The sequence below is a fragment of the Capricornis sumatraensis genome, chromosome 11 (genome assembly GCF_032405125.1).
Source record: "Capricornis sumatraensis isolate serow.1 chromosome 11, serow.2, whole genome shotgun sequence".
NCBI lineage: Eukaryota > Metazoa > Chordata > Mammalia > Artiodactyla > Bovidae > Capricornis > Capricornis sumatraensis.
This window is the reverse complement of record NC_091079.1, coordinates 90,177,664-90,249,752: the sequence shown is the minus strand read 5'-3', so window position 1 is coordinate 90,249,752 and position 72,089 is coordinate 90,177,664. Positions and strand designations below refer to the sequence as shown.

Here is a 72,089-nt window from a genome sequence, read left to right as displayed (position 1 = left end):
TGTATGCCTCCTATTGAAACCCATGCAACAGCTTCCAAAGTTAATTAAAAGCTAATTTTCTAATGAGGTGGCAACACTGGCAACAACATGCTATCAGTATGAGAGCTGCAGCCAGCAGCCGGTGAGGGAACAGGCGGCCTCCCTCTTACAGGATGGAGCATCCTACCTGTACCCATTAATTAGCCTCCAGCTGTATTGCTTTAATACTAGACACCAGTATAGATGGTCATAAAAATCATAAATTGCTTTGGCATTGCCAAGACATCATTGAAACTTATTTTACAGTAGGACTCTTTCCAGCAATAACGTCACAAGCAGTGAAATCCGTTCCTGGAAGTATTAAAGCCAGGGGCAGTGTGAGAGCAACTCTGTTATATGATGTGGGCATTTTAGTCCCTTGGGCAATCATTGTATGTGAAACAGACTTGAAATTAGCTTTAATAAAGAGAGAGAAAGTACCTTAAATTAACTGCACTTATGTTGATTTTGCCTCGTTTTGATTTCCAACACATATCCAGGCAGGATGACTCGTGGTCATTATCCTAATGATATGGGTCTCCTGGACATAGTCAGAATGTGCCAGACACCTGTGGCCATTCCTTGGCATTCTTCACAGGGACTGTATAATGATGTCATGCAAATAGATGCTGAGAACAACCAAAGAAAATGCTACGGAAGCTCTAGGATACTAGCTGGTTGGTTAAATTCTATCAATAAATAATTGAAGACATACTTAGGGACTCCAAAATAGTCTAAGAAATTGAATAAACCTGTATTATATATCCAGTCAATGCTAAGCAGCAGGTATAAAAATTTGCTTCGAATGTACTGCTTCTGCAGGAAGCTTCCTGCTGCCAAAGGAGAGTAATTTTTTAAAATTCATCTGCTTTTAAAATAGTATAGGGATTGGCCTTTTCAGTTAACTAGCCTTTATGTACACACTGGCTTCCCTGTGGCTCAGTCAGTAAAGAGTCTGCCTGCAATGCAGGAGACCTCGGTTTGATCCTTGGGTTGGGAAGATCTCCTGGAGAAGGGAATGGCAACCTACTCCAGTATTCTTGCCTGGACAATTCCATGGACAGAGGAGCCTGGTGGGCTACAGTCCATGGGGTCAGAGAGTCGGGCACAACTGAGTGACTAACTTTATATACACAGTCCTTTCTCTTATTTCTGGATGCCTTTTTATTCTCTCTCATAGTCTCTTTTGTAGCTTCTGTCTCTCTCATTAATTTCTTATTCTTATTTCTCTTTTCCTTCACTTTTGTTTTCTCATATTCTTAGCAGATGGTATGTCCTTAGTACTTATTTTTAAATTTCAGAATGACATCATTACAACGTAACTCCAATATCGCATACTTTATTGAGTCTTTAAGTAAATATTCATTAAGCAAGTATTATGTGCCAGGTAGTGTTCTGAACCAGTGCTGAGGAACCACAATTAACAAAACCAGTGACACTTTTTCTGTCGAGGAGCTGACATTCTCATCTATTTCTCACCCAACAAAAAGCAATCAATGAAGGAGATGCTAACCACGTTTAGCACATGGAAATACTGGAGCTTAGAGATATGAAATACCTTGATTAATGCTACATATCAAAGCCTTGTATTTTTCTATCACATACATTGCCTTAGTTGAATAAATAAAAAAAATAGCTCTGGGAGAAAATTAAGGTGGTAAACAAATCTTATGAGAACAGACTTCAAAATATTCAGAGTAAAGACATCTGTAAACTGGTGGTATCAGACCCTAAAATAAATATTTTTAAAATCAAATTATTTAAAACAGAAAACTTACAACTGACACCACCGAAAGACAAAGACCAATACAAACAACTATATACTAAAAAAATGAACAACCTGGAAAAACTCACCAGATCCTAGAAATATACGATTCCCTATGACTTAATCAGGAAGAAACAGAAAACATGAACAGATCAGTAATGAAACTGAATCAGTATCTCTAAAAACTTCCAACAACCAAGTCTAAGAAAGGCAGTCTCACAGGTGAATTCTACCAAATATTTAGAGTAGAGATAATACCTATCCTTCTCAAACTATACTAAACCATTGCAGAGGAAGGAAGATTTCCTAATTCATTCTACAAGGCCAGCATCACTCAGATATCCAATCCAGAAAAAAATACTTGAAAAAAAATTATAGTCCAATACCACTGATGAACATAGATTCAAGAATTCCTAAGAAAACATCAGAAAACCAACTTCAACAATACATTAAAAGGATCATCCACCATAACCAAGTGGTATTTATCCCAGGGATGAAAGAATGTTTCAATATCTGCAAATCAATCAATATGATACATCACATTAAAAATTGAAGAATAAAAATTATATGATTGTATTAATAGATTTGGAAGAAGCTTTTGACAAAATTCATCTATTTGTGAATTTTTTTTAAAGTGTCAGCTTTAAATAGAGGGAATATACCTCAACATAGAAACAGTCATATATGACAGACCCACAGTTAACATTGTATTTAATGGTGAAACAAGTCAAGGATGCCCACTCTTGTCACTTTTATTTAATATGTTACCTAATAACACATTGATGTTGTCCTAGCAACAACAATCAGACAAAAAATAGAGAAAGAAATAAAAATATCAACTACAAATTGGCACTTGCCATTTACCTCTACAAGGATCAAGTCATAAGCTTCTGTGACTGCTGACCTGATTCAACATAGGCTGAGAGGAGGAGAGGGTGGAGATCACTGTGCCTTGGAAAAAGCTTACAGAAGAGAATTCAGATAGATGTTTTCAGGAGATTTCATGAGCCCAATTCTTACATCTCCTCATATCTAGAAAAATACTAAAATCTTTAATGGTGATGTCTATTTCTTGAGATTAGCAGTAACTGTCATAAGACAAGCAGCAGACTTCTGCAAAAATATATGTGCTTAATTTCATATATTTCCCCTTTACCAAAATCACATGTGCACTGACCTACCTCCTTACCTTTTTGGAGCAGTTTCTAAGAGCTATCTGAAATGCTATCTCTTAGGCTATAGCGCCGATTTTGTCCCAAATAAAACTTGACTCACGACTAACACACTGTGTGTTTTTTTAGTTGACAAAAGAATTCCAAATTGAAAAGGAAGAAAAACTGTCACTGTTTGCAGATGACATGGTACATTATATAGAAAACCTTAATGAGGCGACAAGACTATTAGAACTCATCAAAGAATACAGAAAAAGTTGTAGAATACAAAATTTATATCTGTAAATCTGTTGCATATCTATACACAAATAGTGAAACTAAAAGAAAGAGAAATTAAGAAAATAATTCTACTTATAGCTGCATCAAAAAGAACAAAATACAGAGGAATAAATCTGAGGAGGAAGAAACTTGTACTTGGAAAACTATGAGACACTGATGTAAGGAACTGAAGATGACACAAATAATATGAAGATACGTCCTGCTTGTGATTGGGAAAAATTAATATTATTATGATCATACTCTCCAAGGCCATCTGCAGATTCAAGAAATCTCTATCAAAATACAAATGGCATTTTTCACAGAACTTAAACAAATAACTGTAAAATTTGTATGGAAGCACAAAAGCCCCTCAGCTGCCAAAACGATCTTGAGTAAGAAGGATAAAGCTGGATGTATCATGCACACTGACTTCAAATTATACTACCAAGCTACAATAATCTAAACAATATGGCACTAGGACAAAAGCAGACACGATAATCAGTGGAACAGAATAGAGGGCCCAGAGCTAAATCCAAAATTATGTGGCCAATTAACCTACAAGAAAGGAGGCAAATATACACAATGAGGGAAAGATAGTCTCCCCAACAAATGGTTTGGGGAAAACTGGACAGCTACATGCTGTCAAAATCTAACTAGACTACTTTCTCACACTACATAAAAAAATAAACTAAAATGGATTAAAGACTCAAACATAAAACATGAAATCTTAAAACTCCTAGGAAAAAAACACAAGCAGCATGCTGTTTGACATTGGCCTTAGCAATATTTGCTTTTTCGCTCTGTCTCCTCAGGCAAGGGAAACAAAAACAAAAATAAATAGGACTACATCAAACAAAAAATCTTTTGAACAGCAAAGGAAAATAACAGCAAAACACAAAGGCCATCTGTGCTGAGTTGGTCAGTCATGTCCGACTCTTTGTGACCCCATGGGCTGCAGACCATCACGCTCCTCTGTACATGGGGATTCTCCAGGCAAGAATACTGGAGTGGGTTGCCAAGCCCTCCTCCAGGGGATCTTCCCAACCCAGGGATCGAACCCAGGTCTCCCACATTGCAGGTGGATTCTTTATCAGCTGAGCCACCAGGGAAGCCCAAAGGTCATCTACTGAATGGGAAAAGATATATGTAAATAATATATCTGATACAGGGTTAAAATCCAATTATACAAAGAATGTGTACAAGTCAATATCAAACAGACAAACTGATTAAAAAATGGGTAAAGGAGCTGAATAGACTTTTTTTTTTTTTTTCTCAGAGAAGACATACAGATGGCCAACAGGTACATGAAAAGATCCTCAATATCACAATCATCAGGGAAATGCAAATCAAAGCCACCATGAGACATCAACTCACACCTATCAAAATGGCTATCATCAAAAAGCAAGTGTTAGTGAGGATGTAAACCAAAGGTGTCACTACTGCGCTGTTTGATGGGCATACAAATTTGGTGCAGCCACTATGGAAAACAATACAGAGGCTCCTAAAAAAAATAAAAACAGAACTACCGTATAATGTGGCAATTCTACTCCTATGCATTTATCTGAGGAAAACAAAAACACTAATTCAAAAAGACATATGCACACCTATATTCATGGCAGCACTATTTACAATAGCCAAGATATGGAAACAACCAAGTGTTAGTCACATAGTCGTGTCTGACTCTGTGGTCCCATGGACTGTAGCCTATCAGGCTCCTCTGTCAATGGAATTCTTCAGGCAAGAAGACTGGAGTGGGTTGCCATATCCTTCTCCAAAGTGCCCATCAATAGATAAATGGATAAAGAAGATTTGATATATATATATATATATGTAGATACAATGTAGTATTGTTCAGCCATAAAAAATAATGAAATTTGCCATTTGTGACAACATGCATGGATCTAGAGTGTATTATGTTAAATAATGTAAGTCAGACAGAGGAAAATGGATACTGAATGATTTCACTGATATATGTTATCTGAAAAATAAATGAGCAAACATAACAAAACGGAAACACTCATCTATACAGAGAATAAAACAGGTGGTTGCCAGAGGGGAAGGGACTGAAGGAGATGAAATAGGTTAGGTAGATTAAGAGAGACAAACTTTCAGTTACGAAATAAATAAGTCAGGAGTATGAAATACATGATGTGGGGAACATAACCAAAATAATTTAATATTTTGCATGGTAACTAGACAGCATTGTTATCATTTATAATGCATAGAATAGAAATATTGAGTCACTATTTATATAACAGGAATTAACATAGTGTTGAAGGTCAAAAAGAACAAACTTCCAGTTATAAGATAAATACATACTAAGAGGTATATACAATGTAGTTGATATAATTAACACTGCTATATGTTTTAAATGTAAAAGTAGTTTAGAGAGAAAATCTTGACTTTTCATCACTAGAAAAAACTTTTTCCTTAATTTCATATCTGTATAAGATGATGGGTATTTAAACTTACTGTGATAATTATTTCATGATGTATGTAAGTTAAATTATTATGCTGTACACAAACTTACACAGCGCTGTATGTTAATTAGAAGGAAAAAAGTGAAAAAGTTAAATTATTTATATTAAATTTTCATTGCCTCAATACAATTATGATAATCCTAATAAACATAAAAATGAGAAAGTCTTTACAGATTTGAATCTGTAGGTGCATTACTCAAGGAGGGTGGGTGCCTTGAGCTTTCATCATGTCCCCAAAGCTTGTTCATTCAACTGGTCTAGAACCATCACTTTAGAGGTTACATATACCTCTAATGGATGCTTTCTGGTGGATTTCAATGTAAAAAGATGTATTAAAGAAGAACAAATTTAGAATAATATTTGTTCTTCTTTAATACATCTTGAAAGCTCTCTTTAGAGGCATATGTAACTTCTAAAGTGATGGTTCTAGACAGCTGAATGATCAAGCTTCAATGCTACTTTCTCTGTCCTTCCCACCCTCTTTTATACCAAAGCGTCCACAAGTCTTTCTCTAGGTATGCATCTCCATTGCTGCCCTTCAAATAGGACCAACCTTACTCTGATGTGCCAGAAAGTGAAAGTGAAAGTGAAGCCGCTCAGTCGTGTCCGACCCTTAGCGACCCCATGGATGTGCCAGAAGGCTGTCTAAAGTGAATATTGTCAGTATGAAATATTATTGCCAGAGAAACTAAAGATATTTTATATCATTCACTGGTTGGATTTGCTAAGCCATAGTTTTTTTCTTTTGATGTTTACTAAACAGTTTAACCGGAGAAGGCGATGGCACCCCACTCCAGTACTCTTGCCTGGAAAATCCCATGGACAGAGGAGCCTGGTAGGCTGCAGTCCATGGGGTCGCTGTGGGTCGGACACGACTGAGCAACTTCCCTTTCACTTTTCACTTTCATGCATTGGAGAAGGAAATGGCAACCCACTCCAGTGTTCTTGCCTGGAGAATCCCAGGGACGGGGGAGCCTGATGGGCTGCCATCTATGGGTTCACACAGAGTCAGACACGACTGAAGTGACTTAGCAGCATCAAACAGTTTAACCATCTTCACTTGAAAAAATGCTGCCATCATCTTTCTTCTTAAAACACTGTAAATATAAACAGGTTTTGACAATAAAAGCAAAGCAAACAAAAATACAACAAAAAATTTAAAGAAAAAATTTGCTACCACAAATAAAGAACAGATACCAAAAAAGTAGCAGAGACTTTAAAGAATGCCATCAAGAAGTTTAAGTCTCTAAGTTCCTAAATGAATTGAAGTGAGAGCAAATTGATAAAGACAAATACAAAAAAAGTTTCACTTATATTCCAAATATGAGCAAGGATGTTCCACATTGCCTGCTGCTCGGGTCCTATTGTATCAGTACTGACAGATAACAAGTAGAGAACAGACCTGGTAAAGGCTGACCATTTCTTTCTGCCCTGGTTGTAGAAGGAAGATGATCCTCAGATAGGAAAGCTGGGACAAATGCTTGTAAGAGGAAATCAAAGCCTTCGATCCATATGAAGAATTTTTGTCTCTACATGTCTGCTTTCATGTACCACTTATTTAGAACTTTAAGGAAACGTAGTGTGAATTCATCAGTCTAGTTTGGATATCCTTATGGAATCATGGGGCTTCTCTGGTGGCTCAGATGGTAAATAATCCGCCTTCAGTGTAGGAGACATGGGTTCAATCCCTGGGTCTGGAAAAATTCCCCAGGGAAGGGAATAGCTGCCCACTCTAGTATTCTTGCCTGGAGAATTCCATGGACAGAGGAGCCTGGTGGGCTGTAGTCCATGAGGTCATAAAGAGCTGGACATTACTGAGTGGCTAACATACACACACACACGATGGACTCATGAAGACTTCCCAGGTGGCACAGTGGGAAGGAATCCACTTGCCTATGCAGGAGACACAAGAGACTCAGGTTCCATCCGTGGGTGGGGAAGATCCCTTGAAGTAGGAAATGGCAATCTTCTCCAGTATTCTTGCTTGGACAATTCCATTAATAAAGGAGACTGGCAGGCTACAGTTCATGGGGGTCACAAAGAGCTGGACACGACTGAGCAACTGACCATACACACACACACGGAATCATGAAGATGTGAAATTTTGAGAGACTTGAGGTGGACAAACTTAGCTCTGTTCTTGCAAAGCAGGTCAGAGAACTTGAATCCAGTTAAGAGTCTAGGATGTGCTGATTAAAAATGTATTTTGTGAGCACTTAAAGTGAAGGCAACATTGTACGATAAGAATGTATATCTGGTTTATTTTCATTTATAAAATATTATGGAAATGCAGTAATCATATCTCATACCATAATGTGTTTAATAAGTTCCTTATCTGGGAACACTTGTTCTTTTCCTAGAGCAAAGTACAGCATGACCTTACAGATGTTAAATACGAAACTGGCAGACTCAATAGGAGTGGCATTGTTTATACAAATATGTCTTACTGACAGCAAAGATATTTAGAAGCTGAAAAGCATGGTTTAAAGACTGGCTCTAAAATCAGACATTTTTATTTTGAAAACTTAGATTCATTGCTTCCAGATCACGACCTTGAAAAATCACTTCACTTTTCTAAGCCTCAGTTTCAATGCAAGATGGGGATAACAATATGGTTTACTTCCTGGGGTTCTGTAAGGATCAAAGAAAATGATACACACGAAGTGCCTACCAGTAGACTTCACTGGCACAGTGCTCAGTAAATGGTAGCTTTTATTGTTACTATTATAACTAGCTAATAAAATGTTGTAGTCTTGGTAGTTGTAAGACAAAGCAATGCTTAAGGAAAAGGGGCCAATACAATAACATGACAAATTTTAAAACCGTCAAAGAAATTATCATATGAGGAATATTAGTAATAAGTCCTAATCTTCTCACATTAATATAATGCCTCATTAAATTGTTATTAGTCATCATTAATGTTAATTTTATTTCAGAGTAAGCTCTTCCAAGGTACTCAGAGAACTGTGAAGTCATACATAATAGATGTGTGAAACATTATAAAAACATGTGAAATAACAGTATTGATGTACATATAAATAGTTCATTGAAAGTAACTGAAGAAAAGATAACTACTGTAATTTGCATATTTGTAAATTTGTTTTATATATTTTCTATATATATATATGTTCCTATATTTTCATGTCTGGTTATTCAGAATATGAAAAAGATACCTGCTTCTCAGTGATGCTGTGCCGTACCCATCACTCACTGAGTGGTTTCATCAAGCACAATGTTTTCATCAGGACAGGAATTAGTGTGCTCACTTCTTAATTTCAGAGTCTGCTAGGTATTCAGGAAGTTGCTAAGTGGCATTTTCCTAGTGATTATTATTGTGCCATTATAATAGCCCATTTACTGAATCTCAGCTATCTAAGGCCAGTGCAGGAAAAGATGAATCAGACATGGGGCCAGCCTACAGGGGGATAATAGAGCATATGATGAATGCTAATGCTTGCTGGGCTGTGGTCAGCCCCTTACTGAAGCTGAGATGCTCTGGGGAGGAAGGGACAAGCTATTCCAGTTGAGTCTGAAAGGACTAGTACTACAGATCTGATAGTGGGTTGATGGTGAAAGCAGAAAAAGAATCCAGAAAGTGAGGACCGTGTGGCCAAAGAGAAGAAAAACATAGGTGAGCATTGGGGAATGAATGAATTTCATTCAACTTAATTAGACTGGAACCAGGGACTCAGATTAAAGGCAGAGTTGTGCTGAGAGGATCACAAGTGGACCTCTGAGGAACACTGGCAAGTTAAGGGCAGAGAGAGAAAAGGGAGGCTGCAAAGAATCAGGAGAAGTGAAAAAGCAGGCGAGGGAGAGACCAAATACAGTAACAGTTTAGAAGCACTGGGGAGAGGATATGGCATCAGGTTGCAATTTTAAGTAGACTAGTTAAGGTTTGCCTCATTCAGAAGGTGTCACTTGAGCAAAGATTAGAGATGAAGGAAGAAGTCAAATAGACGTTAAGTCAGTGCAAAGGCCCTCTGGTGGAAGTGTGTTTGGCCAAATCAGGCAGAGCCTGAATCGTGGCTCTGGTAGAGCAAGTTGAGTGGAGAGACACCCCTTTCCAAGTCCCTGGCCTTCTTCTTCTCCACAGCACTTCTTATCACCTGGCATATTATGTTTATATATTTGTACATATTTTTTAATTTGTTCATTGTCTATTTCTGCTCACTTACTCCTCCAGAATATGAGCTCTATGTGGACCTAGATTTTATTATTTTTGGCTGCTATATTTCCAGTTGCTAAAAAATGCCTTACTTCTAGCAGAAATGTAGTAAATATTTGTTGAAAGAATGAATAAATAAGAATAAAGCAATATGATAGGCCTGTATATGTCTACATTTGTGTATCTTTTCATTAAAGACAGCAAAAATTAGGCTATTGAGATCTGCGAACAAATATATTGCATATTTTATAATATGAAAGTATAAAGTCTAGAAGGCTAAAAGCAAACTAATTAATGTATAGATATTATTAGGGTATATTTATGGACAATATGATTCTGGTTATTTTTAAATTTATTTTTTTATTTTTCCTATAATTATTATATATATATATATTCTGAGCCTGTGATATTTGCTGAATTAACTTGAACTTTTGAAATAGAGAGAGGAGGTCTGTATATATTAAAGCCTCACTTTGGGATCTTATTATAATTTTTGGTTCAGTGGATTATAATTGTAGTATACCTCCACAAGCCACAATTTAATGAACCTAGAGCTTCATTTCTAGCACCAAAGAGAATTGGAAAACCTGGAGCTCGATAATGCTGTTTTGTTTCATTAAATGTTCTCACTGCCTGTGTGGAAATAAATGTGTGTCGTTCCTGACAGATGATAAAAGGCAGCAGACATCATTAGTGTCCTGACATGACTCCTGACACCTACTGGAGAGAAGGCTTCTGTTTGCTCATGATCAGAGGTAAAATCTTTCTACAGATTGATTTGAAATTACTTCTTAACTTCAGTGGTTCAGATCTGGCCATGAAGCCAAGAGTGGCTTCCTATTCCAACCTTAAAAACCTTCTTCTGAGGTTTTAAATCATTTCAGCTCTGTATTGCAGGATGTTTCAAGCGGGCAACCATGCTCACAAAGGAAAAGGGCTCCGTGGAATGCTTTATTAGAATTTCAAAAAGGTGCCATCTCTTGCACTGCTCATTACTAGGAACAACCTGATGCCAAGCAATTTATGATTATTAAAACATATAATTTGCATTTAAATTAAATGAATTAATAAATAGCAGAGATTACAAAAATGTGTTATATTTTCTTATTGCTTGCTGCTTTAATTTTTATATACGTTAAAATGAACATAATTTATAGGTTTCCACTTATTTTTTACAGAGAAATTATTGAAAAACATGAATTGGAGAAACTACTTAGTCTGTATTATTTTCATCTTTTTCATGAGAATATGTTCACATATTTGTGTTTCTTTTAAAACATGGCTTCTTTTAGAGAAATTCTCAAGATACTTTAAGAAATAGCTTTTAGAAGATATTTCTCAGGTTTACCTAAGACATCTTTTTGAAAAGATGTATAGGGAACCCAAATATTTTGCTAAGAATTTCTTATATAAAAAAGTTTTCTTATATTGATAAATGAGAGTTGCAATAACTAAACAGTTAATAGAGAAACTATTGTGTGTATGAAAAGTATAGCAGGTACTAGGATGAATATCAAAATTACAAGATCTCCCCCCTCAAATTATAGAGTCCATTTAGGGGTATACAGTTAGAAGACACAAAAATATTTTAAAAATCAAAATATAATAAGGTCTATAGAAACCAAATCAAAGGTGGCTCTGTACATTTAACCTAGAAAATGAGCAATTTCAAGATTTATTTAAAAACCATGGGAATTGAGATAATGATATCCCCCTGAAGTGAAATCTCTCAAGTTTTCCACCCAATGATACCAAAATATGAGTGCAAATACAATCATAAATCGCTCAAGTATTGAGCCTTACTAGGAAGGAGAAAATACCAAAATCAAAGTTACCTGTAAACAGAAACATAAATACCACATTTCAACAGGCATCTTACAACTACTGTAAGAGATTGCCCTAGTGATACAGTGGTTAAGAATCTGCCTTGCAATACCGGGGATGAAGGTTGATCCCTGGTCAGGGAACTAAGATTTCACATATTGTGGAATAACTAAATCTCTACTAAATTACTGAGCCTGCACATTACAACTAGAGTCTGTGTACCACAATGAAAGATCTCACATGCTACAAGTAAGACCCAATGCAGTCAAATAAATAAATATTTTTAAAAAGACTAATATAAACCTGTGGGTTCCAAAATTAGGAAGCTTCAGTTCAGTCACTTGGTCATGTCTGATTCTGCAACCCCATGGACTGCAGCACTTCAGGTCTCCCTGTCCATCACCAACTCCTGGAGCTTGCTCAAACTCATGTCCATTGAGTCAGTGATGCCATCCAACTATCTCATCCTCTGTCATTCCTTTCTCCTGTTTTCAGTCTTTCCCAGTATCAGGATCTTTTCCAATGAGTCAGTCCTTTCCATCAGGTGGCCAAAGTAGTGGAGTTTCAGCTTCAGCATCAGTCCTTCCAATGAATATTCAGGACTGATTTCCTTCAGGATTGCTTAAGACACACCATTAAAAAGTGGAGCTCATCAACAAGTCATGGACCCCAGAGAAGGGAAATAATACTAAGTGCCAACATTTGAGGTCTGGTATTTGGCACTTCACAGTACCAGCTATAGGAGAAAGGTTTGAAAATGAGTAATACTGAAGAAGTTAGCAGCATCAAAAGAGCATAGCTTCCTATAAAGAATCATAAAAGTAGAGAAAAGATTATGCTCTTGAGGAAGTAGCAGAAATGAGAAAGAAGGTAAAAGAAAAACTGAGGATCTTTCAGAAATGAAAAAGCAATAAGGCATGCCAATCCTGCCTGTCTCCCCTACCACTGAGAGCATTCATTAAAGAAACTGTCTTCAGCAGGTTGTTGTAAAGAGAGAATCCTGGACTACAGACTCAATTCCTAAAAATAGAAATAGAGAAAAAAATCAAGCCAACTACATACAAAGCTAATGGAAGAATACAACAGAAAATTCAAATCAAAACACTTCAGCTGAAGAATTATTCCATACCAATAAAAAACAACAACAAAAAAAAACACAAATTTTTAACTGAACTAAAAATCCTCAAATAAACATTTGGAAATTAGATACAGATATGTAGATAGAGATCCAGATGTAAATATAGTTATAGATATAAACTAGAAATAGAAAATTTAAAGCTTAAGACCACAGTGACAAAATGTGGAATAATGCATAGGAGCTGATTGATCTCAGCAAAGAAACTGGAAAAAAAAAGCCCAACTCACAGAGAATACACTGAAAGGTACCCAAGATATATAATAGATTGTAGCAAAATTTACTGAGACTCAAGAAAAACAGGAAAACCAAGAAGATAAAAGTGAAATAAAGTAGTAAGTAAAAGGGTCAAGGAAAATCTGTTGAAATGGAAGACGTGAAAAGAGAATTCAAAATACAGTTGAAGTCTCTGAAGAAGGAAAACAAAACATTCTATAACTGACATGAAAGTGTAATTGAAGAAAACTTTTCAGAACAAAGAAAATATTATTTTTACATATTTAAAGGGCCCACTGTGTGCCTAGGAAACTAAAAAAAAAGAAAGAGAGAGAGGGACATATCCTAGAAAAACAATTAGAATTCAGGGTGCTGCTAAGTCACTTCAGTCATGTCCAACTCCGTGTGACCCCATAGATGGCAGCACACCAGGCTCTGCCGTCCCTGGGATTCTCCAGGCAAGAACACTGGAGTGGGTTGCCATTTCCTTCTCCAATGCATGAAAGTGAAAAGTGAAAGTGAAGTTGCTCAGTCGTGTACGACCCTCAGCGACCCCATGGACTGCAGCCTTCTGGGCTCCTCCGCCCATGGGATTTTCCAGGCAAGAGTAATGGAGTGGAGTGCCATTGCCTTCTCCGTATCCAGGCAATAAGATCAAGTTACTTGCCTATAGAATTGGGAAAGACTGGCATTAAGCTTTTCAAGGGCAGCAACAACAAAAACAAAGCAATGTTGGGGCAACATTTTGAAGAAATTGAAGGAAAAAAATTGCAAGTATTTTATAATAACCATATTGCTTCAAGTGTAAAGACAATAGGAAAAAAAAATACGTAAAAGGCTCATGGATCAAGGGAATACTTTACAGATGAGCCCTTCCTTAGCTGGCTGAGCTTCATCCAACTAGGAAATAACCTGGAGAATTTTGGCAAAAGAACTGATGATAAGCATTTCATATATTTTTAATTCTAGAGTTAAATACCAAAAAGGGTAGAAGAATACTCTCTAGAAAAGTAGAGAGAAAACAACTAGAGATGGATGAAGGGAAAGACAAAGGAGAAAGCACTCTAAGATTATTGACTGCTTTATAGGTAACAGACGAAGGTCAAGGGTATCATGTAAGCTTGACAGTCCACTGAGTAACAGGTTATTTGTGAAAATGTATATTAAGTGTATTAAAAACATATGAATATAAGTGAAATCTCTAAATAAAAATACCAATGTTCAAAAATACCAAAATTTTTAGAAGCAAAGACACATCGAATACAGAAACATATATATGTCAATACATTTGATGACTGTAAAATAAAATTATAAAATTATTTGAAGAATTGATAATAATATTGAAAAATGTGGATGAGTTTCACTTAGCTATTTCCAAAAAAATTTCAAATCAGCTCATAAAACAAATCTGAACTCTGTGATTGTTAATTCTATGTAAAGGGCACACCTAACATACAGTGATTCAGAAGGTTGAAATTATAGCTATAGAAAGAATATATCAAAAAGCTAAGTCTGCAAGAATTGTGACATTTTTATTTTAAAAAAAAACCCCACAGAACTCAGATCAAAAGCATCAAAGACATTCTACAATGCTAAAAGCCAAAACTCATAATCAAGAGTTAATAACTTTGAATATCAATACACCAAATAACAAGACACCAGATAACAGAGCAACTGTGCTCAAAAAGCAAAAACAACAGAAAATACAAAATTGCCCTAGTCTAATTGATGGATCAACGAGTGGTCACACCTTCTTGATGACCTCTTCCAATAAAACAATGGCAGGAGGAGATCCTACTGGCATAGACTTGCATACAGGGTAGAGAATATGGCTAAGTATCCTCCAATGCACAGGACAGGGCCCCACAACAGAATTATCTGGCCCAAAATGTCAACAGTGCCAACACTGAGAAACCCTGTTTTAGAGAATGGGGTGTAGTATTTATTTGTTCAAAAATATTTACTGTGGCAAAAACCATGGGTCTAGAGGCATTCTTGGCATTTGAGCCACAGCAATAAAACTCAGATTCCTCACTGAACAACCTCAGAGTCCAGTTGGAGAATTATATAAATGAATAATTGTCATGGAATAAATTCTCTGAAAGACAAAGAATCATCACCTCACCTAGCCTTGAGTTGGAAGGGATGGGGACTGGAAGGGGAAAGGCCAGGAAAATCAGGGAACAGAGAGGTCTTCAAGGATAGACAGGTAGGCATTTTCCAAAATTAAATATAAGGAAATAGTTTTAGGCAGAGGAAAGAAAGAAGGTGACAGTGAGTACAAAGGGACATTAACAAATGACCTTCTCACTCCATCTACCTCATGCCCTCTGTGTTCCAGCCACTCTTGGCTACAACAGGCCAAGCGCTAGTATGTCTTTATCCTCCTTCATTGGTTTTCTCTCACTTTAGAATATACTTCACACTGTCTGTTTGATGAAACCATCGCCATCTCCATCTCAAGATCATGTCACAAAAGCAAAAGTATTGCTTTTGTTTGTTCCTTTTTGGTCTTTAATGTTTATGGATATGTTGAAAGCACAAAAACAATTCTGGCATGTAGCAAATGTTCATTTTTTTCAAATGAACAAGTGAATAAACCCCAAATCGTTACCAAGTCTAAGCTCATACCGCTTGCCACGTGACAGGCCAATAATGGAGATTCAAGTTGTTGGGGCAAGAAATAACAACTTTATCTGGAAAGCCAGCAAACCAAGATGGTGGGCTCATGCCTCAAAGAACCACATTGCCTGAGTTAGAATTTAGGCTTCTTTTATACCAAAATGGGAAGGAGTAAAATGCAGTATTTCCTGATTTTTTCATCAGCCTCCAGAAGAGATGTGTTAATTTCTTCTTCTGTCTAGTCATTCACAGGTTGGGTCTGGTCAGGGTGTTTCTTGTTGAGCTAAAATCTTTCCACTCAGTCCTGTCTGACTCTTTGTGACCCCATGGACTGTAGCCCACCAGGCTCTTCTATCCACAGAGTTCTCCAGGCAAGAATACTGGAGTGGGTTGCCATTTCCTTCTCCAGGGGATAGTCCCAACCCAGGGATTGAACTTGCCTCTCTTGTATCTCCCACATTGCAGGCAGACTCTTTTCCATCTCAGCCACCAAGGAAGCCATGAGCTAAACAAAGGTTAATTTAGCTTAACACTCAATACCTGGGAGGCAGGATTCCCAGAGATGAGTCATTATGTATAACTTAACCTTATAGGCAATATCTCTAGTTATTAACTGGTAATAGGATACAAAAGGTTCTTCCCTATTACAATATCAGTTCTTTTCTGAAATACTCTTTAATTCTTGCTAAATATTCTTCCAACACACAAACACATTTACAACACAGAGACATGTTCCATGCTCAGTTGCTTCGGTCGCGTCCAACTCTTTGCAACCCCAGTTCCTCAGGCTCTTGAACCACAGTCCCCCAGGCTTTGCCAGGGGATTTTCCAACCCAGGGATCCAACCCGCGTCTCCTGTGTCTCCCACATTGCAGGCAGATTCTTTACTACTGATCCACCAGGGAAGCCCAAGACATATATATATTAAAAAACAAGAGAACTGTATCACAATCACTTGTAATCCTTTATAACTTTTCTGACCTCCCTTCATGTCAGTTAAATATAAATACATGCTATTTTAGTGAATCCATCACATTTTATTTTATAGAAGTAAAAAGACATTTAAAAAGACTCCTGTATTGGACATTTACATAGCTTTAATTGTTTGTTTGTTTTCTAACATTATGAAGAATGCTTAAAGTATACATCAAATTTAAGAAGTTTTAAAGTACACTGCAAAAGTCCCTTCCAGAAACTGTGTGAGATTACTATTCCCCGAAGCAGTGTATGAAAGAGACTGTTTCTTCACATCTTTAATTAACACTGGGTACCGGCTTGTGTGTCAGATTTTAATTTAATGTGTTATAAACCAGCAGTATTTCCTTTATGGCTCCTGACTCATGAATCAATGCCCAGAAATAATTTTCCTTCTAAGAGCTTCTAAAAATATCTATAATTTCTTCTAATACTTTTTATCATTTCATTTTCATATAGAAATCAAATTAAATCAGAAATTAATTTTAAGTCATGGTTTAGGCATCTTTTAATTTCCAGATGGATATTCAGTTAGTATATTTAATAAATAACTTATCTATCCTCCTGACTTACAGAAAACATTAAATGAATATTCATATTTTGATCTATTTCTGGACATTGCACTTTTTCTATTGGTTTGTCTACTTTTCCTTGATAATGATATTATTTTATGTATTATAACTTTATAATACACTTTCATATCTGATGGGTTAAGGTTCTCTTTTCTATTTCCAGAGCAGACTATTGTTATTAATTCTTTTTTTAAAGTTTCATTATGTCACCCTGTTACATTGTTTTATCCAATGAATTCTCTTCATACTTTTGCTGATTTTCTTCTAGATAATTCTATAGTTTTGATTGCAATTGTAAAAGGTATTTTCATGCTATTATATTTAGCTAATTATTGTATAGATAGATAAAGCTATTGATATCACAAATATTTTTCTAAAAGAGCATGCTACATAAATCTTAATATTTTCTCAGTTTTCTAGTCAATCATATAATATGCAAATATAATACTTTTCCCCACATTTACTACTTATTCCTGCTGTTTTAAAAATCTGACTAACTGGCTGTCACTTTCAGAATAACTTAAAATAGTGTAAAAACATAAAGCTTTCATGATTTTAATAATATGAAGCATGATAACATAATTCTCATTTCAGTACTGAAAGGAATAAAGATTGCAATGGATTCAATCATATCAAATATGTAAAATCTATGCCTTTATAATGATAATAAAAAACAACAGGAACGACAATGGTACATCCTCATTGGCCACAGTTAAGAGTACTAAGTCATTACTCTTACATTTGGATTTCTTTAAGCTGTTTAAGCTAACCAAATAATTGGTAGAAATTGTTTCTAATTTCACTTAACATATGCTAAAGGAATGATGGAAAATCACCAGTCTGAGATTAATAACCTAGGAAACAATTATCAATGGATTAAAAAGCTTTAGGTAAAACCTTGATGTGAAACCCTATTTTGGAGGGAATCAGGCTACTAGCACATGAATCCAGTGACAAATTGTGGCATTGCCGTGAGACAAGCAGATATCATGTGTCTCATTAGGAATTATGAAGTACCCTTGCTTTAAAAACAAATGACAACAAAATTGTCTGGATCTAATCTAACTTAAAACTTAACTTCTATTTTACAGAAAATAGGAAAAATAAAGGGGAAAAAATGAATAATAAAATGAAAAAGGCCAAATCTAGAAAGTTGAACATTCAGAAAGACAAATAACTTGGTTTTTTCAACAACCAATGGCATGAAAGAAAGAGAGGTTTGTTGCCAAATACAGTTGACTCCTGAACAACGTGGGTTTGAACTGCAGGTGCCCACTTACATGCGGATATTTTTCAATAGTAAATACTACTACACAATCTATGGTTGGCTGAATCTTCAGATGTGGATGGAGGAATCAGGAATATGGAGGGCTGACTATAAGTTAGAGGCAGATTAGTCCCCATATTGTTCAAGGGTCAGCTTTAAAAGAATTTAAGAGACATACAAACAAAGGTAGTACAGATCTTGATTCCAAACCTATCTTAAATAGATATCTTAGAGACAATTAAGGACATTTGACTCTTGCCTTGGTATTATGTGATATGAGGAACTAATTGTTTAATTTGATTAGCTTAGTAACTAAAGAAAAAAAAAAAAAACTAACAGAAAACAAAAGCAAAATACCAAAGTACTTTCAGGAACGCACACTGAGATATTTACAGGTAAAAATGTCAGCATATTTGAAATTTGCTTTAAAATACCTCAGGTTACAGAAGAAAATGGGTGGAGTATATAAAAAGAGTGGCAAAACATTGGTAGTTGTTGAAACTAGGTGATGGGTGGCTTGAGGTTCACTGTACTCTTCTCTATAGCTTTGTGTAATACCTGTATTTAGTGACAGATAAAGCAAGCAGGTAAGAAGAAAGACAATCGGAAAAAAAAGTGAAGGATCAGTGATATTTCTAAGTAAAATGGTAGATATGCAGAGGTCGTTAATATAGTACGCACCAGTTAAGTATGACAAAGTGCATGTGAGGTTCATACAAACAGAGAAGGAATGTTCAAGATGGCCGAGAATTTAGGACTGAGGCAGATAGGGGGGATGGTAAAGAGTACGTGAACAAGAGAACTCAAGATGCCGAGAAGGGCACTGTCTTGATCACAGATGTGTAGGTGCTAGTGCAATAAGTAAGTTTTTAATGTCTGGGTTATTTCTCTTTGGTCCACCAACTTCTCACACCTGTTGTTTTATGTACAGCATACCAATATGGGCTAACACTATGACCTCCATCATAGGTCATTATACCAAGAGTTATATTTGGTCATGTTTTATTTATAAAACTTTCTTTTTAAAAACTGCTACAATTTAAGAGAGTTTTAAAAATGCCTTTACTTTCACTTTATAAATATGAAAATAGGGGGAAAAAAAGACCTCTGAATTCTGTGTTATCCTAGGATGTACAGAGAAGACAAGCCAATGAAGACCTGCCTTGTCACATTCAACAGAGCAACTGCAGAAGCAATTTGTTACAAGCAGATGGATAGCTGAACACTGAAAAGGATGATAAACTAGAACAAAATTAGATATTGAAATCAATTTCTTTTAGGCTTACCATGAAACTTCACATTTACACAAACAATTGTATTTGAAGAAGTCAGAAAAAAAATGCCATACTAAGATGGGTGCCCATGAAAACAGAACTTTACACATGCTATAGCCTTTATAGCCACCATTTACTTGGTGGGTCCAAATATTTATAGTTCATTGTTATGACTGCCAAAACTGGCAACCACAAGGATTGTTGTCTCAATTAGGACAGTAAACAGATTGTCTCTTTTTTTAATGAAAAAATCTAAAATGTAATACTTCACAGTTTAACATGTTTATTCATCTAAACGAGCTAAAAAATAATGGTGCGACATCTGTTCGAGAGGCACTGGTACCTCAAATTTTGGCTGCCTCCCCACCAATTTGGTTGTTGTTTTAAAAAATGAAGAATAGGAGGGGGTACTGTCATCAAAAAATCTTCTGGCAAGTGAAGTATCTTATTTTTCTTGAAATACGGATCTCATGTCTGTTGCTAGGGATAAAAAAATTTTGTTTAACAAGGAGGCACAGTGCTGAATATGACAGCAGTTCAATTGTTTTAAATACATTTACTGACCCACTATAGATATTTCCACACTGGTATAATTCTTTAAGCAACTCTCCCAGTTCCCTCTATATTTACCTGTTATAGCTACAACCTATACAAAATAGCAAAGTGTCTCTGTAGGCACTGGATTCATCTGCTACAATATTTTCTGTAGGTTGTACTGATTTTAGATATGGTGTCAGTGGAACAAAATCTAGCAAACATCCTAACCAGACTGCATTGGAGCAATTCTAATAAAAGAAGGCAGTGCTGCTAAGGGAGAAGTGGTGCGAATCTCCCCAGAGAAGCCTCAGGTAAGTGTAAAGAAGCCTAATTGTTGGTAACAAGAAAATAAAAGCTTATCTTAGATTAGCCTCTGGCTCAACAACCTTATTTATGGAGGAAATACATTAACATTTAAAATCTCTTTAATTTCCAGAAGTTTATTTCTGAAGCCTATCTAAAGTATAACTTGTTCTACTCAATTATCATGACTATATAATTTCAGATTCTGGAAAAATAAAGCATCTTCATTTTCATATAAATATAAGCATTATAATGAAAATTTAGTTTTATTTTCAGTAAGAGTGAAGATTTGGACTAAGTTAAATTTAAAACAATGAGTATGATTTTGAATGATGATTAAGATCAGAATAATGTATTTGACTTCCTAAAAAAGAGCAATATTTCTGTTTTATAATAGATCTAATGCTAGTTGTCTTGATCATCAAGAAAACCAGGATTAAATGTATATGTGCCCCAATACAAGCAAAGATCATAAATGCTAAGTGCTGAGTTGAAAAATATTGTGATTTTAAGTTTTATTTATTAAATGCAAATAATTTTTGACCATATATCACATGCAAAAATTGTACCAGGCTCTGAGAAGACTAAAAGAGATTAATTTTAACATGCATTTATTAAATATATGCAGATCACTACACTACCGAAATTACAGAAAAATAAGAATATATTCTCAGGACTTTGTAATCATCAGTTGAAATGGAAATATTTCTATTTTATGAAAAACTGAAAAAGATTAGAAAATCTTCAAGTATTTTGTCACCTTAAAACAACAAACCTCATCAGTTCAGTTCAGTTCAGTTCAGTCGCTCAGTCGTGTCCGACTCTGTACTAAAATGGGCTTTTAGTACATTTGTTTCAAAAGAAATTCTAGTTGAGGTAATATTTTTACATCTCCTCTCAGATGAATTTACATTTTCTTTATTTTGCATGCAAGGTAAGATGCAGTAACCATTTTCACTTCATTCACAACATTTCCGAGGTTGTACATTAAGTCCAGCTGCATTAGTTGAAATTATTTTTTCCCACAGAAACAGCATGTTAACAGATTCTAACATTCTGAAAAGTAATTAAATTTTTCTGTTCTTGTCTTCTGAATTACTCTGAGCGATGAATTATTGCAGGGGAAAAACCCACTCCTAAAAGTTGTCTGGTGCCAGTCTCAGACTTACACCAAATACCCCTCACTATTCAGAAGCGTAGTGCCCTGAAACCACAGGCTGGATAACACCTCTCTGCCCCCAAAGATTCAAACTAGACTTCAACTTGGGATTTCTTTATGAAAAAACTGCTGCTTTATAACTAAGGCGAGTTTGAAAAAATGTGGACTTCACAAAAATAGTGTATTGTAAACATACGCTGTCTCACTTTACCTGCTATTTATTAAAATCAGAATTTAGCTCTTAGAACTTACCATAAGTCAGTCAGTCATACAAACAGACCAGCCATAGATTCAGAGTATTGGTAAAACTATGTAATGAAACTGGCCTATAATCATACTGTGTTTAGCCTAATATTCATTATTATCAAAAACAACATTTTCTCCCAAAGAATACCTCAAAGGTAGAACAGGATAATAAATTATTTCTTCAGAGTAATGAAGTCTCAAACATTTCTAAGAGTATAATCATGTATTTTAAATACTATAGATTCTGTCATATCTCACTTGGATAGGTATCTAATAAACAAGTATTACATATCCTTGCATTTAAATTACCACTGAAATTAGATATAATCTTTATTTAATATGACTGCATTTAGCACCAGATGGGAGGGAAAATAACTAAATGAAAATTGTTCACGTAAATGTGATAGGAGTAAGGGAAAACAGTATTTCTTGACATGTGGCATGTCACTCAGGAAAGTAAAAGACCCATCATATCCAAAATGCCAGCTTGGATATTCCCTTGCCACCCACTTCACAAACAGACATACCACATGGCATTAAATGCTGCAACCTTTCCTAAAAATGCCACTTGGATTGGTCCACTATGGTGAGTGTATAGGAACTCTTGGTCTGTCTCTTAAGTTTGTGATTTCAAGGGGAAGAATCCAGTAAATAGCATTGGCTAAATTCTGCCCTCAGCTGTTCGACAAAAAGTATCTATGAGGATACTGGATCTTTTGGCTGTTTGCATACTAATGAAGTAAATTAAACTACTTGAAAAAATTCTATAGAACAAAATGCTATACAGCCATATTCAACTATCTACAAAAGTCACAAAGATATTTATCAAAACTTTGTTCTCTTGGTGAGTATGTGAGTATGGAAACAATCTTAACATTTTATTCAGTCTTTATAAATACACTATAAAACGCCTTAAGAACATGTTGCAAACTATTCATTTTCTACACATACTTATATAAGATAGTAACTAATGACTCTGCTGTGGACACATATTTTTCCATTTTCTAAGCTTAATGTATTTGTGTGCTGTAAAAATATTTTAAAAATCCACCAGTAAAAAATATTGAATACATTAGTCATTATAACCCAACAAATGTAAAATACCTTGAAAAATCATATAAACAAAAAACTCCATATGCAGGTAATATAAGACACATATTTCCTTCTATTACTTGCTTTTCACAAGAGAGTCTTAATTGATTTAATTCCCTAGAGGCAAAGTACAATTTTGTAAAACAAGTCTGTATTGTTCAGATATGAGACAACCCAAGAAACTGCCTCTGAGTAGGTAGGACTTCTGCTATTACTGTTGTATGAAAAAGACTGCACAGTTAGATGACAGATTGTTACTCTCTAACAAGAGGGGCAAACTGATACAGCAAGCAGCCAGAACAACATAATTAAAACAGGATTCCAAGTTTATATTAGTAGAGTAATAAGTTAATTAAAATCAAGATCAACTGAACTTTCTGTATACACCAGTTCAGACAGCCCAAGAGGAAAGGAGCTCTATTTTAGAGACATATGTGACTCTTTGAGCTTCTGTCATCCAGGTGCCATTTCTGATGGAGCACATGTGCACTGAACAGTTGGCAAAGAAGGAAAAAGATTACTGTAGATGTATGTGCAGATAGTCTAATGATATAAAATATGTCTGGAAGGAAAGCAGGGCTTCTTTGTAAAATGAAAAATTTCCCATGACTTTTCACTCCTTCTTAGGCGCTCAATGTGACTAGAGAATGCTTCTGGAAATGAGGATATATACTTCCACTCATGATGTATACGAACAAAACAGATTTGGTAATCTGCAAGTGATGGAGTTATACACATAAATTGCCTAAGACATCTGAAGAATTTAGGATCTGTTTCCCATTTTATCAAAATGCACCATGAATAGGTTGCCTGTCAAAGTAGAAAGATTTATAAAAGTATCTGGTAGCACACATATTATACTACATTGCTAGGTAAGGTTCTTTTCTTGATATCCTATGCAACTACTTAAAAAGAGATTTCTGCAAACTGAAAATACCAGCAGAAAAAAATTCAAGATCTTGCTGTCTCAGTATTTCAGAAAGTATTGGTCCCTAGAGGTGCTTTTATAAAATTATTTCCTTTTCATGCATTGATTGCTGCTCAACTAATCTTCATCTGGTTCCAGATCAGGGTCAACATCTGTGGACAGTCTGAGATAAAAGAAAGCATAGAAAGCCAGCAGGAGGGCCAGTATAGCTGCAAGCACAAGGCCAACTTCCTGAGGAAGGAAAAAAAAAAGTAGATTTGAAATTCATGAAATGCGATTGGTTAATGTTTACAGTTTCACGACATTAAAAAAAAAGTCTAGAATGATCACATTCTTTTTGTTTAACACTTTCTGTCATTAAGCAAAGAAACTTATTTTGTGGTTGAGGACATCTATTATAATGGCAAGTACAACAGTGCGTGGGCTCCCTGGTGGCCTGGAAAATCCCATGGACAGAGGAGCCTGGTGGGCTACAGGCCATGGGGTTGCATAAGAGTCAGATATGACTTAGTGACTAAACAACAACATCAGTGGGTATAATAACAGAAGTATATTTATACCTGTTATTACTTTTATTTAGCTTGTATCTTTCTAATAGTAACATTAACATTTATAATTTTAATATATTTTCATAGCTTAGATATCAAACTGTTGGATGCAAGCAGTGTAGTTTCTGCCTGCACAGTTTATCTTTCTCTGTATTTCTTGCTTCAACACATTAATTATTAGTTATAGCAATGGGACACAGATTCTAAAATGATCATTTCTTTTCTAAAGGGAAGAAATAACTATAACAAGTTTCTAGATTATGTCTCTGCACTAGCGCCACCTGGGAAGCCCATAAACATCCTTATTAAATATTATTTTGTTTAAACTCTTATTTTTAACTCTAAATTCTATAGTTTACAATGTGGCAGAACCAAACTGAATACTCTTAGATCATGAAGCATGATATGATATGATAGAATTATCACAACTATGAAGGATGGTCCTGGGTACTTCACTTAGCGATCTGATGCAGATTATATTGATTATGTTGAAATAATCACCAGGAAGTTTACCACATACACAACAGCAAAATCATATTATTTTTTAGAAAATCTATAAACTTTTTGTATTGATATAGAGACATAGCATGAAGGAATTTTCTCAATGTTAGCATATCACTTGGCTAAACAGAAAAAAGAACAAATAGTGCTAGTACAGTATCTTAAAGGGCTTAAATATTCCCTTCTAATTTTCACTTTCATATCACACCCCTTCCTGATACTATTTTATGGAGAAACCATTTATTTGCACTTAAAACAAATGTAGCTTTTCATATGCCACTTAATAAACTTTAAAGACAATAAAATCAATTTGGTTTATAATAAACATGTCATTTTTACCTAAATTTTGAAATTACAAGTGGATATTTTATACAAATTTTTAGCTTTCCAAAAAATTACATTTTTGGATCTGAAAACTATAAAAATTAATATTAATGAAAATCATGGGGTTGAAAGATTTAGTGTCAACTATTTTTGTAAGATTCGATTTCTAAATCTACTTTAATGAAATCAAAACAAAACAAAAATTACTCTATCAATATAATGTCAAATTAAAGTGAATTTTTCTCTGTTGCAGTTGGAATACTTTGGCATCTCAAAAGGGCACGGCAGCATCAGACAGGTTTCATTTATTTTCTTGTATCCACAGCTGTGCTCCCAGACCCATCTGGTTACACAGCTACTAATTTTAAGAGGATGTAATAAACAAGTGACACACAACTGCAAACTCCATCTGTTCTGTATAGTGGACAACAAAACTGTTCAACAGCAGTCACCAGTCACATTAGCTTAACACAAGAATAAAGTTTTTACTCTTGATTGGAGGCCATGATTCTCATTCTCACTAATAATCACCTCTAATTGCTGCTTTTCAACTCCTTCTTATCCTTTCAAGCAACATTGTTTCACCTTCACTGTACATTTTTAGAATATCCAGAGGCATAAAAAAGAGGTTTAAGGGTAGAAAGTAGAGAACATTCATAGAATACAACTTCAGAGGATCTATTAATTCAATTAAGTCTATTCACTGTACTACGTTATGCAGGTGAGGCTCAAGAAGTATTAGGTGAGGAGGTACAGGAAATCATTTTTGTCAAAATGTCCCTTTTCTGTTAAAGAGGTTATTACTGTGGGGACTGCATGTTTGGAAGGTTAAAATCGGTAAAATTGGAAAACACTGCCTTCAGAATGCTGCTTATGCAAATCATAACTTATATCCCTAAGACGACACTCCTTGCCCTTGGCCATTTTTAGCTTTAGATCAGAAATAACAAAAAAGAACAAAAATAATAATTCCAGGTGGCTCATGTTAGCAAGATCTGGTTGACATTTGAATATGTCATTTATATAACAGATAAATCATATTTTGAACCTTATTATTTTATTATTATTATTTTCTTAAATAAACTTAATAAACTACTTAATAAATAAAGATTATTTTTTCCTTGTAAATACTAGGAAATAGGTATTTACATTCTAAAATTACTTTTTTTTACTAATTTGCAATTCTTGAAAAAAGCTTTCAAATTGAACAGCAACCAAACAGCAAATATTAGTCATGCAAATATTTTGTAGGTGGTACACTTTACTGGGTCATAAATTATTTTGTTTACATTGGTAAGACACAGGAACCAAAAATAGCTTCACAATAGAAATTAATTCACATTTTGAAGCAGCCATATTCATGTCTTATTCTGAATCATTACCGTTCCTGAATTTTTCTGTTGCTAAACATTCATTTATTAAAATGCACTGGAAGCCCCTGAGGGTAAGGTACTCTACTGTGCAATTTTTATATCTCATATCCATGATTCCTCAATCAATTGATTTTAGATGCTACTGAAATCTGGAAGTGGTTTCTTATAAAAATTTCTCCAAAATAATTATGTCTTTTCTTTCCTTTCACAGGTTCTACAATATGGTAATACAATTTCTAAATAAATAATGAAGGATTGAGTCAGATTTATATAATTCATAAGTAAGGTATATATTAAAATTATAGACTGCTTTGAAAACTTTACCGCAATAACATCCACAATACTATCTTCACAACAAAACTAAGAACGTTTTGTAATACGGAGTATAGTCACAGAAGGCAGACTTGGTTGAAGTAGGGGATCTTTAGGCCAATGACAAGCATCCAAGGAAAGTCTTATTTATGCAAACCAGTAATAGTTAGTTCAAGCACATATTCATGTTAAGTGTTTTAATTGTATCATTGCATTACTTAACTCTCCCAACTATTCTGTGAGGTAAATGGCATAGAATCCATTTTACAAGTGTGCTATCTTGGACTCTGCATCATTATAACATTAGAGGAAAGAAGCAAGTGATTCTAGGCCTCTTTATTTTGTGCTCAATTTTATCATTGCTGTTATTTTTCTATTCCATGTAGTTGTTCACATTTTCTATATATTTATATTATTTGAAGAGAGTAACTAAGATTCCCTCTAAAAACTAAGTAGTCAAGTGATAAAAGATAACATTACGGTCATCCTGTATTAACTAGGTAAGAGTCAAACATGTCTGATGTTTGTTAGTTCTTAGTTGCTTCTCTGACATTATCGGTATGGATAAAATCACTCACCAGGGAAATTAAATAGCATTAAATGGCAATCCTGAAAGAAACTTCGTTATTTAAAATACTATGCTAAAAATGACAAGGCAATCAAAGTTTGACAGGGCAAGCTAATTAGTACGCTAGATTTGAAATGTAAAACACCTCCATGGTTCTGATTCTAAGTTTCCTATCATTTTAATGGGCATTTCACATAAATTTTCAAACAAAGTAAATGATGTCTAAGGCTAAGGTTTTTGTTTTTCACAGGTTTACAAATCAAAACGGTATGCTAGTTTATTAAAAAGGAGCTACGTTTTTGAGGTCAAAAATTTTTCTGTACGTGGTTTAAATCATAAATGAAATCTAAGAACAATTTTTTTTCTCATAAGAGATAAATTTTACATTGTTTTGAAAAACTACATTAAATGACTGCACTGTAAAGTAGACTTATACTAGAAACATGGTTATTTCCTCCAAGTAAAACCACAGCAAAACTTTTAAGACCAAATGAAAAAGGAAGTGTATGGGAAAGTGGTATATATCAATAAATGCGCCGCGGCACTGGTTTTCAAATTCTAACTTATAGTTTCTCATTATATTGTGCCACAAGTAGAGTGTACTACCCCAATATTTTTCTGACAAAACAAAAGCAAAGTACTATATTGTGAAAGATAAAAGTAAATGACACATTGCTTTCCTGGAAAAATGACAAGACAATGCTCTCACTACAAAAGACAGTCATCAGGTAACTAACTGCAGAATAAGGAAATAAGCACTGGTTTTAGAAAGTTCACGTCATAGAAATAATTTTAAAGATGAATGAAATTTCATGTGAAATAGAAGAAAACTTCAAAAGATTAATCATCTCTCTTTTAAACAAAAAGGTAATTCACTATTTTTTTTTTTCTTCATTAAAACCCGACACACAGAACTAACTGAGGAGGCTATTGTGAAAACATACCACAGCACACAGCAATGCTTGATCAAAATCAGCAATCAGGAGTAAAAAGAAGGCAGTGTTTTGTGATCATAATAGCAAATTCTGGAAGACAACCAAATATATCATCTGGCAGTTCAACAGCTGTTGCAGCTTGGTAGTAATACCTTGGCATTTGCTATAAGCTATAACTTAGAAAAATTGATTTTTCATCTGCCAGATAAAAACCAAAATCTCCTTTTAACATTTTAATACTTAAATAAAATATATGTACTAGCCACTTTAACTTTACAAATTTGACACTGGAGCCACCAAAATAATTTTTCTATTTATAGTTTAATTTTACTCTAAATATTTGGCAGAGTTGACATGAGTAATAATGTAAATGTAATTTTGTTGAACTTCATTGTGATAGCACATTGGATTATCTGTTAACATCATTCTCAATAGCTTTTATCCTTCTTAAGCAGTAAAAACATTGTTTTTTTAAAAGAACATCGTCTGGGAACATCATTAGAATTTCATCATCGAGAGTACTGACAACTAAACTAATACATGAAGTGATCTGAGTATATACAATTATAATTAAAATATAAACAACCATAAAGTGAAATTTTCTGCAAATGAGAAAAGTTTTTGATCTAGGCCACATATATCACTGAACTGAAACAGAAGCTACAGAACTTAAAGTTGCAACTTTAAGTGTAACTGGTTCTCTTAAGTGATATTGGGTCTTAATCTAAGACCTGATAAAATCTTAGAATGGGAAGGATGTTTCTCATTAAGTAAATTCTTTTCAAAAGCCTCTAATTCTGGCATTTGACTTAGATTTTGAAACGTCAAAAAACATCTAGAGTTCAACATTTATGCAATCCATTTTAGAAAATGAAGTGGCAGGCAATATATCAAAATTTAAAGTTATCAAATATAGGTACCTTTATGCCAATTGCTGTTTTCTTTGCTTCTGCTTTTAATTTAGTTGCTCGTAAAATAGGTTTGGTTTTTTTATAATCCTGTTTACCTAAAAAGAAATAATTTCAGACAATGAGCTATAATTCAAGTGTAATAGCCATCTGAAATGTCAAATAACTTTTAAATAGAGTAAATCTGGAACACAAAGTTGCAAAGTAACTCCCAGTTACAGACACCATAAACTGGTCACCCTAAAAGGTCAACTTTTCTTTCTCCTACTTTTTCAGGAAGAAGACTTGACAGACATATTCAGTTTCCTGTGAAGTGAACATCAACAAAGATTTAAAAGAAAAAAAATTCCTTTAGAGAATAAGATGTTTAAAGCAAAGAGCATCTGGAGCATTTGGAGACAAATTTGGAAATAAATGAATATACATAAGATCCCATTAAATAGGTAAGGTTAACTGTCTTCATCCTGGAGAGGAGCATGGCAACCCACTCCAGAATTCTTGCCTGGAGAATGCCCAAGGACAGAAGAGCCTGGAGGCTGCAGTCCATGGGGTCCCGAAGAGTCAGACATGACTGAGCAACTTCACTTTCACTTTTCACTTTCATGCATTGGAGAAGGAAATGGCAACCCACTCCAGTGTTCTTGCCTAGAGAATCCCAGGACAGGGGAGCCTGGTGAGCTGCCGTCTATGGGGTCGCACAGAGTCTGACATGACTGAAGCAACTTAGCAGCAGCAGCTGTATTGAAATATTAATTTCAATCTTCTTTTCCAAATTTAACAACCAGAAATGAACAAAATTGAGTTAGAGTCACAAAATTTGCTTTTTTCTGCGTACCATCTGGTGACCCCACTAATGAGTAACAAAAGAGCTATTTCACAGCCTGTGAGGAAAATAGATTTAACAACAATAACAACAACAAAAACACTGACTAGAATAATGTACACTTTTTTGTTAACCAAACTCTTAGCCAATAATTGAGTCAAATGAGTGTCAAATATAAGCATATGTCATTCTGAGTGAGAAGTAACATGTGACCAAATAATCTCTTTGAGTATTTTATATTCTCTTATTTGGCCACACTGAAGTAAACCTGAAAGCAGTTTATCTAAAGTATATCATCAAAGTGTAATGTGCAATATATTTCTTAACGTGTTTGCTAATGATTCAAGAGTATCTTTAGAATTCTATTAGATTTTTAGAATTAGAAATGGCAGGGAGAAGTGAGACAAATAGATTGGAATAATGAAGAAATGCTGTATTTGTGTTTGTTAGACACATCAAAGTATTTGTTTGGCTGAAGAATTTTGTTTTTCTGAAAGAAGAATGTATGCTATTTCCTTAACTGCACTCATTCTGGATCGATAAGCATGCAGAAGTCTAATAAGTATTATTTGATGGTAGAGCTTAATGATCCAGAAATGAGCCAACTGTAAGAATGTATATCAAATGATCTAAATTTAAATTACACAATGAATAAAATACAGGAAAATATTACTCTGACCCATTTTAAATTAGCAACATTTAATTTTGCTGAAAAAAAAACCTTGACAAGTGTTCACTCTGATTTCACATTCTCAATGGTCAAACTATTCATGTCATTATTCCTGCTGAGATATAAACAGGTCAGAACAATGGAACTGGTGACACACCAAATGTCTCCACTCACGGTTACAAAGCAAATTTCTAATGAGAATCTAAAGAGAAATTTCATTATTATGTATATGAAGCCAAGGAGTCGTTTCTTATATTATCTTATATATGCCCTATAATAAACTCTGGGTGCCAGAGGGACAAAATAAATAAACAAAAAAGAATTACCTTAACCCATTTGCCTTTCATAGACATACAGTATTTTGGATGATGTGTCTGTCATAAAACAGATACAAAAATGCCTAAAAGAGTCAATGTTAAAGTGGGATTTTATCATTCTACTTCACTTGCCGTTGGCTAAATAATGCATTCTATTTCAATTCAACTCCTATAATCTCTTAAAGAATAATATTTATAGATTTATATTAATGTTGATACAAACATTTGAAGCTATATTAATAATAAATAGTTTTAAGAATTATTGCACACCTCATACCTCAAAAAGTGCGTCTGTCATTAATGTAGCATTCTCTTTGCCGACTATGATATCCAAAAGTATATACTGCAAAATGTGGTTTCATTCTACTAAGGGAAAACATTTACAGGGACATCTGCTAAGTTCTTTGTAACTAAAACCAGATCTTTCCTTTATACCCAATGAGAATTTTAACATTTTAATTTTTTATGGTTTCAAAAAATACCTATGCCCACATCATCATAAAAATATAAAAAAGAAGCTCTTGACTTTACTTACTCACACCTAGGAAAAAACACTCCTATATCATGTAGATTTTATATGTAGGCAATTCTGAAATCCAATTGGATCTGATTCTATCAGTAACACAATAATCACAGTAACAATTTAGCAATTGCTCATTTTATTTTATATGGGAGAAATTCGAGCCCATGAAGCTAATACAGGGACTCAATCATCTCATTTTTTCCCCCTCATTTTCACTATTCATCACATTTCCGTATTTGAATTTCCCATGATATAGTTTAAGTAGCAAAAGTTTTCTCCCCCAACAAAAGCATCTCCTTAATATCTGATGGACTGATTTATGCCTTTCTCCAATATAAGCCTATTATTTCATTTTATTTTTAAATTCTCATAAAGTCAACATTTTTTTCTTCTGGTGTACAGTTATATCAGTTTTAATGCTTATATACAGATTCATGTAATTACTACTACAGTCTGGATATAGAAAGTTTATATTGGGTTGGCCAAAACCTTCATTTGTATTTTTCTATAACATCTTACAGAATCTCTGGCACTATCCTTCTACACTCAACCTCCCTCCGACCCATAATTCCTGGCAACCACTGATCTATTGTCTATTTCTCTAGACTTGTCTTTTCAATAATGTGGCAATAATGTGACAAGGGCTTTTATTCAGCATAAGTTCAGTTCAGTTCCTCAGTCATGTCTGATTCTCTGCGACCCCATGGACTGCAGCACGCCAGGCTCCCCTGTCCATCACTTACTCCTGGAGCTTACTCAAACTCATGTCCACCTAGGCAGTGATGCCATCCAACCATTTCTCATCCTCTGTCATCCTCTTCTCCTGCCTTCACCCTTCCCAGCATTACAGTCTTCCTAATGAGGCATTCTTCTCATCAGGTGGCCCAAGTATTGGAGTTTCAGATTCGGCATCAGCCCTTCCAGTGAATATTCAGGACTGATTTCCTTTAAAATTGACTGGTTTTATCTCCTTGCAGTCCAAGGTACTCTCAAGAGTCTTCTGAAAACCAGAGTTCAAAAGCATGAATTCTTAAGTGCTCAGCATTCTTTATGGTCCAACTTGCACATTCATGCAAGACTAGTGGAAAAGCTATGGCTTTGACTAGACAGATCTTTGTCAGCAAAGTCAAGCCTCTGCTTTTTAATATGCTGTCTAGGTTGGTCATAGCTTTTCTTCCAAGGAGCAAGCATCTTTTAATTTCATGGCTGCAGTGATTCTGGAGCCAAAGAAAATAAAGTTTTTCACTGTTTCCATTGTTTCCCCATCTATTTCCCATGAAGTGATGGGTCCAGATGCCATGATCTTCGTTTTCTGAATGTTGAGCTTTAAGTCAGCTTTTTCACTCTCCTCTTTCATTTTCATCAAAAGGCTCTTTAGTTCTTCTTCACTTTCTGCCTTAAGGGTGGTGTCATCTGCATGTCTGAGGTTATTGATATTTCTCCCAGCAATTTTGATTCCAGCTTGTGCTTCTTCCAGCCCAGAGTTTTTCATGATGTACTCTGCATAAAAGTTAAATAAACAGGGTGACAATACACAGTCTTGACATATGTCTTTCCTGATTTGGAACCAGTCTGTTGTTCCACGTCCAGTTCTAACTGTTGCTTCCTGACCTGCACACAGATTTCTCAGGAGGCAGGTCAGGTGGTCTGGTATTCCCATCTCTTTCAGAATTTTCCACAGTTTATTGTGATCCACACAGTCAAAGGCTTTGGCATAGTTAATAAAGCAGAAATAGATGTTTTTCTGGAACTCTATTGCTTTTTCAATGATCCAGCGGATGTTGCCAATCTGATCTCTGGTTCCTCTGCCTTTTCTAAAACCAGCCTGAACATCTGGAACTTCACGGTTCTCGTACTGCTGAAGCCTGGCTTGGAGAATTTTGAGCATTATTTTGCTAGCATGTGAGATGAGTGCAGTTGTGCAGTAGTTTGAGCATTCTTTGGCATTGTCTTTCTTTGGGATTGGAATGAAAACAGACCTTTTCCAGTCCTGAGTTATCCAAATTTGCTCGCATATTGAGCACAGCACTTTCAAAGCATCATCTTTTAGGATTTGAAATAGCTCAACTGGAATTCCATCACCTCCACTAGCTTTGTTTGTAGAGATGCTTCCTAAGGCCCACTTGACTTCGCATTCCAGGATGTCTGGCTCTAGGTGAGTGATCATATTTACCTTTTTAAAAAATTGCCAAATCATCTTCCAGTGTGGTTGTATTCGCACCAGCAACAAATTAGAGTTCTGATGGTTTTTCATCACCACTAGCCCTTGGTATTATTTTATCTAGGTTATCTAATTTTTCAGTGTACAGTTATCCATGCTGCTGCTGCTGCTAAGTCGCATCAGTCGTGTCTGACTCTGTGAGACCCCATAGACGGAAGCTCACCAGGCTCCCCTGTCCCTGGGATTCTCCAGGCAATAACACTGGAGTAGGTTGCCATTTCCTTCTCCAATGTATGAAAGTGAAGTCACTTAGTCATGTCCAACTCTTCGCGACCCCATTGACTGCAGCTTACCAGGCTCCTCCGTACATGGGAGTTTCCAGGCAAGAGGACTGGAGTGGATGGCCACTGCCTTCTCCATAATTGTCCATAGTATTCCCTTATTAAAGTGAAAGTCAATCAGTCGTGTCTGACTCTTTGCGACTCCATGGACTATACAGACCATGGTATTTTCCAGGCTAGAATACTGGAATGGGTAGCCTTTCCCTTCTCCAGCTCTCCAAGCTTGTTGGGGAGCTTCCCAACCCAAGAATTGAACTGTGCTGCTGCCAAGTTCCTTCAGTCGTGTCTGACTCTGTGCAATCCCATAGACGGCAGCCCACCAGGCTCCGCTGTCCCTGGGATTCTCCAGGCAAGAACGCTCGAGTTGGTTGCCATTTCCTTCTCCAGTGCATGAAAGTGAAAAGTGAAAGAGAAGTCGCTCAGTTGTGTCTGACTCTTAGCGACCCCATGGACTGCAGCCCACCAGGCTCGTCCGTCCATGGGATTTTCCAGGCAAGAGTATTGGAGTGGGGTGCCATCACCTTCTCTGAATTGAACTGTGGTCTCCTGCATTTGAAGGTGGGTTCTTTACCAACTGAACTATCAGGGAAGCCCATATTCGTTTATAATCCCTGATATATTTGTAAAATTGATAGTATACTGGTTTATCACTGGTATTAATACTATATTTCTTTTTTCCTCCCTTATATAGTCTAACTAAAGATTTTTAAATTTCATCTGTCTTTCTAAATAACAAGATTTGGGTTTTATTGATTTCTTTCTACTGATTTTCCTTTTCATATTATATTTCCACTCTAATCTTATTTCCTTCCTTCACATTGCTTTGAGTTCAGTTTGCTCTTTCTATTTTTGTAGACAGAGATAAAGGTTATTATTTTAAATCTTTTTTATTAATAAAGTCATTAACAGGTATAAATTTACATCTGAAGACTGCTTTATCAGCATCTCATAAGTCAGAAAGGAGAAGAAAATATTATATACAAAAACACTTGTAGATATATTTACCTATGCAGTCACTTTTATCGATGTTAGCTTATTTTTTCTTTGCGGATTCTAATTACTGTCTTATGTATTTTGACTTCAGCCTACAGAACATCCTTGAGTGTTTCTCGTAGGGCAAGTGTGCTACTGATGGATTTTCTGGGTTTGTTTATCCAAGAACACATTAATTTCTCCCTTTTTCAAAGGATAGCTTTGCTTGGTACAGAATTCTTGATTGGCACTCCTTTGCTTTCATCACATCAATTCACTCTTTGTGTCTGACTCTCAACAATTTTATTATCATGTGGTCAGGTGTGGATCTCTTTCAGTTTATCTTACTCAAAATTTTGTGAGGTTCTTGAATATACAAATTAAAGTTTTTCATATCAGAGAAGGTTTTGGACATTATTTTTTCAAATATTATTTTTGACCCTCTCTCTTCTTCCTCTTATTCTAGAACTATTATTATGCATAGACTTGTAGGCTAGATAGAGTCCTGCAGGTATGTATGGCTCTGTTCCTATTTAACTAGATCTTATTCATTATTTTTATGTAGTGTTTTTCAGACTGGATAATCTCAATAACCTCTCTTCATGTTCCCTGTTTCTCCTATAAGGTTAAACTTACTGTGAAGCTCTTTAAGTGAAATATTATTATATTTTTTCAACTTTAGAATTTCTATTTCCTCCTATACACAATTTACATTACTATAATATTACTTTGCCAACAAAGGTCCGTCTAGTCAAGGCTATGGTTTTTCCAGTGGTCCTGTATGGATGTGAGAATTGGACTGTCAAGAAAGCTGAGCACCGAAGAATTGATGCTTTTGAACTGTGGTGTTGGAGAAGACTCTTGACAGTTCCTTGGACTGCAAGGAGATCCAACCAGTCCATTCTGAAGGAGATCAGCCCTGGGATTTCTTTGGAAGGAATGATGCTAAAGCTGAAACTCCAGTACTTTGGCCACCTCATGCGAAGAGTTGACTCATTGGAAAAGACTCTGATGCTGGGAGGGATTGGGGGCAGGAGGAGAAGGGGACGACCCAGGATGAGATGGCTGGATGGCATCACCAACTCGATGGACGTGAGTCTGAGTGAACTCCGGGAGTTGGTGATGGAAAGGGAGGCCTGGCGTGCTGCGATTCATGGAGTCACAAAGAGTCAGACATGACTGAGCAACTGAAGTGAACTGAACTGAATATTATTCTCTATTTGTTGAGACATCAGTCTCATATATCTTTAGGCATGGTTTTCTTTAGTTTTTTGAACATATTTAAAGTGACTGATTTAAAGTCTTTGTCTAGTAAGTCCAAAGATTGAGCTTTAGGGACAGTTTCTATCCTTTTTCTGTGCATGGACCATAATTTGCTAATTTTTTTTTCATACTTTTTGTGGAAAACAGTTTTCTACAAAATAATGGTATGTGGCAACAGTTAAATAATGTAAAACGGCAACTCTGCAAAACAGATCTCCCCTAGAATTCGTTGTTACTGGTCTTTGTTCTTCTTTTGTTGGTGTTAGTGTTTGCCTGTTTGTTCGTTTAATGACATTAATGGGCTAATTCTATAGAGTCTGTATTCTTTGTCATATGGAGTCACTTACCTTAATGTTCATCTAGAAACTGGATAGATATTATCTTAAATGTCTTGAACCAGTTTGCTGAAGAGATGTTTCATGCTTTAACAGGAGTTTATACTTCTGCCTTAGCCTTAACTTCCTCCTAGCTTCCTCATGATCAGCAAGAAGTGAGAGTTTATAGCTTTCCCAGGTCTTTACCGGACATGACATAGCCCTCCACAGGTTCATGACTTTCTAGATCCCCAAGAAACTATATCAGGGATTTTCAAAGGCACTGTCAACATCTCATTGCCCAGTCTAAAAAAAGTTTTTTTAGGTCAGCCTCATGCTAGTAATGCTGCCTCAGGGGGTTGTGATATTAAATGCTTGCCATGGATTATATTTGCCACACGCCATCAGGAAAGGACCCTTCACACAGAATGAGCTATAAGGCAGGTCAAATAAAGACAAGTTCTGAGAATGGGGATATTCAGTGAGTTGCTGGATGGGTCAAACAGTGACAGTTCTCAGAGGATGGGATTTGGGGTAGCCCGTGGTTACCTCTAAAGGGTAACCACCTTCTCCAGTGACTGCAGGCTGCTGTCATTCATGACTGTTATCATTGTAAGGTTCAGGAGAGGAAGGAGGGACTAAGGTGAGATGAACAAAACAAAGCTTGATGTTTTTACTCAGAGTTAGCTGTATTTCTCAAATAAATATACTTGCACTGTTTTAAAATTTGCATTAATTTATACATTTTTCAAAAAGTTAATTTTGAGTTTTTTTTGCCATTGTTCTTGCTTTTATAGAAGAGTAGACTTTTTAATTTTTAAACATTTTTATGATGTTTTGTTGGTTTCTGCAGTTCAGTTCAGTCGCTCAGTCATGTCCGACTCTTTGCAACCCCATGGACTACAGCACGCTGGGCCTCCTTGTCCACCAATTCCCGGAGTTTACTCAAACTCAAGTCCATTGAATTGGTGACACCATCTAACCATCTCATCCTCTGTCATCCCCTTCTCCTCCCACCTTCAATCTTTCCCAGCATCAGGGTCTTTTCAAATGAGTCAGCTCTTTGCATCAGGTGGCCAAACAATTGGAGTTTCAGCTTCAACATCAGTACTTCCAATGAACATTCAGGACTGATTTCCTTTAGGATGGACTGCTTGGATCTCCTTGCAGTCCAAGGGACTCTCAAGAGTTTTCTCAACATCATAATTCAAAAGCATCAATTCATCAGTGCTCAGCTTTCTTTATAATCCAACTCTCACATCCATACATCACTACTGGGAAGAAAAAAAAAAAAGCCTTGACTAGACAGGACTTTGTTGGCAAAGTAATGTCTCTGCTGTCTAGGTTGGTCATAATTTTTCTTCCAAGTAGTAAGCGTCTTTTAATTTCACGGCTGATTTTGGAGCCCCAAAAAATAAAGTCTGACACTGTTTCCATTGTTTCCCCATCTATTTCCCATGAAGTGATGGGACCAGATGCCATGATCTTACTTTTCTGAATGTTGAGCTTTAAGCAAACTTTTTCACTCTCCTCTTTCACTTGCATCAAGAGGCTTTTGAGTTCCTCTTCACTTTCTGCCATAAGGGTGGTGTCATCTGCATATCTGAGGTTATTGATATTTCTCCCGGCAATCTTGATTCCAGCTTGTGCTTCTTCCAGCCCAGCATTTCTCATGATGTACTCTGCATAGAAGTTAAATAAGCAGGGTGACAATATACAGCCTTGATGTACTCCTTTTCCTATTTGGAACCAGTCTGTTGTTCCATGTTCCAGTTCTAACTGTTGCTTCCTGACCTGCATATAGGTTTCTCAAGAGGCCGGTCAGGTGGTCTGGTATTCCCATCTCTCCCAGAATTTTCCACAGTTTATTGGGATCCACACAGTCAAAGGCTTTGGCATAGTCAATAAAGCAGAAATAGATGTTTTTCTGGAACTCTCTTGCTTTTTCCATGATCCAGTGGATGTGGGCAATTTGATCTCTGGTTCCTCTGCCTTTTCTAAAGCCAGCTTGAACATCAGGAATTTCACGGTTCACATATTGCTAAAGCCTGGCTTGGAGTATTTTGAGCATTACTTTACTAGCATGTGAGATGAGTTCAATTAGGTTCATATATATATATATATATATATATATATATACTATATTTGTTTTTGTCTTTCTGACTTACTTCACTTTGTGTAACAGGCTCTTGGTTCATCTACTTCACTAAAACTGACTAAAATGTATCTATTTTTTTATGACTGAGCAATATTTCATTGTATATAGGCAAAACTTCTTCACCCATTCGTTTGCCAGTGGACATCTAGGTTGCTTCCATGTCCTAGCTATTGTAAATGCTGCTGCCATGAACACTGGGGTACATGTGTCTTTTTTGATTACTGTTTCCTCACGGTATATGCCCAGTAGTGGGGTTGCTGGGTCATACGGTAGATTTATTCCCAGTTTTCAAGGGATCTCCATACTGTTCTCCATAATAACTATCAGTTTACATTTCTTTCAACTGTAGGATACTAAATGTATCAGTTTAAAATTCCACCAACTGTGGACAAATCATTGGAAAAGGAGAAAAGGAGGGTTCCCTTTTCTCCACATCCTCTCCAGGATTTATTGTCTGTAGATTTTTTGATGATGGCCACTCTAACCAGTCTGAGGTGATACCTCATTATAGTTTTGATATGCATTTGTCTAATAATTAGTGATTTCAGCATCTTTTAATGTGTTTATCAGCCATCCATTTGTCTAGAAAAACACACTTTTGAGGTCCTTACTTGCCATCCAAGAAGTACTTCTCTTCCATCCTTTTACCTTTAATATCATTATATTTGAAGTGAGTTTCTTATCTCCAGCCTATATTTAGGTCAGTTTATAAAATTTCAATCTGAAAACCCCCTGTCCTTTCATTGGTATGTTTAGACTATACATAGTTAATGGAGGGCTTCCCTAGCAGCTCGGCAATAAAGAATCTGCCTGCAATGCAGGAGACACAGGAGATACATATTCCATCCCTGGGCAGGAAGATCCCCTGGAGGAGGGAATGACAACCCACTCCAGTATTCTTGCCTGAAAAATCCCAAGGGCAGAGTAGCCTAGAGGGCAGGCCATGGGATTGCGAAGAGTCGGGCATGATTGAAGCGACTGAGCATGAGGGTGAGCATTTAATGAAACTATTGACGCATTTTTATTTAGGCCTACCATTTTATTTTTGTTTTCTTTTTTTTCCCTTTGATTTCCTTCTGTTGGACTGCTCATACCTTTTTTTGAATTATTTGAATATTTTTCAATATTACATTCAAATCATATGTTTTGTATTTTGATATATCTCTTAAAATAATGTTGCAATACCCTCCTTAGAGATTATAAAATATACACTTAACTTTTAGGAGTCTAATTCAAATCAATATTTTATACAATTTCATATTTTAAACATATTCTATATCATTAAAAATTTTTAACATGCAATGCAAATACATTCCACATTGTAATAAAATGTCAACAAGCAACATATTGCTTTGTAGTGCGAGATTTATTAGTTGTCCCCACTTTGGACTTTCCTGGGCCTATATTTTATTGTCTTGGACATATGTCATAGGTTAGGAAAGTTGTTTCCATTATATGTAAATGACTTTTAATAATTCAAGCCTTTAAATGTCTGCAAAGAGTCATACAAGTGAATATACTATTGTAGAACAGATGTATTTTCCTTAAAAATGCTAGGCAAGAGACTGGTGTCCCTGTTTGATGCATGCGCTTATTATAGCTTAACTGTTTTGCAGTAAAAAGTGAAAGGCACATGCATAGTTAGAAGGACTATTATACTTGGTTACTGAAATTTTATATTCGTGATAAAAACTCCAAGTTGTCCTTAGATAATACTTGTAGTTTCATTCTGGAGTAAAATTTCTAACTACTCCTCTGTCAAGTGTTGTACTCAGTTTAGTTGAAGAATAGCTTTAGGTAGATCTGTACTATTAAAAAGTTAAATTTTTCTCTGTGACGACCTTGAGGGGTGGGATTGGGTGGTTCCCTCCGAGGGAGGGAGGTTCAAGAGGGAGGCGACGTATGTATACCTACGGCTGATTCATGTTGATTGTTGGCAGATACTGACACAATATGTAAAGCAATTATCCTCCAATTAAAAATAAACATTTGTTTTTTAAAGTTACATTATTATGTTAACTATTTATTTGTATTAAAAGATTTCCTTGATATAATAAAACAAACAAATGGCAGGAATAAATGCAATGTTCAGGTTGATAAATGATGACAAATACCACTCTTAAACCTCAATCTCAATCACCTTCATCAAAACAGCCATAACACTCTCTCTGATTTTCTCTAACATAACTACATATTAAAACTTAAACTTATGAGATTTATGTATACTAATGAAATGTCATCTTTGTATGTTTAAAATAAAGTTGCAAAATCAATATTCTAATAAAAATTCTGTGACATGGAAAACAGTTTTTATGCCTTAGTAAGAATATAGATTCTATTATCCATTATGTATAATTCTTAAAAATAAATATTAATATATCTTTAGATGACTATATTATTAATATTGCCAATAAAAAAAGAAAATTTCTCTGAAATCTTGACATTGAAACTTAAAATTCCTTCGGTACTATGTGAAATAGAGTGTTTCTGTCAATATCTCATTAGAAAGGTTCTCCTTTTGTATTTAGAATCTAAGATAATTATTAGGAAAAAATTTAAAAAGCCTTCCCCAAATATGCTAATGATAAGTAATGTACTTGGAGCAAGAAAACATTAAATTTCATGTTAATCACTGGACTTATAGTAACTATATAAGGGAAAAAAACACTTAGAATATGTAAATTTTGCTATTTGTGTTACATAATAGAATTTAACAGCTTTCTTCAAAATTCAAAATAATCTGCATTTTAAAAATTAATCTGGGAATACCAGATCACCTTACCTGCTTCCCTAGAAACCTGTATGCAGGTCAAGAAGTAACAGTTAGAACCCAACATGGAACAACAGACTGGCTCAAAATTGGGAAAGGAGTATGGCAAGGTTGTATATTATCACCCTGCTTATTTAAGTTATATGTAGAGTACATCATGCATAATGCCAGGCTGTATGAAGCATAAGATGGAATCAAGATTGCCAGAAGAAATATCAACAACCTCAGATATACAAATGATATCACCCTAATGGCAGAAAGCAAAGAGGAACTGAAGAGCCTCTTGAAGGTGAAAGAGAGTGAAAAGCTGGTTTAAAACCCAACAAACAAATATCATATATTAATGTGTGTATATATATATATATAGGATCCAGAAGGATGGTACTGCTGAACCTGTTCTCAGACCAGCTAAGGAGATGCAGACATGGAGAACAGACTTACGGACAAGTGTGGAGGAGGAGAGGGAGAGGGTGAGATGGATGCAGAGTAGCACGGAACGGTACACACTGACATATGTAAGTAGAGAGCCAATGGGAATTTGCTCTATGACTCGGGGAACTCAAACTGCGGCTCTGTAATAACCTAGAGGGGTGGGAATATGCGGGAGGTGGGAGGGAGATTGAAGAGGGACAGGACATATATACACCCATTGCTAATTCATATTGATGTATGACAGAAATCAATATTGTAAAGCAATCATCATCAATTAAAAATAAATAATTATTTTTTAAAAGACCCTCAACATCCACAAAACTAAGATCATGGCATCTGGTTCCATCACTTCATGGCAAATAGACAGGGAAACAATGGAAATAGTGGCAGGTTTTATTTTCTTGGGCTCCAAAATCACTGCAGACGGTGACTGTACAAATGAAATTAAAAGATTTTGTTCCTTGGAAGAAAAGCTATGACTAAACTTGACAGTGTATTAAAAAGCAGAGACAGCACTTTGCCAACAAAGGTCCATATAGTAAAAGCTATGGCTTTTCCAGCAATCATGTACAGATGTGACAGCTGGACCATAAAGAAGGCTGAGTGCTGAAGAATTGATGCTTTTGAACTGCAGTGCTGGAGAAGACTCTTGAGAGTTCCTTGGACTGCAAGGAGGTCAAACCAGTCAATCCTAAAGGAGATCAGTCCTGAATAATTCACTGGAAGGACTGATGCTGAAGCTGAAGCTCCAATACTTTGGCCACCTGATTAGAAGAGTGGATACATTAGAAAAGACCCTGATGCTGGGAAAGATTGAAGGCAGGAGGAGAAAGGGATGACAGAGGATGAGATGGTTAGAGGCATCACTGAAACAACAGACATGAGTTTGGGCAAACTCCAGGAGATGGTGAAGGGCAGGGAAGCCTGGTCTGTTGCAGTCCATGGGGTTGCAAAGAGTTGGACACAATTTAGTGACTAAACAACAATCTGCATTTAATGCTGAAAAATGGACATTTCGAATGAGTAACATTAAAATTTTCATTTTCACACAGGAAATCTGTATTATAAAATTTCTCTTTGAACAAATATTAGCAACTGATTATCAAATCACTGTGACTGTACACATATTATTAAATAGCTTATTTTGGCTAGCAAGTAACAAAATATTATTATCTATAAGGAAATACAAAAGTTATATCTGTATGTCTATATATCTATAATATTTTTTAAAATTTTTTCACCTGTATTCAAGCTCTTAATTACATGAAACATTATTTTTATGGTTAGCAGACAGAGTTGCTAGATTCTCTGAAAACAGTGTTGTAAACACTGTAACATCAGAACATATCACAATTTTTTTAGTTAATCTTATGTCAAAGAATAACTGACAATATTCACAATTGGTCACAAGAACTCCTATTTTCTTAAATTATGCTTTCATTCATTCATTAAAAATTATTTATTGAGCACTTATACTAGATAGAAATAGAGTTCAAAGAACTGAAAATAAAATTTTGGCAAAACAGACCAAATGCCTGTTATCTTGAACATTATAAAAAGATGGATAATAAGCACATAAAAAGAATAGTTCAATTTGCCAGGTAATGGAAAGCATTAAAGAGAAAAACACAGTTGGCAAGGGGCAGAAAGTAATAGCAAAAGACGTATTGTTTCAAGTAGAGTGGTCAGGAAAGCCCTTCTTGGTAACAGCACTTGGCATTATCAGTTGATGTCACTTATCAGATACTTGAACGAATTTAGGAGTCATGTGGATACCTACTGGAAGTGATTCCAAATACTGGCGTATAGAGCTGTAAAGACTCAGAAAACACTAACTTTTGGAGGAGGTCAAAACATCACTGAAGTTTCTCAAGTCAGAAAGAGAGCTTAATAGATAATAAAATTTAAAAGTTCAGTGTCTGATGTCAGGCTCATTGCTCAGAAACCAAGTGTCAATATCTGAGTATATGGGCTCAAATAATATCCCTGGAAATAGGCAAAATCTCCAGCTTGGTTTCCTGACATGTGATGTGAGAGCTTTGGAAAGCAAGAGTGAAGTAAAAATATTATTCCCCTTGCTTACTAAAGTGGTAAATCAAAGGGAATGCATATTCCTGGAGAAGTTTCAGAAACTGACTATATTATGAAAAACTAAATATGTACTTACATTGATTATTTTCACAAAGCTATTTATTTCCTCACTGTCTAGGTGGTCTTAGAGACTAACTGAGTAATATTAAATCTACTATGGTAGAATTTTTTTTTTTAATGCACTTGTTGTTCAGTTGCTAAGTTGTGCGATGCCATGGACAATAGCACACCAGGTTCCTCTGTCCCCTATTATCTCCCAGAGTTTACTCAAATTCATGTTCGTTGAGTCAGTGATGAACATAACTAACAATCTAACCATCTTGTCCTCTGCCACTCCCTTCTGCTTTTGCCTTAAATATTTCCCAGCAACAGGGACTTTTCCAGTGAGTTGGCTCTTTGCATTAGGTGGCCAAAGTATTGGAGCTTCAGCTTTAGCATCAGTCCTTCAAATGAATATTCAAGCTTGATTTCCTTTAGGATTGACTAGTTTGATATCCTTGCAGTCGAAGGAACTCTCAAGAATCTTCACCAGCACCCCAGTTGGAAAGCATCAATTCTTCAGTGGTCAGCTTTCTTTATGGTCCAACTCTCACATCCATACAAACTATTGGAAAAACCATAGCTTTAACTATATGGACTTTTGTTGGCAAAGGAATGTCTCTGCTTTTTAACCTAGATACACTGTCTAGGTTAATTATAGCTTTCCTTCCAAGGAGCAAGCATCTTTTAATTTCATGCCTGCAGTCACCGTCAGCAGTGATTTTGGAGCCCAAGAAAATAAAATCTGTCACTGCTTCCACTTTTTCCTCTTCTATTTGCCATGAAGTGATAGAACTGGATGTCATACTTAGCTGTTTAAATGCTGAATTTTAAGCCAGCTTTTCCACTTTCCTCTTTCATCCTCATCAAGAGGCTCTTTAGTTCCTCTTTGTTTTTTGCCATTAGAGTGGTATCATCTGCATATCTGAGGTTGTTGATATTTCTCCTGACAATCTTGATTCCAGCTTGTGATTCATTTAGCCAGGCATTTTGCATGATGTACTCTGCATATAAGTTAAATACACAGGGTGAAAATATACAGCCTTGTCATAATCCTTTCCCAAATTTGGAACCAGTCAGTTGTTGCATGACCAGTTTGATTTCTGACTCGCATACAGGTTTCTCAAGAGATAAGTAAGATGGTTTGGTACTTCCTTCTGTATAAGAATTTTCTACAGTTTTTGTGATTCACACAAAGGCTTTAGCATAGTCAATGAAGCAATAGATGTTCTCCTTGAACTCCCTTGCTTTCTCTATGATCCAATGAATGTTGGCAATTTGTTCTGTTTCCTCTGACTCTTTAAACCCAGCATGTACCTCTGGAAGTTCTCAGTTCCCATACTGCTGAAGTCTAGCTTGAAGGATTTCAAGCATTACCTTGCTAGCATGTGAAATGAGTACAATTGTATGGTAGTTTGCACATTTTTTAACATTGTCCTTCTTGCGGTCTGGAATAAAAACTGACCTTTTCCAGTCCTGTGGCCAATGCTGAGTTTTCCATGTTTGCTGACATACTGAGTGCAGCACTTTCACAGCATTATCTTTTAGGATTTGAAATAACTCACTGGAATTCCATCACCTCCACTAGCTTTGTTTGTAGTAACGTTTCCTAAGGCCCACCTGACTTCACATTGCAGGATGTCTGGCTCTAGGTGAGTGACCACACCATCACGGTTTTTCTGGGTCTTTAAGATCTTTTCTGTAGTTCTTCTGTGTATTCTTGCTACCTCTTCTTACTCTCCTCTGCTTCTGTTAGGTTCTTACTCTTTCTGTCCTTTAATGTGCCCATTCTTGCATGAAATGTCCCCTTGATATCTCAGATTCTCTTGAAGAGATCTCTAGTCTTTCGCATTATATTGCTTTCCTCTGTTTCTCTGCATTATTAATTTAAGAAGTCCTTATCTCTCCTTGCTAGTCTCTGGAATTCTGTGCTCACCTTTTCCCCTTTCCTTTTGCTTCTCTTCCTTCTTCAGCTATTTGTAAAGCCTCCTCAGACAACCACTTTGCCTTCTTATTCTAGCAGAATATAAATGTCCTTTCCACATGGTTACAACTAGTTAATTAATCTACCCAATGAGTTTTTCTAAATTCTGATCACAGATACCATAAGAGACTATACACTTTTACTGGAAGGAACAGTAGTATACTGTTTGTGTACTAAATCAGCTCTCCACTCACTGCTATAGTCTAATTCTGAGAGTAACTGCCTCACCAACCTGGAGCACATCACGGCACTGGTACGAAATAAGCCTTGGAGAAGATATGAAAACTTCGTGAGATACCTCATTCAGATATATATCATTCATTTTCATATATATCATATATATATATGTATATAATTCATATATGGGCTTCTTTACTAGTGGTAAAGAAGCCACAGGCCAATGCAGGAAACATAAGAGAAATGGGTTGGATCCCTGAGTTGGAAAGATTCCCTGGAGGAGGCACGGCAACCCACTCCAGTATTCTTGCCTAGAGAATCCCATGGACAGAGGAGCCTGGTGGGCTAGAGTCCACAGTGTCACAAAGAGTTGGACATGACTGAAGTACCTTAGCATGCACGCATGCATTGATATACATAATATGTATATCATATATATGAGAGAGAACACAGAGCATTCTGTTAAAAACACAGAGGCTTGTCAACTACATTTGATACATGAAATTGCATTGATTTAGAGCACAGCAGGATTATCTGCAAAAAATAAGTCAACTTGCTGCACTTGTGCCATATCTATCATTAAGAATGAAACATAGGCACAACTTCTTGTAAAACTGGCATTACTTGATAATGTCAAATATCTATACCTCTGATCCAATGTTTTTCTACTGTGTATATATTGCAGAGAAATTCTTGTGCCTGTGAACCAAAGAGCAGACATGTCTGAAATTATTTATAGAAACCTTATAATATCATTCATAGAGGAAAACCTGAGAACCATGCAATTGTCAAAACCAAGAGAATAGGCTGGAAAATATTGGTATAGGCAGATAATGAATTATTATAAGGCATAGAAAATGAATGGACCATATCACCATTTATCAATAAGAATAAAACTCAAAAATATGATGTTCAATAAGAGCAAGTTTTATGACAATATATACAGCATGCGTTCATTTATATAAGTTCATAAACAAAAAATACACTGTTTACAATGTACCTAGGTGGAAATTTCATGAATGAAATTAACATGAACTCAAGATAGTGGTTCTCTCTCACAAATACAGTGGCATAGAGGTGTTGCAACTGGGAAAGCACATAAAGAAGTATATATCTTGTATTTAACCTAGATAATGGATACATGGCTGCTTATGTAGTTGTCACGCTTTTTAATCTGTATGCATATTTTATGCATGGAGAGAACGTGGAAAGGTGCTAAGACATGGGACAATGAAAGTTCTCTGGTAGATTGCTGTGCAAGTCCTTCTTCCTCTTAGAGCTGATGACACGGCAGAGTCAGTGCAGCCTTAAGTGCATCTAACTAACTGAAACATAGAAATAAGCCCTTAGCAGGTCCCAATAAAACAAGAAGTGGCAGCCTCTAGGGTTTTGAAACAATTCCATACACCCTTCAACAGGAAACAACTGCTATGAAACAACGCCTGGATTGCTACCAAGCTCTGATGAAGACCGACTATCTGATTATGAGACTCAGGGACCATCTGGCCTGAGCTACCAGTCATGAACTGGGAGTCATCTAATTCAACAAATTCATAAAGTTGTGTGCCATTTTAGTAGTTTATAAAATGTATGTGGATGGTTCTTTAAAATATGCTGCACAATGGAAGTAAACTGCTATTTTGGAGGTGGCCCTAAAACACTATCTATAAGGGAAATCCTCCCAGTGGCCAAAGTTTAAGTAATGCATTTTGTTGCATAGTTTACCTAGAAAGACAGGTAACCTAAGATAATATGTATTATTTTTTCCTGAATTGGAAACTGAGCCTTCTGTCTAATCAGTTTGGATTCTTCATGCCTATGAGTAAACAGTAAAATGGGGATTCACTGTGTTGGGTGGGGTAATATTATTATAATAATGTTTGTGATCAAGGAAAAAATTATTTGTTAATACACAGTGAGGGCTAAAAGAAATATGGAAAGCTGTGAAGGAACTCCTGGGTTAATTCCGTGTATTGCTATGACCAATGGTAGACTGTAGTGAAATAACTATACAGTCAACTGTAATCTTGGGCTTTTCAGGTGTCACTAGTTTTAAAGAACCCACCGGCCAAAGCAGGAGACTTAAGAGACACAGGATCGATCCCTGGGTTGGGAAGATCCCCTGGAGGAGGGCATGGCAACCACCCCAGTATTCTTGCCTGGAGAATCCCATGGAGAGAGGAGCCTGGTGGGCTACAGTCCACAGGGTCGCAAAGGGTCGAACACAACTGAAGCAACTTAGCATACATTTTTTTTCCCTTTTTCTTTTAAATTTAAATTTATTTATTTTAACTGGAGGCTAATTACTTTACAATATTGTATTGGTGTTGCCACACATCAACACCAGGGCTACCCTGATGGCTCAGACGGTAAAGCATCTGCCCGCAGTGCAGGAGACCCGGGGGGTTCGACCCCTGGGTTGGGAAGATACCCTGGAGAAAGAAATGGCAACTCACTCCAGTATTCTTGCCTGGGAAATCCCATGGATGGAGGAGCCTGGCAGGCTACAGTCCATGGGGAAGCACTGAGTTGGATATGACTGAGCGACTTCAGTTTCAGGTTTTTGTTCCTGCACAACTGTAAGCTAGAGACGATTTAAAGCATACAGGAGGATCTGCATAGGTTATTCACAAATACAGCCGACCCTTGAACAATGCAGGGGTTGGGTCTCTGACTTTCTGCACAGTCAAAAATATAGTACAACTTTATTGTCAGCAGTCAGCCTTCTGTATCTCTGGTCCCACATCCATGCATTCACCCAACTCAGGATCCTGTAGTACTCTACTACATATTTACTGGGAGAAAAAAAATTCATATAAGTGGACCTGAGCAGTTCACACACATGACGTCCAAGGGTCAACTGTATTTTGCCATTTTATTTATATAAGGGACTTGAGTATCCATGGGGGTTCTAGAACCAATCTCCCATGGATAGCAAGGCCAACTATCTGTCTTTATAACAAGAAAAATCACTTAGAACCTTCAGGAATGAAGATTTATGTTTCTCACTAAAGGCAAAGGGCTCATCAAACTAAGAAGCTTGCTAAAATAGGAAGATCTAGAATGAATATTTGAGAATGGAGATCATAAATTAAAACCACAATGACCAGCTACAAGACTGACAATAATAACCTGAACCTAAAATCCCTTGCTTATTCCTCTTCTAAAGTGTAATGCCTATCCTCTCTACACAACCAATTTCTAGGGAAAAACAGCATTATAAACATTTAAATATTTCTTTCTCACAAGAAAGGTAAAAGTCTAAATATAACTCAAGATCCTAGACTTGGAAAGCAATAGCCCCTGGTTTGGTTGGAAAATATCTGGGTAGCTTTTGAGAATCTTCTTAGATATTCTTAGGATTATTTCATGATAAGGAACAGAAAGTCAAATTGAAATAACATGAAAATGAGAGACAGAAAGAAACAGAGGAGACAGAGAGAGGATAATTGATTACTGTTGTTTCCAGGAGATAAGAGAAGAAAAAGAGTTTCTTTCTTGTTTCAGTCTGGAGTCATGGCTATCTCCAGCCCTGACTCACATTCTCACAAAACTAAGAGCAAAGTGGAAAGGATACTTTTCCTTGGGATCATTTTAATAATTTGTATGCTCCAAAAGGTTCTCTCACAAGTTACTTCCAATGATGGAAAACTAAGATTCATTCAATATGTGTATAGTTTCCAATTCAAGCAACTTTAACAAAGCAAACTACTCTGTCTCTGATTTCTGCTGTTAAATATACTGAAAACTTATACTTGAAAACTCATCGTATATAATCACCAGAATATTCTGCTTCAAGTCTTAAATAGGGATCACAAGTATCAACTAAAAGCAAAATAATAACTAAAAAAGAAAACATTTATACCAAAGATATTTGAATTATGTATGCCTGAATGTTTTGATAGCAAATATGATGCTATACACTCATAATTTTTATTTATGTGCACTTTGCAAATAATCTGTGTAATATCTGTTTTTTAAACAGAATACTTTAAAAAGTCATTTTCATTTATAATCTCTAACCAGTAGGTGCTATGTATGGTAAAATTTCCTTTCTTATTCCATGTAATTAAAATATATTTAACTTTAGCATAAGCACTGTTTCTGCAAAGAATCATAAGAACATATATTTAATAAAGATCATAAATATTTTGGTACCTCAATATTATCATTTACCATCCCTCATATTACATTAATTTAGGAAAGAACAAAGTAATCAATATGTTCTATTTAATTCAGCATAAAAAGTTACATTTATGCTGTGAATTATTTTACACTTAAAGCAATAGTCAGTGTTAACTATGCCGCAGTTTTACGGTCTCCTCAGTTTAATAAAAGAATAGATTAACCGCTTTTTGCTTTTTGATTCCTTCGTTTTGCCTAGAAACAAGACTGCATCTTTGCCCTTTGTTGATACTGCTGTCTAAGCTCATTATCATGTGAATATCCAGTTATTGTTTTATAACTGTTCATTTTTCAGAAGCTCACTGATTTTTTCCTTTCTTAGAACAGTAGACTTTACACTAGCCCCACTCATTATCATCGTGTGGCAGTACTGCTCTTCCCCTGCCTTTGCTGCTTTAAAAATTAATGCACTGTTATTTTCTGAATACTGCATAAGCTGCTTATGAGTACATTATGCTATCAAGCAAGCACATGCAGAAAAGCTTCCTAAACTGTTATTCTTTCAATGAAAATACAGCTGGTTCTGCTTCAAAGGCACATCTTTTCACCTGCAAATGGACTTGCTCCTACACTTATTCCTCAATTCATTGTCTTTTATTTGTGTCTGGAAATCTTTAATTGCCTTTAATTAGAAAAAAGTAAATTCAGTGCTTTAATCTTCCAAATACATTCAATCATAATTCTGTCTGGGATGAATACCAAGTTCTATTCACTGTCTGATCTCTATAACAAAGATATATAATTTATTGTCCATTTATATAGACCACACCAATTAAGATACAATAGAAAAGCGAAGAGATAAGAGTCAAAATATTTGAAAAGAAAAATTTGCAATCTAAATTTAATTACTCAAATGAATTATTAGAAGACGAGTTATTTACAGCATGCCAAAATTACTGACAAATAATAAAATTTGCTAATCAACAATAAAGACTTTTATATTTCTTTCAACATTTTAAAATAATTTCTCATCAACTGCTTCAAATCCCTTCTCCCTTGCTTAAAAAAGCAAAAAGCTATTTGGAACATTATTTTTTTCATATTATCAAAATCATACATAGAAGAACACTACAATTTGACATAGAGTCATTTTCCAACTACTATAATGAACACGATTTTTAGTTATTATATTATAAATTACAAATAACTATAGAAAATTCTTTGCAAAAGCAAGGGTCAAGAGTCTATAGCAAGTTCCAATAGCTAGGCCAGTAAACAAAACATCTGCATTTTGATAGCTGTAAGATTAATAAACTCACAAATTACATGATCACAAGCAAAATAACATTATAGTTTTAATCAGTCAAGTTGATAAAAGAAAATTATTACAAAAACCAGAAACACAATAAAACACAGATCTAATAGTCTCATCATCATTGTATACCTTTATACTTAGCTAGTCTTACAAAATGACGCCACATACTCACCTAAAGAAAAAAAAAAAGAGGTATTATCTATAAAAATAATATTTGAAAAAAGTATTTTTCTTAAAATTATTGAAGGATACCTGGGATATACAGAGGAAACTAGTTGAGTTCATCCTCAGAAACGAAAATCTCAGGAAAACTTTTGAAATTATATCACAAAGGCAACTCAAACAATGATGATTTTTCAAATTTTAGACAAAATAACTGGACATTAATTCTACGTTGCAAAGGACATACCATTATTTAATGGCATTAATACTAAAAAACAAGCACTTTACTTTGGACTCCTACAAAGATAATGCAGTAAGTTGCTTATATAAATAAACTTCTCAGAAAATGCATTAAAAATACTAACCAAGCAACAATTTATATATGTGTGTGTAGGGGAGCAAAATTTACCACCCGAAATGTCTTTTTGGCATGCAGATCATTTGAGCTGAAAACAATCAAGGCCCAGAAACACTCAGGAAGAAACTTGTACCTTCTCCCACTTAAAAAATTTAGATAGAAGGTGTGCTCTAAGAATAGAGCTATTACTAGAGATATCTGCAAAATACATGGGGCAGTGTGCTGGGAGAAACTCAGTGTTGCCTAGAGATCAGAGTGAACTCTTGTGTTCCATCATCTCTGCCTGTCTGCCTGCTTAGTCGCTCAGTTGTGTGCAACTCTTTGAGACCCCATGGACTGTAGCCCACCAGGTTCCACTGTCCACAGGATTCTCCAGGCAAGAATACTGGAGTGGGTTGCCATTCCCTTCTGCAGTGGATCTTCCTGACCCAGGGATCAAACCCAGGTCTTCTGAATCTCAGGGAGACTCTGCCTTCTGAGCCAGGGAAGCCCACATTATCTCTGCAGGACCCAGAAAACATTTGTTTACCAAACATTTGCTTTCCACCTTCATGTGAATTGCCTTCCTCTCCTTTGAAATACCAAACCACCATCCCCAAGTCCTTCTTTATTTTTGGCTGAAGATGGTATTCAAGGTGAGGGTTTCAAGCATGTGGGTGAGTTAATTTTTCCCAGGTCTCTCCCATGTAAATGTGTTATTAAACTTTTGTTTGATATTTGTCCTGTTAATCTATCTCATGTACAATATTATGAACCTCAATCCATCGTTATTCATGCACTCTGTCTATCGATATAATCCCTTGAATCTATTTGTACTTTCACTGTATGGGATTTTATTTAGGTCATACCTGAATGGCTTAATGGTTTTTCCTGCTGCTGCTGCTGCTGCTGCTGCTAAGTTACTTCAGTTGTGACCGACTCTGTGCAACCCCGTAGATGACAGCCCACTAGGCTCCTCTGTCCCTGGGATTCTCCAGGCAAGAACACTGGAGTGGGTTGTCATTTCCTTCTCCAGTGCATGAGAGTGAAAAGTGAAAGTGAAGTCCTTCAGTCATGTTCAACTCTTCGCAACCCCATGGACTGTAGCCACCAGGCTCCTCCATCCATGGGATTCTCCAGGGAAGAGTACTGGAGTGGGGTGCCATCACCTTCTCCGAGTGGTTTTCCCTACTTTCTTCATTTTAAGTCTGAATTTTGCAATAAGGAGTTCATGATCTGAGCCACAGTCAGCTTCTGGTCTTGTTTTTGCTGACTATATTCGTTGGACCTGAAGGTGAAAATGAAAGTTTCTCAGTTGTGTTCGACTCTTTGTGACCCCCTGGGGGTCACATGAATCGTGTGATTCCCATGGACTTCTCCAGGACAGAGTACTAGAGAGGGTAACCTTTCCCTTCTCCAGGGGATCTTCCCAACCTAGGGATTGAGCCCAGGTCTCCCACACTGCAGCTGGATTCTTTACCAGCTGAGCCAAAAGGGAAGCCCTGCACCTGAAGGTGGAGAAGCTCTATAATCAATCTGATTTTGGTATTGAGTTGGTATTTTGGTAGAGTTGTCTTTCATGTTGTTGGAAGAGGGTGTTTGGTATGATCAGCGCATTCTCTTCGCAAAACTTGGTTAGCCTTTGTCCTGATTCATTTTGTACTCCAAGGCCAAACTTGCCTGTTACTCCAGGTACCTGATTTCCTACTTTTCATTCCAGTTCCCTATGTTGAAAAGGACATCTTTTTTGGTGTAAGTTCTAGTAGATCTTGTAGGTTCTTCATCAGTTCAGTTCAGTTCAGTCACTCAGTCGTGTCCAACTCTTTGCAACCCCATGAATCACAGCACACCAGGCATTCCTTCCCATCACCAACTCCCGGAGTTCACTCAGACTCAAGTCCATCGAGTCAGTGATGCCATCCAGCCATCTCATCCTCTGTCGTCCCCTTCTCCTCCTGCCCCCAATCCCTCCCAGCAACAGAGTCTTTTCCAATGAGTCAACTCTTCACATGAGGTGGCCAAAGTACTGGAGTTTCAGCTTTAGCATCATTCCTTCCAAGGAAATCCCAGGACAGATCTCCTTCAGAATGGACTATTTGGATCTCCTTGCAGTCCAAGGGACTCTCAAGAGTCTTCTCCAACACCACAGTTCAAAAGCATCAATTCTTCGGCACTCAGCCTTCTTCACAGTCCAACTCTCACATCCATACAGGAACACAGGAAAAACCATAGCCTTGACTAGACGGACCTTAGTCGGCAAAGTAATGTCTCTGCTTTTGAGTATGCTCTCTAGGTTGATCATAACTTTTCTTCCAAGGAGTAAGCCTCTTTTAATTTCATGGCTGCAGTCACCATCTGCAGTGATTTTGGAGCCCCCCAAAATAAAGTCTGATACTGCTTCCACTGTTCCCCATCTATTTCCCATGACGTGATGGGAACAGATGCCATGATCTTCATTTTCTGAATGTTGAGCTTTAAGCCAACTTTTTCACTCTCCTCTTTCACTTGCATCAAGAGGCTTTTTAGTTCCTCTTCACTTTCCGCTATAAGGGTGGTGTCATCTGCATACCTGAGGTTATTGGTATTTCTCCCAGCAATCTTGATTCCAGCTTGTGTTTCTTCCAGTCCAGCGTTTCTCATGATGTACTCTGCATAGAAGTGAAATAAACAGGGTAACAATATACAGCCTTGACGTGCTTCTTTTCCTATTTGGAACTAGTCTGTTGTTCCATGTCCAGTTCTAACTGTTGCTTCCTGACTTGCATACAGATTTCTCAAGATTCAATTTCAGCTTCTTCAGCTTTAGTGGTTGGGGCATAGACTTGGATTACTATAATATAGAATGGTTTGTCTTGGAAATGAACAGAGATCATTCTGTTGTTTTGAGAGTGCACCCAAGTACTCTATTTCAGACGCTTTTGCTGACTATGAGAGCTAATCCATTCTTCTAAGAGATTCTTGCCCACAGTAGTAGATGTAATGTTCATCCAAATTAAATTTGCCCATTCCCGTCCATTTTAGTTTATTGATTCCTAAGATGTTGATGCTCACTCTTGCCATCTTCTATTTGAATACTTCCAATTTACCTTGATTCATGGATGTAACATTCCAGGCTCCCATGAATATTGTTCTTTACAGCATCAGACTATACTTTCACTACCAGATACATCAACAACTGGGTGTTGTTTCTGCTGGGCTCAGCATTTTCATTTCTTTGGAGCTATTTTTCTGCTCTTCTTCAGTAGCATATTGGGCACCTACAAACCTGGGAAGTTCATCTTTCAGTGTCCTATCTTTTACCTTTTCTTACAGTCCATGGAGCACTCAAGGCAGGAATGCTGAAGTGGTTTGCTAGTCCCATCTCCCATGGACCACGTTTTGTCTGAACTCTCCACCATGACCCGTCCTTCTTTGGTGGCCCTGCATGGCATGCCTCACAGTTTCACTGAGTCAGACAAGGCTGTGATCCATGTCATCATTTGGTTAGTTTTCTGTGATTGTGGTTTTCATTCTGTCTGTCAGCTGATGGATAAGAATAAGAGGGTTGTGAAAGCATCCTGATGGAAAGGACTGGCTGTGGGGAAAACTGGGTCTTGCTCTGGTGGGGAAGGCTAGGCTCAGTTCAGTTCAGTTCAGTCGCTCAGGTGTGTCCGACTCTTTGCGATCCCATGAATCGCAGCACGCCAGGCCTCCCTGTCCATACCAACTCCTGGAGTTCACTCAGACTCACATCCATCAAGTCCATGATGCCATCCAGCCATCTCATCCTCTGTCGTCCCCCTCTCCTCCTGCCCCCAATCCCTTCCAGCATCAGAGTCTTTTCCAATGAGTCAACTCATCGCATGAGGTGGCTAAAGTACTGGAGTTTCAGCTTTAGCACCATTCCTTCCAAAGAAATCCCAGGGCTGATCTTCAGAATGGACTGGTTGGATCTCCTTGCAGTCCAAGGGACTCTCAAGAGTCTTCTCCAACACCACAGTTCAAAACCATCAATTCTTCGGCGCTCAGCTTTCTTCACAGTCTAACTCTCACATCCATACAGGACCACTGGAAAAACCATAGCCTTGACTAGATGGACATTTGTTGGCAAAGTAATGTCTCTGCTTTTCAATATGCTATCTAGATTGGTCATAACTTTTCTTCCAAGGAGTAAGCGTCTTTTAATTTCATGGCTGCAGTCACCATCTGCAGTGATTTTGGAGTCCCCAAAAATAAAGTCTGACACTGTTTCCCCATCTGTTTCCCATGAAGTGATGGGACCGGATGCCATGATCTTCATTTTCTGAATGTTGAGCTTTAAGCCAACTTTTTCACTCTCCTCTTTCACTTTCATCAAGAGGCTTTTTAGCTTCTCTTCACTTTCTGCCATAAGGGTGGTGTCATCTGCATGTCTGAGGTTATTGATATTTCTCCCGGCAATCTTGATTCCAGCTTGTGCTTCTTCCAGTCCAGTGTTTCTCACGATGTACTCTGAATAGAAGTTAAATAAGCAGGGTAACAATATACAGCCTTGACGTACTCCTTTTCCTATTTGGAACCAGTCTATTGTTCCATGTCCAGTTCTACCTGTTGCTTCCTGACCTGCATATAGGTTTCTCAAGAGGCAGGTCAGGTGGTCTGGTATGCCCATCTCTTTCAGAATTTTCCACAGTTTCTTGGGATCCTCACAGTCAAAGGCTTTGGCATAGTCAATAAAGCAGAAATAGAATTTTTTCTGGAACTCTCTTGCTTTTTCCATGATCCAGCAGATGTTGGCAATTTGATCTCTGGTTCCTCTGCCTTTTCAAAAACCAGCTTGAACATCAGGAAGTTCACAGTTCACATATTGCTGAAGCCTGGCTTGGAGAATTTTGAGCATTACTTTACCAGTATGTGAGATGAGTGCAATTCTGTAGTAGTTGGAGCATTCTTTGGCATTGCCTTTCTTTGGGATTGGAATGAAAACTGACCATTTCCAGTCCTGTGGCCACTGCTGAGTTTTCCACATTTGCTGGCATACTGAGTGCAGCACTTTCACAGCAGCATCTTTGAGGATTTGAAATAGCTCAACTGGATTTTCATCACCTCCACTAGTTTTGTTCCTAGTGATGCTTTCTATGGCCCACTTGACTTCACATTCCAGGATGTCTGGCTCTAGGTGAGTGATCACACCGTCGTGATTATCTGGGTCATGAGGAGCTTTTTTGTACAGTTCTTCTGTGTATTCTTGCCACCTCTTCTTAATATCCTTTGCTTCTGTTAGGTCCATACCATTTCTGTCCTTCATCGAGCCCATCTTTGCATGAAATATTCCCTTGGTATCTCTAAATTTTGAAGAGATCTCTAGTCTTTCCCATTCTATTCTTTTCCTCTATTTCTTTGCATTGATCCCTGAAGAAGGCTTTCTTATCTCTTCTTGCTATTCTTTGGAACTTTGCATTCAGATGCTTATATCTTTCCTTTTCTCCTTTCCTTTTTGCTTCTCTTCTTTACACAGCTATTTGTAAGGCCTCCCCAGACATCCATTTTGCTTTTTTGCATTTCTTTTCCATGGGGATGGTCTTGATCCCTGTCTCCTGTACAATGTCACAAACCTCAGTCCATACTTGATCAGGCACTCTGTCTATCAGATCTAGTCCCTTAAATCTATTTCTCACTTCCACTGTATAATCATAAGGGATTTGATTTAGGTCATACCAGAATGATCTAGTGGTTTTCCCTACTTTCTTCAATTTAAGTCTGAATTTGGCAATAAGGAGTTCATGATCTGAGCCACAGTCTGCTCCTAAACTTGTGTTTTGTTGACTGTATAGAGCTTCTCCATCTTTGGCTGCAAAGAATATAATCAATCTGATTTTGGTGTTGACCATCTGGTGATGTCCATGTGTAGAGTCTTCTCTTGTGTTTTTGGAAGAAGGTGTTTGCTATGACCAGTGCATTTTCTTGGCAAAACTCTATTAGTTTTTGCCCTGCTTCATTTTGCATTCCAAGGCCAAATTTGCCTGTTACTCCAGGTGTTTCTTGACTTCCTACTTTTGCATTCCAGTCCCCTAGAATGAAAAGGACATCTTTTTTGGGTGTTAGTTCTAAAAGGTCTTGTAGGTCTTCATAAAATCATTCAACTTCAGTTTCTTCAGCATTACTGTTTGGGGCATAGACTTGGATAACTGTTATACTGAATGGTTTGCCTTGGAGATGAACAGAGATCATTCTGTTGTTTTTGAGATTGCATCCAAGTACTGCATTTTGGACTCTTTAGTTGACCATGATGCCTACTCCATTTCTTCTGAGGGATTCCTGCCTGCAGTAGTAGATATAATGGTCATCTGAGTTAAATTCACCCATTCCAGTCCATTTCAGTTCGCTGATTCCTAGAATGTCGACGTTCACTCTTGCCATCTCTTGTTTGACCACTTCCAATTTGCCTTGATTCATGGACCTGACATTGCAGGTTTCTATGCAGTATTGCTCTTTACAGCATTGGATCTTGCTTCTATCACCAGTCACATCCACAACTGGGTGCTGTTTTTGCTTTGGCTCCATCCCTTCATTCTTTCTGGAGTTATTTCTCCATGGAGCTTCAGTAGCATATTGGGCACCTAATGACCTGGGAAGTTCTCCTTTAGGTATCCTATCATTTTGCGTTTTCATACTGTTCATGGGGTTCTCAAGGCAAGAATACTGAAGTGGTTTGCCATTCCCTTCTCTAATGGACCACATTCTGCCAGATTTCTCCACCATGTCCCACCTGTCTTGAGTTGCCCCGCAGGCATGGCTTGGTTTCATTGAGTTAGACAAGGCTGTGGTCCTAGTGTGATTAGATTGCCTAGTTTTCTGTGAGTATGGTTTCAGTGTGTCTGCCCTCTGACACCCTCTTCGAACACCTACCATCTTAATTGGGTTTCTCTTACCTTGGGCATGGGGTATCTCTTCACGGCTGCTCCAGCAAAGCACAGCCGCGGCTCCTTACCTTGGACGAGGGGTATTTCCTTACCGCCGCCATTCCTGACCTTCAACGTGGTATAGCTCCTCTAGGCCCTCCTGTGCCTGCTCAGCCATCGCTCCTCAGTTTTCATTACAATCCCAAAGAAGAGCAATCTAAAAGAATGTTCAAACTACCACACAATAGCACTCATCTCAAATGCTAGTAAGGTAATGCTTAAAATCCTTCAAGCTAGGCTTCAACAGTACGTGAAATAAGAATTTTAAGATGTTCATGTTGGATTTAGAAAAGGCAGAGGAACCAGAGATCAAACTGCCAACATCCACTGAATCAAATATAAAGCAAGGAATTTCAGAAAAACATCTACTTCTGACTCATTGACTATGCTAAAGCCTCTGACTGTGTGGATCATAACAAACTGGAAAATTCGTAAAGAGATGGGAATACCAGACCACCTTACTACCTCCTGAGAAACTTGTATGAAGGTCAAGAAGCAACAGTTAGAACCAGACATGGAACAATAGACTGCTTCAAAATTGGGAAAGGAGTATGTCAAGGCTGTACATCGTCACCCTGCTTATTTAACTTCTATGCTGAGGTAGATGAAGCACAAGCTGGAGTCAAGATTGCCAGGATAAATATCAATAACCTCAGATATGCAGATGACATCACTCATGGCAGAAAGCAAAGAGGAGCTAAAGAGCCTCTTGATGAGGGTGAAAGAGAAGAGTGAACAAGCTGGCTTAAAACTCATCATCCAAAAAAGTAAGATCATGGCATCTGGTCCCACCACTTCCTGGCAAACAGATAGGGAAACAATAGAAACAGTGACAGACTTTATTTTCTTGGGCTCCAAAATCACTGTAAATGGTGCCTGAAGCCATGAAAATGAAAGATGCTTTGCTCCCTGGAAGAAAAGCTTGACAAATCTAGATAGCATATTCAAAAGCAGAGATATCACTTTGCTGACAAAGGTCCATCTAGTCAAGGCTATCGTTTTTCCAGGGGTCATGTATGGATGTGAGAATTGGACTATAAAGAAAGCTGAGTGCCAAAGAATTGATGTATTGAACTGTCATGTTGGAAAAGTCTCTTGAGAGTCCTTTGGACTGCAAGGAGATCCAACCAGTCAATCCTAAAGGAAATCAGTCCTGAATATTCATCGGAAGAACTGATGCTGAAGCTGAAGCTCCAATACTTTGGCCACCTGATGCAAAGAGCTGACTCATTAGAGAAGACCTGATTCTCAGTAAGACTGAAGACAGGAGAAGGGGCTGACAGAGGATGAGATGGTTGGATGGCATCACCAACTCAATGAACATGAGTGTGAGCCAACTCTGGGAGATGGTGAAGGACAGGGAAACCTGGCACGCTGCAGTCCATGGAATCATAAAGAGTCGGACAGGACCGAGTGACTGAATAACAATACTGCATAACAGAATCCTTAGAACAACTTAGTATAGGAAGAGGAATGTGACTTTACAATTTGTATGAATATAACTAAATCAAAGGAAAATATACAATGATTATAGAACAGAATACTTTAGAGATACTTAGTATGTTTACTTTTAAAAATGGATTATTAGATATAATTCAATTTCAATAAAAATCCTAGCAGATGCTTTATTTTTTCTATTATCAATGATGAGAGAAATCAGAACAGTAGTTGCATATGGGAGGGTGGGATAGAGACATTGGAACTATTTGAGAGGATAGAAATGTTCTGCATTTTGATTGGCATATATGGTTACATGGATATATACACTTGTCAAAATTCTAAAAATTGCTTACAAGTTGGATGCGAATTGTTCCCGAATATGTTTATTCTTTATTCATGTGGTTTTGCACATCCCATTTGATCAAACTCCAACCTGGTAAGTCAGTCCTTCTCTTTAAATACATAAATAATATAACAATCTATACTATTATTGATACAGCATCCCATAAGTGAAGGGAGGATATAAAAAATCAAATATCATAAAACTTCTCTCAAGCAATAATATAGCCAGAAGTTTTTTATTTTCCAGTTATCCATTAGATGAATGAGATCTTTTCATAAGACTTTAATTTTATGTTTTATTTTAATATATGCAATAAAATTCCATGGACAGAGGAACCTGGCAGGCTACAGTCCATGGGGCTGCAGATTTGGACATGACTTAGTGACTAACCCATGGTCACACACAGCAATAATAACAATAATCACATATTATACAGTAAAAGGCATCTCCAAAACAGTAAGTCACTTCAGTCAAGTCTGACTTTTTACAACCCTATGGGTTGTAGCCCACTAGGCTCCTCTGTCCATGGGTTTCTCTAGACAAGAATACTGGAGTGGGTTGCCATGCCCTCTTCCAGGGGATCTTCCTGACCCAAGGATCAAACCTTCATCTCTTACATCTTCTGAATTGACAAGTGGGGTCTTTACCACTACTGCCACCTGAAGCCCTTTTAATGTATATTGTTTGTTTTTATTTGTGTATTTAGATTTCCACTTATATGAATTGGCTCCTCATATTTTCTGCCCATTTTACTAATGGGTTTCCAGATTATTTTATTTATTTATAGTAGGACTTTATTTAGTGCTCCCCAGGTGGTGTTAGTGGTAAAGAACCCAAATGCCAATGCAGGAAACATAAGACAGGTGGGTTCACTCCCTGAGTCAGGAAGATCCTCTGGAGAAGGGCATGACAACCCACTCTAGTGTTCTTGTCTGGAGAATCTCATGAAGCTTGGCAGGCTATGGTCCACAGGGTTGCAAAGAGTTGGACACAACTGAAGCAACTTAGCGTACATGCATGCAGGGTTTAATCTTTCAACATGTAAATTTTTAACTGGTTATAAATTTTAAATATTTTCCCTTTGTCTGCATCTTCTCTGTTTTGCAGAAATATCTTCTCCTTTAGGAGTATACTTTATGCATCATATTTATAAAACAGGTATATAGTCTTTTGGTACCAATCACTTCTACTTATTTTTTGACTTGCAACTTCTTTATCTGTTAGTTATTTAGAAGAGTTTTTTAACTAATTATTATTATAATTACTTTCTAATTTCCAAAGGGATGGGAACAGGTGAGAAGAGGAAGGAACATGTAAGAAGAGAGGGTGATGGTGGGCATAGAAGTTAACTTTTTGACTTTTAACTGATTTCTAATTTACTACACTCTTCAAAGTTGTAGTTGTAGGATATTGCTTCTATAAAATTGAGGAGACTTGGTTGTGACCTAGTATGTAGGTAATTTTTTGTAAATACTCCAGGCATTATTGAAAAGATTGGGTAGGAAATCATGCACTTAGAGCACAGTCTAAATCAGAGAAGATTCCTTTTATCTTTCTATGCTGATGACTGGACTTCTCGCTAGTTCACCATTTTACTAAGGCTAAATTTTAATGCAGAATTTTGAGGCTATCACATTATTGCCACTAAGAGTCAACAGAACTGAAAGATTTCATAAGGATAACAAGAAATAAACATGATAATATTAAAATTATTGACTACATACAAGCACACAGCCTTAAGAATAAAAATAGAAATCTTTTTGCTTTTATCAAGTCGATAAAAATTGTAAGAGCTTTGAAAAATCCTAAGTACAAAAATGTGTTTCTTTATAGATAAATAAGGCTGCGCTTATTTTTGTTCCTTAAAACCTCTGTGCATTCCCTTGTTATTCGTATTCTGTGCATCATATGTATGAGGGAAAAGTTGTTTTGTTAATATCACACAAACAATTGCTTTTTTCTTCATCTCAATTCACAAGAATGTATCAAAGGGGATTCATTGCTTACCAATTTGCTTTCTGTACTGATCAACAGGAAGTTTTATAGTGGAGGCATCTTTTCTGCCCATCTTTGATCTCCAAGATGCCTGCTGCAAAGAAAAAAAATAATTATGATGAAGTCCTAAAAAAATCAAAAGGACTGTTTAAAAACTTTGGGAATAATTCATTTCATAAAATTTGCTTTTAAAGCAATGAGTAAAAATTCATTTGACTCATTCCCATTCAGTTCAGTTCAGTCGCTCAGTTGTGTCTGAATCTTTGCGACCCCACAGACTGCAGCACACCAGACCTCCCTGTCCTTCACTATCTCCTGTAACTTGTTCAAACTCATGTCCATTGAGTTGGTGATGTCATCCAACCATTTCATCTTCTGTCGTCCCCTTCTCCTCCTGCCTTCAATCTTTCCCAGCAGCATCAGGGTCTTTTCCAATAAGTCAGCTCTTCTCATCAGATGGCCAAAGTACAGGAGCTTCAGCTTCAGCATCAGTCCTTCCAATGAATATTTAGGATTGATTTCCTTTAGGATTGACTGGTTTTATCTCCCTGCAGTCCAGGGGATTCTCAGGAGTCTTCTCCAATACTACAGTTTGAAAGCATCAATTCTTCAGCACTCAGCCTTCTTTATGATCCAATCTCACTCACATCCATATATGACTACTGGAAAAACCACAGCTTTGACTAGACGGACCTTTATCAGTAAAGTGATGTCTCTGCTTTTTAATATACTGTCTAGGCTTGTCATAGCTTTGCTTCCAAGGAGCAAGCATCTTTTAATTTCATGGCTGCAGTCACCATCTGCAGTGACTTTGGAGCCCAAAAAAATAAAGTCTGTAACTGTTCCCAAAATTATTCCCATTGAGTGAGTGAAAGTCGCTCAATTATGTCCAACTCTTTGCAACCCCATGGACTGTAGCCAGCTAGGCTCTTCTGTCCATGGAATTCGCCAGGCCAGAACACTGGAGTGGGTAACCATTCCCTTCTCTAGGGGATTTTCCCAGCCCAGGGATCAAATACAGGTCTCCCATATTGCAGGCAGATTCTTCCCCATCTGAGCAAACAGGGAAGTATGTTATTCCCATTAGATATTGGGAAAAAAACATAAAATTACTTCAAATAAATTATCAAAAATTAAAAAATTATTTCAAATACAATTGCTGGTAATTAAATTTCCCAAATGTTTGTTCTTGGCAACATTCATTTTATCAAATACTATCAATGCTCAATTAAGCCACACTGTTACAGAGCTGAATATGGTATTTAAGTTGAGAGTTTCAGCCATTTTGATGAGCTACTCCGTTTTCCTGGGTCTCTCCCATGTACGCATGCTATAAACTTTTGTTTGATTGTCTCCTGTCAGTCTGTCTTATATTAATTCTTAGACCAGCAAGAAGAACCTATAAGGGTAGAAGACAATTTCTTCCTCTTGTACACGACATTATATGCACTGTTTGATTTAATCCATAACATATCTTTCAAATCCTATTCTTGTTATTGAATTTAAATATTGTAGCACAGAATGCAACCTACCAACCAAAATCCATATTCTCCTTTTCTTCCTGGCACTATATTTCCTAGCTTCAAGTCAAACATCTCATTGAATTATTGTCAGTAGAATATGAACGGAAGTGATGTGTGCCACTCTAGACCTGCACACTAAAAAATCTCCCTGGGTTTTTCCCCTTCCAGTTGGCTAGAAGGGAAACAATCCCCTGACAAACCCTAAGGATATATTTGTAAGGACACAGAATCCTGATCTGCTTGGGATGGAGGAGGGTATTCTCTCACTTATGTACTACTACTGTTGACTGAAAAAATGCATAATCTACAAATTGAGAGTAAAGACAGCATACCTAATAACTCTAAGAGACTGTTCTAAAAAGGCAAAGTGGGGATCCAGGATAAAGAGGAGTTTTGTGTGTGTGTGTGTGCGTGTGTGTGACAAAAGACCAAATTGGAACCTAACATGATTATTGCTAATAAAAGAAAACCAGACACGTCACGTTTAAGAAATTTAGCACTTTTCTATGTAGGGGAAGATGCAGGAGCCCGGGTTCACTGAAATCACTCCTTTGTTATGCACTTCAGCCATCTGGGGCCAGCACCCTGTGCCTTCTCGTCCCCAGCTTCCTCGGGTACACCATCAGGGGTGGCTGCCGTGGCTGCCTGCTAGGTGGGCTTGGCAGTAGGCAGCCCATTTGCCTCCATCCTGAGTTCCCTCAGCGCTCACCATCCAGCAGCTGTAACGTAATGACTTGATGGCTGCAATATCCTTTGTTCACTGACATGGCAGGCGACGTTTTAGTCCTCACCCTCATTGTACTCTACTGAAAAAGAAATGAAATTCTACTGTAACTGAATCATGTACATTGGTGGGGTCTATTATAGACATTAGTGTTCCCCAGAGTGGGGCCTGGAAGTCGTTCCCCCCTGCTTCCAGGAAGGAGCTACAGGATAAAGATGAAGTCAGGCAAGACCTAGCCAGTTAACAAGCAAAACCACGAGGGATTAGAGGGCCCAGTAATTTGGGAACAAGTGTGGAAAAGGCGACTTCTAAATACCAAATAACAGAAATAAAAAATTAATGAGATCTTGAAGAAAAAAGTGCTCATTAAGACTTCTCAGTTTTAAAATGGAAGAGGGGACCCAGAGCAGATCAAGAATGTTCCTTTCTCACCAAACCTATTGTTCCAGATCACCTGGAGGCAGCCACTACAGAGAGACATAGGAGGTCTGATGCTGATAAAGAAAGCAGACTTGAGAACCATGTCTAGGAAAGAAATTGCAGTGTGATTACTGGCACATGGAACTAACTGGAAATGGTAAGAATGGTACTAAAATCTGAGGGAATTTTATTTACAGGGAAACCAGAAACTTTGTTTAAAAGCGTCTGTGAATGAAAACTAATCCTTGGCCCTCTAAACTTAAACCAACAGAGTGTTGCCACCAAGAAGGCCAACTGTGGATATGTAACGTACTTCGTATGTGACCATGAAGAGGAGTCATCCAGAAGGCAGAGAAGGGAATTTCTCCAAAAAGACCATAATTAGAGGCTAAGCAAGAAACTCCTACTGTCACTATAACGGGCCTTCTCAGTGGTATCTGTACAACATGGATCAATGATCCCACTGTCTTTCTCATCTTGCCTTTCTAAATGGAAACAATTATCGGAGATATGAAGCAGTTATCCTTTGCTTCACTATTATTTAATAGAAGCCAGGTGAGGCTGGGAATAGTAGGTAAGTTTCATTATCTGTAAACCTCAAGGAACCACTGACTGTGTACTGGCTTGAGAACCATGACTTTGGAGATGGAGAACTTTAGGATTTCCCTACTGGGCAGGCAGGAAAAAGGATGCACATGGCTAACTCATGATCAGAAATGTGGAATTTAGGGAAAGCTATTTACTAAATTGCATGTTCTCCTTTTTTTCTTTCCTGGTCACACTCAATTACATATTTCAGCTTCCTGTAGGCCTGTGACTGAATTTCAGTTAATGGAATATAAATAAATTAATTTCCTGGAGAAGGGAATGGCTACTCATGCCAGTATTCTTGGCTAGAAAATTCCATGGACAGAAGAGTCTGGCATGGCTACAGTCCATGAGATTGCAGAGTTGGACATGACTGAGTGACTAACACATGGTCACACAGAGCAATAATAACAATGATCACATGTTATACAGTAAAAGACATCTCCAAAGTAATAATTTCTACCAATATGAAAGAAAATTATAAATTCACCTAAAATTACTTTTATATTCATAATAATCTTCTGATGTAATATTACAGTAATTGCTGCTTCTGCTGCTAAGTTGCTTCAGTCATGTCCAACTCTGAGGAATGTACAAAGTTAAACAAAAAGTCAAATAAATTGTCTTCATATCTCATAAACCATGTAGTTATTACATATAAGATAACACATCCTTAAATTTCAGAATTGAAACCAAGACATCACCTAATCCTATATTCTCACTTGTTATAATTCAGAACATTAAAAATAATTCTAATAATACAAAACCCATAAATGTCAATAATTTTATTATAATTTATTCATATAGCAATTCCATTTGCAAGTGTTCTGCATTTGTTAATTGTAGATAGGACTCAAGTTATTTCGATCTTGATTGCGTGAGACTAGACAAGATATCAATACATTTTAGGAAGGAAGTTAGTTTAAATGAATAGAGGCACCATATATTACTCCCTCTTTAATTTATTCTTTTTATTGTTGTTTTCACCCTCATGGAATAGCTTAAATGTTTAAAAAGCAAGTTTTAAGGCTACTTACCAACATAGTCACTCACTATGTTTCCCTCAATTCTTTCCTGGTCATTTAAACAAACATCTAAACAAACAGAACACTTTGGGCTTCCCTAGTAGCTCATATGGTAAAGCGGCCACATGCAATGCAGGAGACCCAGGTTCCATCCCTGAGTTGAGGAGACGCCCTGGAGAAGGAAATGGCAACCCACTCCAGTATTCTTACCTGGAGAATTCCATGGATAGAGGAGCCTGGTGGGCTATAGTCCATGGGGGTCACAAAGAGTCAAATAAAGATAACACTTTAGAGACCAGTATTTTATTCTTTTATTACCTGGAGTAAATTTTAAAAATGTCAGGAACTCACAGAGACTATCTATCTTTTCACCAAAGTAAATTGAACTTTATTTACTTTAAAATATACTTTAAATATAAAAAACTATAGCAAAAATTAAAAAGCTAAATAACCTAAAGTTTTACACTATAAGGGCCTATACTCTATGCTACATTTTAGGTATATAATAACCTGTGAATATAAAAACTTTAAGAGAATTTCAACCTAGGAGAGACATTAAAGAGGAACTAGTTTTTCTATTTAGGTGATTGGTAATTCCTATGTAAAATTTCAAAAATTTAAACTTTATTCTTGTATTTGAAATTATCTTCTATTTTTTAAGCAAGGTTACATTTTAACAAATGTTGAAACAAACAAAAAATGCCTAGAGGACACACATATGTGCAAATGGCTCAGATTTTTATCAATATTAGTTGCAAAAATGCAAGAAGATGGGAAATATTTTACTTTCCTAATAAACATATTGAGCTATTTTAAAAAACCTATAGAGAAACCCATCCATGTCTATGGTACAAACTGTCAATGCCTCACACATCTAGAACCTCTAAAATGCTCTTTCTTTGTGCTTCAAAGCCTTGCAGTAATCATCATTCATTTCTATTGCTTTGATGGTTAGATAGCAAACTCCCAAGAAATCCAGGGAGACATGAGCACATACAGCCACAATTTCTAATAAGACAGCTATTTGCATATCAGATCAGCCACAGTTTAAAATGTGTTGTGATAGATGCGGAAAGGGAATAACAGATTTATATTAGCATGTACAATACCAAGATTGTTTTCACAATTTAATTCCTTAGAGATTACATCTCATCACCTTCTTTCATAAAGAATACTACATTCCCTGAGGAATTAACTTGCTCTGAGATCCAGCTAAACTAAAATATGGATTAATAAGATAATATTTATTATTTATGAATTTTGCTGTAGGAATGATTTCAGATTAAATCATCAGAGAAGTTTTTAACATTCTTGAAACTTGATAACACATTTTTAAGGAAGAAAAAAATGCTAATTTTATTTAATGCCTAAATTGCATATTAAAACAATTCATAATTAACTTTACTTGATTAAAACTGTATGTCCTTTAAGACTTTTAAAATTAAAAAGAATACTTAGTTTTTAATATCTTTTCTTAACCTGAATTTTGCACTGCAATTTGCTACCTGTATTTTTAAGCATAACATGTGACCTTTAAAACAAAGATAGTGTTATATTCAATCATATTCCAATGAACTTATTTTATTGCTCATTTATACCTCTCTTATGAAATCTAGAAAGTACATGTAAATAAACAAAAAACATGAAGCCTTCACATATGTCTCTGCTTCCAGAAAAAGAATTCAATCCAGACCGTGACATTTAAATACAGATTAAAACATAGGTTATTAAAAATACTCAACCCATGACCACAAAAAAATAACCAGCTCAGTTATTAAGGCTGTAAGATACAACTTAAAAAAAAAAAAAAAACCCTCTTACTTAAGTATGAAGTTATAAAAAAACCAAAAATGTTTGGCTATGACTTGATCAGAACTGAGAGCCACTTATGAAAATACAATATTATGCTGGCTGCTGAAATGAAGAAAGAGAAACATCTCTGATCTAACATTCCAGAGTAATATTCTAAAAATTCAAAATTGATCATGTAATTAACATGCCTAAGTCATCCAAGTGATGGCCCTTTTCCCTAAATTAAGCAAAACTCCTTACTATAAAGAGCTATTAATGATTCAGGTTTATCATTTGCTCCCCACTCATGTTATTGTGCACTATCAAATTCAGCTTCTAGGCCCATGATTTTGACAAGGTCATTCACTCTACAATTTACTTTAAATGTCAGTTCTGTATCTCCAAATTCATGCAAACTATATTTTAATATTTCAAACAAGGGTACATGATTCAGAACTCCAGAGATAATTCTCCACACTTAAGGAAATGAAGTTCAGTTCAGTTCAGTCACTTAGTTGTGTCTGACTCTGTGAACCCATGGACTGCAGCACGCCAGGCCTCCCTGTCCATCACAAACTCCCGGAGTTTACTCAAACTCATGTCCATTGAGTCGTTGATGCCATCCAATCATCACATCCTCCGCCTTCAATTTTTCTCAGGACCAGGGTCTTTTCCAGTGAGTGAGTTCTTCATATCAGGTGGCCAAAGTATTTGAGTTTCAGCTCAGCATCAGTCCTTCCAATGAATATTCAGGATTGATATCCTTTAGGATGGACTGGTTGGATCTCCTTGCAGTCCAAGGGACCCTCAAGAGTCTTCTCCAACACCACAGTTCAAAAGCATCAATTCTTTGGTGCTCAGCTTTCTTTATAGTCCAACTCTCACATCCATACATGACTACTGGAAAAACCAAAGCCTTCACTAGACAGATCTTTGCTGGCAAAGTAATGTCTCTGCTTTTTAATATGCTGTCTAGGTTGGTCATAACTTTTCTTCCAAGGAGTAAGTGTCTTTTAATTTCATGAGTGCAGTCACCATCTGCAGTGATTTTGGAGCCCAAGAAAATAAAGTCTGTCACTGTTTCCACTGTTTCCCATCTATTTGCCATGAAGTGCTGGGACCAGATGCCATAATCCTAGTTTTCTGAATGTTGAGCTTTAAGCCAACTTTTTCATTCCTCTCTTTCACTTTCATCAAGAGTCTCTTTAATTCTTCGGTTTCTGCCGTAAGGGTGGTGTCATCTGCATATCTGAGGTTATTGACATTTCTCCAAGCAATCTTAATTCGAGCTTGTGCTTCATCCAGCCCAGCGTTTCTTATGATGTACTCTGCATAAAAGTTAAATAAGCAGGGTGACAATATACAGCTTTGACATACTCCTTTTCCTATTTGGAACCAGTCAGTTGTTCCATGTCCAGTTCTAACTGTTGCTTCCTGACATGCATACAGATTTCTCAACAGGAAGGTCAGGTGGTCTGGTATTCCCATCTCTTTCAGAATTTTCCACAGTGTGTGGTGATTCACACAGTCAAAGGCTTTGGCATAGTCAATAAAGCAGAAATAGATGTTTTTCTGGAACTCTATTGCTTTTTCCATGATCCAGCGGATGTTGGCAATTTGATCTCTGGTTCCTCTGCCTTTTATAATTCCAGCTTGAATATCTGGAAGTTCACGGTTCATGTACTGTTGAAGCCTGGCTTAGAGAATTTTGAACATTACTATACTAGTGTGTGAGATGAGTGCAATTGTGCAGTAGTTTGATCATTCTTTGGCATTGTCTTTCTTTGGGATTGGAATGAAAACTGACATTTCCAGTCCTGTGTCCACTGAAGAGTTTCCAAATTTGCTGACATATTGAGGGCAGCGCTTTCACAGCATCATCTTTGAGGATTTAAAATAGCTCAACTGGAATTCCATCACCTCCACTAGCTTTGTTTGTAGTGATGCTTCCTAAGGCCCACTTGACTTCACATTCCAGGATGTCTGGCTCTAGGTGAGCGATCACACCATTGTGATTATCTGGGTCATGAAGATATTTTTTTACAGTTCTTCTGTGTCTTCTTGCCACCTCTTCTTAACATCTTCTGCTTCTGTCAGATCCATACCATTTCTTTCCTTTATTGAGCCCATCTTTGCATGAAATGTTCCCTTGGTATCTCTAACTTTCTTGAAGAGATCTCTAGTCTTTCCCATTCTGTTGTTTTCCTCTATTTCTTTGCACTGATCACTGAGGAAGGCTTTCTTATCTCCCCTTGCTATTCTTTGGAACTCTGCATTCAATTGGGTATATCTTTCCTTTTCTCCTTTGCTTTTCACTTCTCTTCCTTTCATAGCTATTTGTTAGGCCTCCTCAGACAGTCGTTTTGCTTTTTTGCATTTTTTTCTTGGGGATGGTCTTGATACCTCTCTCCTGTACAATGTCATGAACTTCCGTCCATAGTTCATCAGGCACTCTATCAGATCTAGTCCCTTAAATCTATTTGTCATTTCCACTGTATAATCATAAGGGATTTGATTTAGGTCATACCAGAATGGTCTAGCGGTTTTCCCTACTTTCTTCAATTTAAGTCTGAATTTGGCAATAAGGATTTCATGATCTGAGCCACAGTCAGCTCTCAGTGTTGTTTTTGCTGACTGTATAGAGCTTCTCCCTCTTTGGCTGGAAAGAATATAATCAATCTGATTTCAGTGTTGGCCATCTGGTGATGTCCATGTGCAGAGGCTTCTCTTTGTTGTTGGAACAGGGTGTTTGCTATGACCAATGCCTTCTCTTGGCAAAACCCTATTAGCCTTTGCCCTGCTTCATTCTCCAAGGCCAAATTTGCCTGTTACTCCAGGTGTTTCCTGACTTCCTCCTTTTGCATTC

General features: G+C 36.7%; 1 protein-coding gene across 1 annotated transcript; it reads right to left on the bottom strand.

Annotated features, from left to right (window-relative positions):
- Positions 1-24,099: 24,099 nt before the first annotated feature.
- On the bottom strand, positions 24,100-63,225 carry TRIQK (triple QxxK/R motif containing). The gene is made up of 3 exons (XM_068984084.1): positions 63,165-63,225; positions 29,493-29,578; positions 24,100-24,242 (listed from the first exon to the last, which is right to left on the bottom strand). The coding sequence occupies exons 1-3, from the start codon at positions 63,223-63,225 to the stop codon at positions 24,129-24,131; spliced, it is 261 nt and encodes an 86-aa protein (XP_068840185.1). The 3' UTR covers positions 24,100-24,128.
- Positions 63,226-72,089: the final 8,864 nt, after the last annotated feature.

What these genes read in the sequence shown, in the direction of transcription:
- TRIQK (XM_068984084.1), bottom strand. Translation starts at nt 63,225, where the DNA reads ATGGGCAGAAAAGATGCCTCCACTATAAAACTTCCTGTTGATCAGTAC. An exon ending in TCAGTACAGAAAGCAAATTG is followed by an intron (nt 29,579 to 63,164) that starts GTAAGCAATGAA and finishes ATTTCTTTTTAG; the next exon opens with GTAAACAGGATTATAAAAAA. An exon ending in AAACAGCAATTGGCATAAAG is followed by an intron (nt 24,243 to 29,492) that starts GTACCTATATTT and finishes TTCCTTCCTCAG; the next exon opens with GAAGTTGGCCTTGTGCTTGC.